The sequence below is a fragment of the Chiloscyllium plagiosum genome, unplaced genomic scaffold (assembly GCF_037043375.1).
Source record: "Chiloscyllium plagiosum isolate Xiang-an unplaced genomic scaffold, Cpla_swu_hap1 HiC_scaffold_8, whole genome shotgun sequence".
In the NCBI taxonomy this organism is placed as follows: domain Eukaryota; kingdom Metazoa; phylum Chordata; class Chondrichthyes; order Orectolobiformes; family Hemiscylliidae; genus Chiloscyllium; species Chiloscyllium plagiosum.
This window is the reverse complement of record NW_028270146.1, coordinates 71,990,067-72,052,805: the sequence shown is the minus strand read 5'-3', so window position 1 is coordinate 72,052,805 and position 62,739 is coordinate 71,990,067. Positions and strand designations below refer to the sequence as shown.

The following is a 62,739-nucleotide window of genomic DNA, read 5'->3' as shown; positions in this document are numbered from 1 at the left end:
AAAGGTAAGAGAGGTAGATAGGTAGTGCAGGAGTCTTCTGTGGCTATCCTCATTTCGAACAGGTATGCTATTTTGCAAAATGTCGGGATTGTCAGGGGAATGTAGCAAGAGCAGCCAAGTTTCTGGGATTGATACTGGTTCTAATGCAATGAGGGGTACGTTGGGTTCCAAGAGATCAATTGTGTTTCTTTCGAGTCAGAGGCACAGATAGACGTTTCTGTGGCCAGCAGCGAAAAATCAGAATGGTGTGTTGCCTCCCAGGTGCCAGGATCAATGATGTCTCAAGAGAGGGTGCAGAATGTTCTCAAGGGGAAAGAGGGACCAGCAGGAGGTCATTGTACACATTGCAGCCAATGACATAGGAAGGTAAAAGGATGAGATTCTGAATGGAGAATATAGAGAGCTCGGCAGGAATTTAAAAAGGAGATCCTCGAGAGTAGTAATATCTGGATTACTCCCAGTGCTGTGAGCTAGTGAGGGCAGGAATAGGAGAATAGAGCAGATGAATGCATGGCTGAGGAGCTGCAGTATGCGAGAAGGATTCACATTTTTCAATCATTGGATTCTCTTCTAGTGTGGAAGTGACCTGTACGATGAGGATAGATTTCACCTGAATTGGAAGGGGTCTAATATACTGAAAGGTAGATTTGCTGGAGATGCTCCGGAGGATTTAAACTATTAAGGTGGGGGGATGGGGAGTGGACCCAGGGAGATGGTGAGGAAAGAGATCAATCTGAGACTGGTACAGTTGAGAACAGAAGTGAGTCAAACAGTCAGGGCAGGCAGGGACAAAGCAGAGAATAAGGTAGGACTGATAAATTAAACTGCATTTATTTCAATGCAAGGGGCCTAACAGGGAAGGCAGATGAACTCAGGGCATGGTTAGGAACATGGGACTGGGATATCATAGCAATTACAGTGACGTGGCTCAGGGATGGACAGGACTGGCAGCTTAATGTTCCAGAATACAAATGCTGCAGGAAGGACAGAAAGGGAGGCAAGAGAGGAGGGGGAGTGGCATTTTAGACAAGGGATAGCATTAGAAGTGTACTGAGGGAGGATATTCCCAGAAATACATCCAGGGAAGTTATTTGGGTGGAACTGAGAAACAAGAAAGGGATGATCACTTTATTGGCATTGAATTGTAGACCCCATAATAGTCAGAGGGAAATTGAGAAACAAACGTGTAAGGAGATCTCAGCTATCTGTAAGAATAATAGTGTGGTTATGGTAGGAGATTTTTACTTTCCAAACATAGACTGGGACTGCCATAGTGTTAAGCGTGTAGGTGGAGAGGAATTTGTTAAGTGCTTACAAGAAAATTTTCTGATTCAGCATGTGGATGTACCTACTGGAGAAGGTGCAAAACTTGACCTACTCTTGGCAAATAAGGCAGGGCAGGTGACTGAGGTGTCAGTGGGGAAGCACTTTGGGGCCAGTCACCATAAGTCTATTCAATTTAAATTAGTGATGGAAAAGGATAGACCAGATCTAAAAGTTAAAGTTCTAAATTGGAGAAAGGCCAATTTTGACAGTATTAGCGGCAAGAGCTGTCAAAAGCTGATTGGGGACAGATGTTCGCAAGTAAAGGGACGGCTGGAAAAGGGGAAGACTTCAGAAATGAGATAACGAGGGTCCAGAGACAGTATATTCCTGTTATGATGAAAGGAAAGGCTGGTAGGTTTGGATGACCAAAGAAATTGAGGGTTTGGTTAAGAAAAAGAAGGAAGCATATGTCAGGTATAGACAGGGTACATCAAGTGAATCCTTAGAAGAGTATAAAGGCAGTAGGAGTATACTTAAGATGGAAATCAGGAGGGCAAAAAGGGGACATGAGAGAGCTTTGGCAAAAAGAATGAAGCAGAATCTAAAGGGTTTTCACAAATACATGAAGGACAAAAAAGGTAACTAGGGAGAGAATAGGACCCCTCAAAGATCAGCAAGGCGGCCTTTGTGTGGAGCCGTAGAAAATGGGGGAGACATTAAACGAGTATTTTGCATCAGTATTTACTGTGGAAAAAATATGGAAGATATAGAATGTAGGGAAATAGATGGTGACACCTTGAAAAAGGCCAGATTACAGAGGAGGAAGTGCTGGAGATCTTGAAATGCATAAAAGTGGATAAATCCCCAGTACCCTAGAACTCTGTGGGAAGCTAGAGAAGTGATTGCTGGGCCTCTTGCCGAGATATTTGTGTGTCATGAATAGTCACAGGTCAGGTACTGGAAGACTGGAGGTTGGCTAATGTGGTGCCACTGTTTAAGAAAGGTGGTAAGGACAAGCCAGGGAACTATGGACCAGTGAGCCTGACGTTGGTGGTGGGCAAGTTGTCAGAGGTACATCCTGTCCCTCAGGATTCCATGTATTTGGAAAGGCAAGGACTGATTGGGGAGAGTTAAAATGGCTTTGTGCATGGAAAATCATGTCTCACAAACTTGATTGAGTTTTTTGAAGAAGTAACCAAGAGGATTGATGAGGGCAGAGCAGTAGATGTGATCTATATGGACTTCAGAAAGGTATTCGACAAGTTTCCCCATGGGAGACTTGTTAGCAAGGTTAGATCTCATGGAATACCGGGAGAACTTGCCATTTGGATACAGAACTGGCTCAAAGGTAGAAGACAGAAGGTGGTGGGGGAGGGTTGTTTTTCAGACTAGAGGCCTGTGAGCAGTGGAGTGCTACAAGGATCGGTGCTGGCTCCTCTAAGTTTTGTCATTTATATAAATGACTTGGATGCGAGCATAAGAGGTATGGTTGCTAAGTTTGCAGATGACACCAAAATTGGAGGTGTGGTGGACAGCAAAGAAGGTTACCTCAGATTACAACAGGATCCTTATCAGATGGAGTTTAATTCAGGTAAATGCGAGGTGCTGCATTTTGGAAAAGCAAATCTTAGCAAGGCTCAAACACAATGGTAAGGTCCTAGGGAATGTTGCTGAACAAAGAGACCTTGGAGTGCAGGCTCATTGCTCCTTGGAATTAGTCGCAGGTAGATAGGATAGTGAAGAAGGCGTTTGATATGCTTTCCTTTATCAGTCAGAGTATTGAGTACAGGAGTTGTGAGGTCATGTTGCAGCTATATAGGACATTGGTTCAGCCACTTTTGGAATATTGTGTGCAATTCTGGTCTCTTCCTATCAGAAGGACGTTGTGAAACTTGAAAGAGTTCAGAAAAGATTGACATGGATGTTGCCAGGGTTGCAGGATTTGAGCTATCAGGAATGGTTGAATAGGCTGGACCTGTTTTCCTTAGAGCGTCGAAGACTGAGGGGTGACCTTATAGAGGTTTATCAAATCATGAGGGGCATGGATAGGATAAATAGACAACGGCTTTTCTCTTGACTGGGGGAGTCCAGAACTCGAGGGTATAGGTTTAGGGTGAGAGGGGAAAGATATAAAAGAGACTTAAGGGGCAACTTTTTCACACAGAAGTTGGTACATGTATGGAGTGAGCTGCCCGAGTAAGTGGTGGAAGCTGGTACAATTGCAACATTTAAAAGGTTTTTGGATGTGTATATGAATAGGAAGGGTTTAGAGGGATATGGGCTGGGTGCTGGCAGGTGGGACTAGATTGGGTTGGGATATGTTGGGTCAGCATAGACGGGTTGGACCAAAGGGTCTGTTTCCATGCTGTACATATCTATGACTTGTCTTCACTCTTGTAGCAATTACACTGTGTGCAGTGTAACAGCAAACATTGTGCCATGTGCAGGTAAAACTACTGTAATATCAGAGACTGGATTGAACATCAGGTCCAGATAAATTAAGACATACTGTCAAGTCATGCAGACTTCTGAAACTTGCTTCTGCTGACTTTTGCCAGATCATTTCAGCTTTTTGCACCAGGAAAGCATAAGAACAAAGAAACTTCAGCCATGAATACTCCTACTTCAAAGATGATGTAAAGATGGATTGTACATTGTAAGCCCATAAACTTGTTAATTTGCTCAGAAAGCTCCAGTGTTCTTCCAAACATTATCATTCAACAGTTAATAACAACAGGACTAAATAAACGTCCAAAAACACTCACCTTCATTGAACTTTCACTCCTCTAATTTATAGATTCTGCATAAGTTAAGTATTACAGTTTGGAAATAAATACTACAAAATACTGAAAACTGCAGAGCTAATTTTCCCAGTGAATCTTGGGAGTTAAGAGAGAAAGAAGTGGAAGATTAAGGTTTGATGCCCCAAGCGATAATCCATCCTCTGGTTTACAGCAAACTGTCAACACGTTACAAATGCCAATGAATAGATTTGCAGATTAGATCACCGAACTCCTAAAGACATTAGGGCGCCGAACCACGGCTACGGAATTTACGCTGTGGGATAGGTTTACTCTTCGAGGCGACTGTATGTTACATTGGTTATACTCGAGAGTAGTAAAAGTTTGAAGATGCAGAGATAATGCATAATTTTACAATAAACCGAAAGCAGTTTCGCACAACTTGCGTATAGATAGACCATTGCTTACATTTAGTCGGGTTGAATTTTCTTGTCGCATACTGATTGTGCAGAATTGCAGCCTGTGGCTTGACGACTTGAGCTATTTGACAGTTAGATGATCCGGGCATTCCAAGATTTCTCGGGTGTTCTATGAAAGACAATTTTGTACGTTTTGAACCAACGTTAAGTACAACTGAAAAGGAAAAAGAAGACTTACTACAGAAAGCACTGGTGGAGGGTTGCGGTTCAAATGGACGGTTGCTGGTCTCTCCTAACGAGTGCTCAGGCTCCTCGGAAGAACAATGGCCATTCCGGCATTCAACCCTTTGACTGATGTCGGAACGAGGACTGTTCTGCTCCTCTTTGATATCCTGCGACTCTCCCGCTGTCGCGATCGCGTCCATGAAGATGGGCCGCTCATTGGCGATCCGGGAACCGAGCACAACATCGAGCTGCTCGTAGAAGCGACAGATCTTCCTGCCGCTGGCGCTACAGCCTCTCTTAATGCTGTCCTTGGCCAGCGTGTATTTCCTCTTCAGCCCCTTGATGCGGATGCGGCACTGCTCTGGAGTGCGGATATAACCCTGGTCCAGCAGCTGCGAGGAGATGAACTTGAAAACGTGACTGTTCCTGAGCTGCTCGTCCAGCGCCGTCTGCACATTCTCCTCACTCCAGACGGCGATCAGCGCCAGGGTCTCGGCATCAGACCACAGGGCACCGCGTTCAGACCTCACCTCTGACATCATTAAAAGGGAGCTCCCGGACACCCTCGAAACAAAATATAAATCACCCAACTCCTTTGACCACGCACCTCCAGGGCGCCAAACGCTACAGCCGGCTGCAGTGAAACGCTTGAGGAGCGAGCCGCCCGACTCTCAGACAAACGGCTCACATGAAAGGCCCCTTCAAATTTGCCCCCTCTGAGAACCATGGGTAGATGCCGACGTGATGACGGTTTCCGGTCGCGGTGACGTCACGGACAGGGGATGCCGTTGGAAGGAGGGAGCTGATCCCACCAGCCGGGCCCACTGTGCGGGAAGTTTAAAGAAGTGACGAGAGAAAATGCGTGGACTTTGTGGGTTTGGTTGCTAAGGAAGTAGGAGCACCGGATGGCGCTGCTGCACCGATCGTGGCGGCGGTGGCCGCCGGTGGTAGCGTGCCACATTACTCACACTCCGGCCTGGATAACGGCCGCACTGAGGGCCCGGGTGAGTATCCCTCCATTCCCTCAGCTGGCTGACCGCGAATCTTGATGCGATATGGCATCAATGTAAGAAATCGCACCTCGCGTCCAAAAATTCAGCGCTGGTCACCACGATCTTGTCTGCATCCGCTTTAAAACATACCATTGTGTTTATTCATGGGGATGTGGGCATCACTGGCTGGGGAGGGAGGAGGTGAGGGGGCGAAGAGAGGGGAGAGACCGGGTGATGTGGAGGCAAGGGACGGAAGAGGACGGGCGAAAGTGGTTTGGTTTTAAGGGCTTGGACCACAACTACAAGACAGGAAAGTAATTGAATGCTTCGTACATGCCCGGATGAGAACACTCATCACTTAAAAATCACAACACCACGCAGGGCAAAGCAGCTATTTGATAACACTATTTACCATCTTAAACATTTGTTGTCTTCACCAGTGAATGCACAGCAGTGTATGCCATCTACAAGGTGTCCAGCATATTGTAAGTTTGTCGTCCCGTTTCCATAGCAGTTGAAGCAAACACTCAGAGACACAGTTATGGGGTCTACCTTCTCCAACTTTATTCTGAGCCTGGAGAGAAAGCGATCACACATGTACACAAACACATGAGTTCTTGGTCTTCTCTTGAACAGCGGAATCAGAAGGAATTATGTTGTCACTTACAGGGAGCAGCATCCAAGTAGGGCAACATGTATATTAAGTTAAAAATCACACAACATCAGGTTATAGTCCAACAGTTTTAATTGGAAGCACACTAGCTTTCGGAGCAACGCTCCTTCATCATGTGATTGTAGGGTTACCTGATGAAGGAGCGTCGCTCCGAAAGCTAGTGTGCTTCCAATTAAACCTGTTGGACTATAACCTGGTGTTGTGTGATTTTTAACTTTGTACACCCCAGTCCAACACCGGCATCTCCGAATCATAACATGTATATTGATTAGGTAACTATTACAATCACCCCTATCCTTGCCTCCAGCACCTCATTGTTTACTGCAAGTTCTTATCTGGTTGAAATCATGCTAGTTGAGCCTTTGCCTATTTCAACATTCTCCGTCGTCTTGAAGTCTGTTAATCTGTTCACTATTTTTGACATTATCAAGTGTTATACAATCCATAAGCTTCTAAGTTGTATGGCCTAATCCAATCAGTGGTACTAAAATCAAACTCTCTGGTACCTCATTCAGGTTATTCAAAAATTATTTTCCTTTAACAAATTAATGCTTGACTGGTGTGAAAGCTGTCAGGGAAAGTATTTCAAGACTCCAGAACAGCAAGAAAACAACAAAATGTTTCCTTTGCTTTAGCCATTGAAGAGGCAGTTTCAGTTCAGATTTAAATCTCAAATATTCATGGGAAACAAATGCCGAATATATTAAAATATGTTCTGTAAATGAAACTTCCCAAATAAAACAGTGGGAATTACAGTGGCAACTTTGGTAGAGATCAACATTCTTTGAATTTGCAGTGTGAAGGGGACCACTGAAGTCTTAACAATAATTGAAAGAACTTAAACAGCTCCGTCTCAAGTTTTAATATTCTCTAAAATCTTAACAAAATGCCAAACTTAAAATGTACACTTCTTCTTGTGAACACTCTGCATTTTTAAAAAGAAAGCAGCAAAGATTTTAATACAATACTCTCATCTGGCTAAAGCAGGACGACTGACACAATTGTTTTTTGAAACCGGCATTGTAGAATTTCAAACAAATCAAGAGCTCGAGGTCCTCAATTAGTTTGTATTAAGGTTACGTGTTTGATCATTTTAAAAAGGTCCTAATGTTGTATAATAATGTAAAAATGAAATCTGCCCTATTACACAGGCCACAAAGCACATTGAATTGAACTATGGGGTACAAAGGCAACAACTTTCAGAAGTACCAAATTTTGTTTCAATGTTTTTCTTTGAAGTTCCTGGTTTCAAACTTTTGTTAATGCTCTGGAGCCTCAAGCTTCACGTATGTAGTCTCCATGCCCACTTCAGGGTCCTGACCTTCATGTGGGAGATTTCCCCTCTTAACAACCAGTCTAAGGCAGGGTGATAGAGTAAATATCCTCTATCTTTTGTTTTCTCTCTCATTTTTTGTTCTGGGGCCTCAAACATCACCACTAGAGGACCTTAACCCTCATTTACCTGGGGGATTTTAATCCCTTTTTACCTAGGGGATTCTAACTCGTTTTCTTACTCTATATGTCCGGGGACTCTAACCCCAATTAAAACCCAGGGGACTTGAATCCCTGTTTGTCAGCGCATTTACGAAACTGTGTCTCTCAACTTATCTAATTACCACTCGAGGAGTCTGTAGAATAGAAAGCGATTGAATGAGGGGACAATTTCCGACACACAGGAATATCTAGAGGGGCCAAGGTTTAAAGTCTTACCTTGTTGGCCTTCCTGGATCTTCCTCCCTAACAATATTGTGGTTATACCAGTATGAAAGGAATTCCAGTGGTTGAAAAAAGTGACATGCACCTACTTTTTAAGAGCAATCTGGAATGAGGGATAAATTCTGGTCTTTTCAGTCATGCTTGCGTCCCACAAAAGTATTTTTAAAACTGACTTTTTCAAATTATGAGATGGGCTATCATATCATTTAATTATTTCAGTCTTCAAGTTTCGGTGCTGAAAAAATAGAGGAGAGACAAAAACGCTTAATGGCACGGGGAATTCCAAAGCAAAAAATGATTCCAGGAGTGAAACAGGTTATCGTTGTAGCCTCAGGGAAAGGCGGTGTTGGAAAATCAACGACTGCAGGTACAAATTCGAGTGAATGTGTAGTGTTCCAATTAGAAACCGGTGTATCCGATTTTGAACATCTTATATATAAGAACAATAATTTTGAAAGTATGTTCAAAAAGACATGGACAAAACTTGTTGTCCTACACTCAGACAAATGCAACAATACAAATTTCAAAATGTTGCAATTATCTGTACTACAAGAGAAAGGAGTGTTGAATGGGTGGCCAAGAATTGCAACAAGCAACTGGCTTCCATAGCATCCCTACTTCCTGAGAAATGTTTTTAAAAATGCAGGGTTTGATCATATTCCTTTGCAGAGAATGGGTCCCTGTGTACAGGGTGTCCACACTTAGTTGGGATTGCATTCCTGAAACTCGCAACTTTAAGTAAAGCTCACAGGAATTGATGTTAAAACTGGAGTTGGGTTCCATCGTGGCATCCTGAGTAGAGAAAAGTATTAAAATACTTCGCTTGTACCCTTTAAGTTGAAATACTGCACTTTGACTAAATTCTTAAAATGGTAAATTGCTAAAATAAAGTACACTTTTGTTTATAGGTATTTTTAAAATTCAACACTTTATTCCCAAGTATCACCTGTAGTGAACTATGGAATTAAAGCTGGTCTGGTGATATTCGTTCATCAGGTTGTGGACTACCGACTGGTGTCCTCACTTTTTTTTCTGCGACTTTTTGGCTGTTGCCTGGTGATGCCTTTTTATGGGGACATCGCACCTTTTCTCACTGGCTGCTATCAGTACATTCCTTGATGGGGTTGCTACTTGTGGTTGAATTTGGGTCCAGATGGGGTTTGGTGTCTCCTTCTTTGTCCTGCCAGTTGTGGGTTGCAGTTTGCCAAGGGAGACCCACCATTTCAATCACATTCTCGGGAGAGGGGTGATTAGGTTTAAGCTGTTAGCACCCTGCAGTCTGGAAGGGGCTGACAAGATGCCAAGTTACTGGAAGTCCATGGGCCAGGATAGGAGCTGCCAGACTCCGAAATCACCAGTGCTCCTCGGGACATTTACAAGTGTCGAGTTGCTATTGGCTGCTGAGAAAGCTACTTCATGTCCAGGTTTGTCCAGCAGATGGGGAGGGAGATGGCAGCTGTGCCTTGGTAGTGAGTGAGGCCAGGTCAAGTAAGCTGTTAGGGATTTGATGGGTGGGGAGCTCCTCTTAAAGACTTTGGACAGCAGTGCAGATTGGGGGGAGGCTCTGCATCAGAGAGAAGGAACGGTTGTGCCAAAATAGGACCAATTCAGGTAATTCAGATTGTTTTGCTGGAAACATCATTGTGATTAATGTTTCAGCAATTAACAAGATTTCCAGTCCTAATAAATTGTTGAATGATGTGAAATTTATATATGATAAATGGAAAAGCCCTGAGGAAAATTTGGTGTTCAGAGAGATTTGGGTGTTCAAGTCCATTGTACCCTGAAGGTGGCAATGCAGCTCGATAGTGGTCAAGTGCTCGATAGTGGTTCCTTCATCGGGTATTGAGTACAAGAGTTGGCAGGTCATGTTACAGTTGTATAGGACTTTGATTCGGCCACATTTGGAATACTGCATACAGTTCTGGTCACGACAACACCTGAGGGATGTGGATGCTTTGGAGATGGTGCAGAGGAGCTTCACCAGGATGTTGCCTGGTATGGAGGATGCTAGCTTTGAAAAGAGTTTGAGTAGATTTAGGTTTATTTTTATTAAAAAGATGGAGATTCAGGGGGGACCTGATTTGAGATCTACAAAATCATGAGAGGTATAGACAGGGTGTATAGACTTTTTCCAGAGTCGAGGACTCAATTACTAGGGGTCACGAGCTCAAGGTGAGAACAGAAACGTTTAAGGGAAATGTGTGTGGGTGGTGGGTGTCTGGAACGTGTTGCCAGCATAAGTGGTAGAGGTGAGCACAATAATGTCATTTAAGGTGTATCTGGACAGATACATGAATGAGGAGGGAGCAGAGGGGTACAGATACTTGGAAAATAGCCGATAGGTTTAGATAGAGGATCTGGATCGGTGCAGGCTTGGAGGGCCCAAGGGCCTGTTCCTGTACTGACAGTGCTAGGTGACTTTAAATGCACGCTACCTGTATTCAAACATGTCATGCTGGTAAGAGTAAGTGTGCCAGATTATGAGCTGAAGTAATTGTCTGTCTGATCCAGGAATTTCAACCAATCGCACTAAGTCCTCCATGGCATTGCCTGAGCCAGTCAGAGTTGACTTGCCAACCAATCAGCTTCTGCAATCTTGCATTTGTCCTGATGAGTGCAAGATAAAAAGCTTCAGCTTTTCATTTTTCTTTTTAGCAATATGTGAAATAATCTGTTGTAATTTATTGGCAATAAATTGAAATGCAGTCTGGCACTCCTCTTTCTACAGTTTTGTATTTCTCCAAAAAGGCCTTAATCCTTGGTAATCAGAAGTAGAAGTGTCAATCGGAGGCACCGAGATTGACTGTCTTTGTGAATTCTCTTTGTTTGTTTTGGGAGTGAAGAAGAGTGATGATTGTGTCCTTTGCCTTTGGAAGTTCTCAAACTTGTACACAGGTGATAATTTTAAGATATAATGTGTCTTATTGGTGTTTTGCACTAATCTAAATTTACTTTAATTTCAGTGAATTTGGCTTTGGGAATTGCTGCTTACGATATGGTAGGTGGATGTGCTTTTGTGTGAAACCTAATATAATTAAAAGGTAAAAACTTTTATACTAAGATTTCTACTGATTTTATTATTGGAAATCATATTTTGTAATTAACTTGTTCAGACACGGGGAGAACGTGCAAACTCCACACAGTCAGTCGCCTGAGGCGGGAATTGAACCCGGGTCTCTGGCGCTGTGAGGCAGCAATGCTAACCACTGTGCCACCGTGCCGCCCATCAGTCTGGAATAAAATACTTGCCTAGTAGAGTCACACAGCATGGAAACAGACTATTCCCAAACTAAATCAGTCCCACCACCTGCACTTGGTCATATCCCTCTGAATAATTCCTATTCATAAACTTAACCAACTGTATTTTAAACATTGTAACTATACCTTCATTTACCACTTCCTCTGGAACTTCATTCCACATACGAACCACTCTGTTTTTTTTTAAAAATGTTGCACCTCCTGTCTCTTTTAAATCGTTCTCCCCTTCACCTTCTCTGTACCCCTCATCATTTTATAAACCTAAATAAGATCACCCCCTCAACCTGCTATGCTGCAGTGAAATAAGTCCCAGTGTTTCCAGTCTCTCCCTATAGCTCAAATCCGCCATTCTCTGCAACATCCTTGTAAATCTTTTCTGAACCCTCTCCAGGTTAATAACGTCCTTCCAATAACAGAGCAACCAGAACTGCACACAGTATTCCAGAAGAGGCCTCACCAATGCCCGGTACAACCACAACATTATGTCCCAACTTCTATACTGAAAAATCTGAGCAATTAAAGCTAGCATGCTAAACGCTGCCTTAATCACCCTGTCTACATGTACCTGAACCTGTAGGTATTTTGGTTCTACAACACTACCCAAGGCCGTACTTCTAATTGTATAAGTTCTTCCCTTTTCTTTATGAAAATACAGTATCTGACATTTATCCAAATTAAACTTTATCAACCACTCTTTCACCCATTGACCCAATTGATCAAGATCTCTTTGTGATCTTAGATAACCTTCTTTACTCCCTCCAACATCACCAATTTTGGTGTCATCTGCAAACTTACTAACCATACCTTCTATATTTTCATCTAAATCATTTATATAAATGACAAACAAAAGTGGACCCAGCACCAATCCCTGTGGAACACCACCTCCAGTCTGAAAAACAACCCTCAACAATTGCTCTCCGTCTCGTGCAATTAAGCCAAGTTTGCATCCAGTTTGCAAGCTCACCATGTGAACTCACTTTACTAATTAGTCTACAATGCAGAACCTTGTCAAAGGCTTGACTGAAGACCAAGTAAACAGCGTCTGCCGCTCTTTCCTCATCAATCTTCTTGGTTATTTCCTCAAACTCCAATCAAGTTTGGGAGACATGATTTCTCCCGCACAAAACCATGTTGACTTTCCCTAATCAAGTTTTGCCTCTAAATTCATATAAATCCTATCTTTTAGAATCATCTCCAACAGTTTACCCACCACTAAAGTCAGACTCTCAGGTCCGTAGCTCCCAGGCTGCTCCTTACATCGTTTCTTAAACAAAGGCACAACATTAACGTCTTTCCAGTCATCCAGCACCTCACCCTTAATTATAGATTATATAAATCTTTATGCAAGGGATACTGCAAGTTCTTCCCGAACCTCCCACAATGTCATGGGATGTACGAGATTGGGTCTTGGAGATTTATCCACCTTTTATATCTTCTCAAACACCCAGCACTACTTCTGTAATGTGAACTATTTTTTTAAAACATCAGTATTTATTTTCCTGAGCTCTCTGGCATCTATTTCTTTCTCCACAGTAAAAAATGACGGAACATATCCATTTAATATCTCAGGCATCTGCTCCGATTCAAAATAAAGACCATCTCTTTGATCTTTAAGGGGCCCTACTTTAATGATGACCATGTGACCACAGTTGACTCTGATTTACTAATGTCTCCCATCCTGACCTGTTTGGCTGACACATGACTCCAGACCCACAGTAATGCTTTCATTCTGAACTGCCCAGCCTGTGATGCCCACATCCTATGAACAAATTTTTTCAAAACTCCCGTGTTGTAGTGATGTATGAATAGTACGGTGAGGAAAATTTGCAATATGTTAAAAATAGTTGTGGAATCTGTAATTGTTTATTTAAAAACTTGGCAAGGATTTTAGGATTTTTAAGAGTTTTCAATCACTTGTGAAAAGTCAAACTGTAAGTTTGCTCACTCAGCTGGTAGATTTCTCAGAAGTTTCGTCACCATGCTAGGTGACATAATCAGTAGGCTTCCAGTGAAGCGTTGGTGTTCTGTCCCACTTGCTATTTATCTGTCTTGGTTTGTTGTTGTGGGTGATATCATTTCTGGTTCTGTTTCTGAGATGTTGTTAAATGGGGTCCAAGTCTGTGTGTTTGTTAGTGGAGTTCCAGTTTGAATGCCAGGCCTCTAGGACTTGCCGTGCGTGTCTTTGTTTAGCCTGTCCCAGGATGGATGTATTGTCCCAGTCGAACTGGTACCCTCCTTGTCTATGTGTATGGATACCATCGTTACTTGGTCATGTCTTTTGGTGACAGCTGTTTGCTGGTGAATGCCAGTTGACAGCTGTATCGGTTCAGTGGAGAAGTAAGCAATGCTATGTACCAGAGTCTTAGCTAGAGGATTTTATAACCATATTTAGTGCCACATGACAATGTAGAATGATGCACATGCATATTGTCTATATGAAATAACTATTTGAAGTATCTCCCTGATAACTTGTTTTTATGTTTATTCTGAATTATGTTGAAGTATAATTTAGAAAAAGTGAAAACTTGTTGTGAATTCCACCATCTGAGAACCATTTGGTAAATTTGATTATTTTGCTTTGTGGTTACCTGTGGGGTTATTACAATATTTCGGTTGAAACACTCAGACATCATGGCCACAAATATTGTCTGTAGATTTGAGGTTTCCATTTTCCAAATGTGTCACATCACACACTTTTTGTTCCTCACTTAATTTAAGAATTCTAAACATCCAGCTTTTCTCTCGAGACTGCAAATCATGACTATTACAATCCGGAATCAGTTATGACTGCCACTTATCTCCTCTGAGCCTTACATGTGTGCTCTTTATTGTTGATATCTGTGTTAAATGGATTGCTATGCTATGCCATTTGAGATTCATGTTTTTAGTGCAATATGTATTTGATAATGATGCAACTGAGGAGTTTGTTGCAGCTCAATTGTAGAAACTTTGTATTGGTTTACTGGAAAAGAACTTGTATTCTCTTAAGTTTTGATATTAATAGATGGAACATTAGAAATTCTGTCACCCGCCGTTTTAAAAATAATCTATTGAGCCTGTATGGATCCAAAAGAAATCTGGTGTTGCTGACCAGAACTGGAAATGCTTTGAGTTGTTGGTAGCTTAAGACAGAACAACCTTAATCTGGCAGGACTAGTTTGAGGCTATCAGCTCTAGCCCACTGAACAAATATTAAGGCTCATCCATTTAACTTCAGTGGTGTGATTAAATTTTAATGAGTAAAAACTACACCTGACCTTGAATTTAGTTTTGTATGTTTGGAGCCTTATTCTTTCAAATTTTAATTATTGGAGACTTTTACAAGTATTTAATTCAATTTTGTTTTCATGTCCTGGTGAAGAATCTGCCTCACTAAGAATTTTTCAGTCTGTCAAAGGAGGCACATTATTGCTTGGCCTAATCACACAGGTGTTGAATATCAGCAGAGCTGCTTTTACTATCTGCTAACTAGAAACCATGGTATAAAATCCATCAAATTTTTTGGACAAGTTAAACTGCGAACTATAAAGGCCAAAGTTCTATTTTCTAGCTAGATAACTTTCCCAGCTGAATAAATGAGAACTAACCTATCACTTGAAATATTTACTGAGTTTGTTTGAACTGATTGATGTAGTCATTTTTTAACATATGATCAAACTTCTGGCAATTAATTCTATTGTCTGATAGCGCAGCAATGATATATGTCAATACTTTGTAATACTGTATTCCAACCGTCCAGCTGGTTTGAAAACCAATATTGGTTGTACTTGGCAATATGTCAGGTTTGTTTTTTCTTGACCAGCAAAAGAAATTTTTGTTGCCCTCTGTATAACGTCCTGGTTTTGAAAACAATGTTACAATTAGCCTTTTGCAGCAGCATGAATTAATATTTATTAAGCATAATTTTGCTTAAAGTGTGAAGTAATTATGTAATCAGTTTACTTGAATTGAGGTTTCTTTTTGTCTAATGAATAAAGTGGTACAGTGCTTGTGTATAAATGCTTGCCATCATACAATTAATGTGATACAAAAAGTTGTGATTTGCTTTTCTTAAAAGCTGCTTGCCACTACTCATACTTGCCTTGTTTTGACAGTTGGCTGGAATTGATGGTGCAGGCTAGTTTAACCTAAAGGCTTTTAAAGTGTAGCTCCTAGTCAGAGCTAATGATACAGAATTGGATTCAATATTCAATTTCTCTCAAATTTCAAGGGTTTGAAGTGTAAGTAGCATATTTGGTGTAAGTATAGCTTCTGATATAAGTTTATTTAATGTTAATAAAGATCATGAAATAGGCAACAGTAAATACGTGAAACAAGGCAAGATTATGTGTATGGCATTATCCAAACCAAAGGTATTTATTGTACCTTCTGTTTCATTTGTAATTCTGAGTTGAGGGTAACATTTTGACTAAGTTCTTTTTATGGAATTAGATATTAGTTTTGTTGCAAGCTGTCTTCATTTGTGTTAAAATGCAAGCTGAATTAAGCTAACTGTATTGAGCTGAATTGTATAGCAAGTCACTATTTTCCTTTTTGTTAAGGTTGTGGGTCTGCTTGATGCAGATGTGTATGGTCCATCTATCCCACGTATGATGAATTTAAGAGGAAACCCAGAACTGACAAACAGTAAGTTTCTTAATCTAAGATACTATAATTTGAAATTGCACTTGGGTTAATGGAGTACACTCACTTCTAGGTATCCTGGTTTTCACTACCTGTGGATCCATGTTCTCATGAGGTCGGCTCCAGACTCCATTTTTTTGTCCAGTTGATTCATCCAGTCTGATTGCACCAACCTTTGTGGTAATTAGGAGATTTTATATTGCAGTAGTATCTGTGGTTTTTTCATTTGTGGGATGCCTGTGTCCCCATTCTCTGCAAATAATGAGGATTTAATGTGTTGGAGAAAGAATTGTCAAGCAATTTGGGAAAATGATGTGTATTTCAGATAAATCGTGATGTATCTTGATGAATTTTGTTCATCTTTGTAAAAGTTTTATTTAGCAAAAATAAGATTGAAACTACCATGTGGTGTTCCCAGCAGTACTTGAGAGTCAGAATGACCCTGTTGATAAATAATACACCAAGTTTAGCAAGTATCTTTCGAGAGAGGCTTGAAAAATGTGTTGCTGGAAACGTGCAGCAGGTCAGGCAGCATCAAAGGAGCAGGAGAAACGACGTTTCGGGCATAAGCCCTTCTTCAGGAATGAGGAAGGTGTGCCAAGCAGGCTAAGATGAAAGGTAGGGAGGAGGGACTTGGGGGAGGAGCGTTGGGAATGCGATAGATGGAAGGAGGTTAATGCGAGGGTGATAGGCCAGAGAGGGGGTGGGGGCGGAGAGGTCGGGAAGAAGATTGCAGGTCTAGAAGGCGGTGCTGAGTCCGAAGGTTGGGACTGAGATAAGGTGGGGGGAGGGGAAATGAGGAAGCTGGAGAAATCTGCATTCATCCCTTGTGGTTGGAGGGTTCCTAGGCAGAAGATGAGGCGCTCTTCCACCAGGCGCCGTGTTGCCATGGTCTGGCGATGGAGGAGGCCAAGGACCTGCATGTCCTTGGCGGAGTGGGAGGGGAAGTTAAAGGAGTCAGCCATGGGGCGGTTGGGTTGGTTGGTGCGGGTGTCCCCTGAAGTGTTCTCTGAAACGTTCCCAAGGGATCCTTCCATATCCGTCACAAATTCACCTGCACCTCCACACACACCATTTACTGCATCCGCTGCACCCAATGTGGCCTTCTCTACATTGGGGAGACAGGCCGCCTACTTGCGGAAAGTTTCAGAGAACACCTCTGGGGACACCCGCACCAACCAACCCAACCGCCCCATGGCTGAACACTTTAACTCCCCCTCCCACTCGGCTAAGGACATGCAGGTCCTTGGCCTCCTCCATCGCCAGGCCACGGCAACACGACGCCTGGATGAAGAGCGCCTCATCTTCCGCCTAGGAACCCTCCAACCACAAGGGATGAACTCAGATTTCTTCAGTTTACTCATTTCCTCTCCCCCCACCTTATCTCAGTCCCAACCCTCGGACTCAGCACCGCCTTCTTGACCTGCAATCTTCTTCCCAACCTCTCCGCCCCCACCTCCTCTCTGGCCTATCACCATCACCTTAACCTCCTTCCATCTATCGCATTCCCAATGCCCCTCCCCCAAGTCCCTCCTCCCTACCTTTTATCTTAGCCTGCTTGGCACACCTTCCTCATTCCTGAAGAAGGGCTTATGCCCGAAACGTCCATTGTCCTGCTCCTTGGGTGCTGCCTGACCTGCTGCGCTTTTCCAGCAACACATTTTTCAGCTCTGATTTCCAGCATCTGCAGTCCTCACTTTCTCCTAGAGAGGCTTGGTTTTCTGCTTTGGTATGATGTAATAAGATGCTTACTGGGTTATTATTTTTAATTTAAAAATGGCTTTAGTTTTGTTGTTTTATTACCTCTAAGAAGTCAGCCTACTCTTGTTGAAATGGCACCGGGTTGTCTTTCCCTTAAGGAATTTTTACACTGTACTGGGGGTGCAGGGAATGGAAAAATAATGAACATACATATGCAGAAACTTGAATTCATTCAGACCTTTCCAAAGAATCACTTATTTTGTTTTCTTCTAGTAGCTTGCTTGAATCTGTTGTGATGCTTCAAGCTAGAAGGGAGAAACTCAAATAGTGTTTGTGGTACTGTGTCATTGAGCAGTTCTTGATGTGACATAAGCAGGCCTATGTATGTGATTTTAAAAAAAAAAATGACTGGTTTAAAACTGAGAGTTTCCTTGGGCTCAGCTCCAATTTAAATTGATACAATAAACTAAATAACTTAAACTGCTTGTCTCACTTTTAATTTCACTTTTATTGAAGGTCCAGAATGCAAGACCTGTCCTACCAACACACATGAGTTAGCTTCATAAGATTCTGTGATAAATTTTGAAAGTTGAACTAGAAATCGTCTTGTCTATTCATGTCCTTTCGACAAGGAATCCTCCTGTCTTTACCCAGTTTGGCCGATATATGATACTGTTAGGTTCTTTTCCCAAGGTTTCACAAACTGGATGCAATTCACACATACTAGCTTAAAGTTTAATAAAGTTTGTACAAGCGAGGTGACCCCCTTTGACCTGCTTCACAGGCATGCAAAGTAAAGTCAAAGTGAGGCCCTGAACAAAGAAGACACATACCCTTTGTACAGGTCAGTTGGTCATGCTCACAGATACTCTGGCCGCTCCCCCATAGTCACATGCCACTCAAAACAGCCTTCAGCCACTTCCTCACAGTCACATGTTACCCCAGGTACAATGGTAGGATGAGATCATCCTCTGAGATAATGCAAATGTAAATGCCCTAATTCTGGGGTATCATTATGCAGACCATTTCCTGCCTTAGTAATTCACCAAGACAATGTAGGTGTATATATCTGGCTTCAGAGGATGGCTAGAAAGCATTTCTGAATGGAAAAGATAGTTTAATTTGATAATAGTAGGGGGAGTAGTAGCAAATGACTGTCTAAATGGAGTGGGAGTCAATTGCATTCCTGCATGAATGTCGTCCCCACCCAAACATAGTGCAGTTTAATCCTTTAGCATTACATTAATGTCTACAGAGAGAGTATAATTTAATCTTTTAACAGACCTGTAATAATGTACATGATTGTTAATTAACCTCTGAAATAGAATCATAGAGTCATATGACACGGAAACCGACCCTTTGGTCCATACCAAACGTAATCCCAAACTAAACTAGTCCTAACTGCCTTCTCTTGGCCCATATCCGTCCAAACCTTTCCTTTTGTATCCATCCAAATGTCTTTTAAACATTGTAATTGTACCCGCATCCACCATTTCCTCAGGAAGTTAATTCCACACTCGAATCACCCTCTGTCTTATGTTTTAAATTTCTTCCCTCTTCCCCTTAAAAATGTGCCTCCTAGTCTTGAAATTCCCCATCTTAGGGAAAAGACAACTACCATCTCTACCTCTCATTATTTTATAAGCTTGTATCAGGTCACCACTCAACCTCCTCTGTTCCAGTGAAAAAAGTCCCAGCCCATCCAGTCTTTCTTTATAACTCAAACCTTCCATACCCAGCAATATCCTGATAAATCTTTTCTGAACCAACTTCTTGCTTGATAATATCCCTCCTATAACTGGGCGACCAAAACTGACAGTGTTCCTTAAGAGGTCTCACTAATGTCCTGTACAACATCATAATGCCCCAACTGCTCTACTCAAAGGACTGCGCAATGAAGGCAAGCACGCCAAATGCCTTTTAATCCATTTCTGTCCAAATGTGACACAAACTTTAAAGAATTACATACCTGCACCCCCAGGTCCCTCTGTTCTACAACACTACCTAAGACCCTGTTACTAATTGTATAAGCTCCACCCTGTTTGTTGCACCAAAAAGGCAATACCTCACAGTTATCCAGAGTGAACTCCATTTGGTATTTTTCAGCCCATTGAGCCATTTGATCAAGATCCCTTTGTAATCTTAGAAAACCTTCTTCACTATCTATGTGCCATCAAGTTTGGTGTCATCTGCAAACTTAACCATGCCTTGAAATGGCTGAGCAAACCATATTGGTTTGATCAAAATGCTCCAAGGAAGTTAAATAAGATTAAAATCAGATATAGCAAAAATGCATCCAGCCCAGGTGACATTGCAAAGTCCTCATTAATAACATTTGCTAAGGTTGGGAGAGCTGCCCCGTAGACAAAGCTGGCTAAGTTTTACTGTAAGAATTGCTCCTAAAACCAATGACCCATGCTACTCACTCACTGCCTCAGCTATGCCGTCTCTACAAGTTGGGTAATGATGTACATTCTAGAAAAACTGAAGTGTACATTTTGACTTTGATTCCAGACCTCATGTCGTTTCATAGCTTCGATCAAACCTGAATAAGGAACCACTGATTACTAGGGACAGCATTTCTCCAAGTTTAATTACTGCTTGGAAGAAACACTGAGGGTAACAAGGGGCTAGAATGAACTCTGGGTTGGTAACTGCAATATTATTCACCCACATATGGCTCAGTAATATGACCACAGACTGAAAGAACATAGCAGTCGTGGTGGAAGGAATACTCGATGGAAGGAAATGTCCAGTTGACCTTAAGTGTCCAATCTGCCAATTCCAGATGCTTACCTTCACTTCAGTAACAATGGGAATGATTTCCACTTGATCTTTCTGGGTTAATGTTCTGTTGTTATGGAGAGGTCACACTCTATTGTGTTAAAGAGAATAAATTCAGAACAGACTCATTATTTCAAAACTTGACAACATCAACAACAGAATTTTGTCTCGCCATAGCCTGTGACTTCACAATCCACCGTAATACTTACCATCAAGCCAGATGACCAACATGAACTCAATGAGGATTGTCGAGGAGAATACCAAGAACAGCACGCAGCATATGAGTGCTGAAAAATGAAGTGCTTCAATGCCTTATCCTGAGATTACATGCTAAACTTAGCTGAGCAGTTTCATCATCAAATTAGAACTCTGCCATTTATGACCAAATTTAGCAGGATGCCAATGAACAATTAAGCAATTGAGAGAGGTGTTACCTCCTCAATTCATCATATCCTTCATGATGGAGAGCAGCACATAAATGCCAGAGATAAGGCTGAAATATGCACAACTATCTTCTTGGAAAATTTCTGAGTAGATGATGCATCTCTGCTTCCAAAGGGTCCCTGTGTCACAGATGTCTGTCTTCTTCTATTTTGATTCAATTCAAGTAATATCAAGAAACTGTTGAAGGTATTAGATATTGAAAAAGCCATGATCCTGACAAGTCTTGAAGACTTTGCTAATGAGCTGAATGTGCTTTTAACTGAGCTGTTCGAGTACAGCAACATCTCTTTGGTAGACTACCTCATGAGACTATCATTTGCACCTTGATTGTTAACTTCAGTTCAGAAGCCTCCATTTGACACAGCTGTCACTGCCTCAGTTGCTGCAAACGAAAGTATGACTGTAATGCTGGCAACTACCCAACAAAATGGATCATGAGTGATTTTTGAGAAGATTTGTAGCTCAGATTGATGATATGTATGTCAGTTAGGTTGCTGAGCTTTTCGGGCATTTCGTTACCATGACTAGGTGACATCATCAGTGAGAGTCTCCAGTGAGTGCTGGTGGTATGCCCCCAACCCCTCCCATTTATTTCTCCACCCCCGAGGCTTCCACCCTCGTTCCTGATGAAGGGCTCCGGCCCGAAACGTCGATTCTCCTCTTCTGATGCTGCCTGACCTGCTGTGCTTTTCTAGCAACACAGTCTCGACCTGCACTGGGGAGACGAGACGCCTTCTCGCAGACCGTTTTAGAGAACATCTCTGGGACTCCCGCACCAATCAACCCCACTGCCCCCTGGCCATACATTTCAACTCCCTGTCCCACTCTGCCGAGGACATGCAAGTTGTTGCCCTCCTCCATCGCCACTCCCTCACCATCCAACTCCTGGAGAAAGAACGCCTTATCTTCTGCCTCAGGACCCTTCTACCCACGGCATCAATGTGGACTTCACTAGTTTCCTCATTTTTTTTTTTCTCCTCCCTTCCCTTACCCCAGTTCCAACCTTCCAGCTTAGCACCACCCTTGTGACCTGTCCCACCTGTCAATCTTCCTTCCCACCTATCCGCTCCACCCTCCTCTCCGACCTATCGCCTTTACCCCGACCTCCATCCACCTATTCCACTCTGAGCTACCTTCTCCCCAACCCTCTCCCATTTATCTCTCTACCCCAGAGGCTCCCTGTCCCATTCCTGATGAAGGGCTTTTGCCCGAAACATCAAGTCCTCCAATGCTGCCTGACCTGCTGTGCTTTTCCAGCAACACACTGTCCCGCCCCTCTATTTATTGGTCTTGGTTTCTAAAGGTGGGTGATGTTATTTCCACTTTTGTTCAAGGGAAGGTAGATGGGGTGGAAGTCTATGTGTTTATTGATGGAGTTTGGATAGAATTCCATGCCACTAGGAATTCTTGTGTGTGTTATCCCAATCAAAGTGGTGTCCTTCGTCAGTATGTATGGAAACTAGTGATAGTGGGTCTTGTCTTTTGGTGGCTAGTTTGATGTTCATGCATCCTGGTGGCAAGTTTCCTGCTTGGCTGTCCGATGTAGTGTTTTTTGCAGTTCTCACAGTATTTTGTAAATAGCATTAGTTTTGCTGGTAGTATCTAATGGATCCTTTGGGTTCATTAGTTGCTGTTTAAGTTTGTGGATTACCGTGATGCTAAGGGGTCTGAGTAGTCTGGAAGTCGTTTCTGATATGCCTTTGTAGGTAATGTGGTGATAGCTTTTGGGTGCGTTGTGTCTGCTTGTTTGGATTTGTTTCTGAGGAATCGGCAGCTTGTATTTTTCTTCTGTTGTTTGTAATTTTTAGATGCTACAGTGTGATGTAGCTTGTTGAAATAACATCTTGATGCACTTCTGCTTGTGGGATGATTGCTTCTTAAATTAAGTATTTGGTCTCTGTTTGTTTTTATGTAGATGCTGGTTTGAAGGTCTGTTAACTGTACGTTCAAATTCATGTCTAGGAATGGGAGTCTGTTGTCATTCTTCTCTTTTGTGAATTTTATGCTGGTCAGGATATTGTTGATGGTATCGTATGTTTGTTCTAATTTTGTTCCGTTTTGTGATGACAAAGGTGTCACCCACCTTTGTATTATTATTGGATCATTACCTTTGTGCACAAATCCAATTCCATTAATCACTACCCTGTCAGTACCTTCTGCAGCCACGTGATGGAAGGTATGGAGTGTAGTGCTGACCAGTGGCATTTATTTAGCAGTGCTCAAGCACTGCCGGGACTGCACAGTTCAAGGATAATAATGTCACCAATGTAACTGTTGCATTAAACTTTATTGGATCAGCTACATAGATTGTGCCTACATATGCAGGTTAGGAACTGGGTATTCAATTGTTATGACATGGAAACAGACAGGTGAATCAAATCAGCCTTTCAACTTATGTATTTGATACATAATTAAAATCTTCAAAGACCCACAAAATTGACACAATGGCTCCTATGAATGACCAGTCTCAGACTCTGCAAAAAATCGATTCCAGGCTTTAGTTTGTATTTTAAACGAAAGACTTAGCAATTTATTAACAATAAAGTAACTTCAACAGAGTAAAATTAGACAATAAAATAATCTAATTGGTCTGTTTTATAAAACCAAAAACCTTTGTTTTTGGTGCCAGTCACACAAAAGACAAACAAACACAGTTAAGGGATGAATGAAAGAAAACAACAATTGGCCAGATTACCTAAGTGTTTTTCATGCTATGCTATTCTACATGCATAAATGAAGTTTTCTTGTTTATTTATCTGAAGTTGGCAATCAGGATCACCTTTTCACTCCTTCACATAAAGGCAGTAATAACTTCGTTTTCTATTCTTTGAGCTTCCAAGACCTGCTAATGGGAGGTTAGGCAGGGAGCTTTCAAATCTTCACACTTTAGCATCAACATCCCAATTCTCTGACCACTCCCTGACTGACCATCTCCTCCACAAGTTCCCAGTTACCATTCAATATCTGCCACCTGTTTGAGCATAAAGTCTTTTCCAGTTGAAACTTTATTGCTGGAACAGCACAGCAGGTCAAGCAGCATCCAGGGAACAGGAGATTCGACGTTTCGGGCACAGGCCCTTCTTCAGGAATGAGCAGAGAGTGTTCAGCAGGAGAAGATAAAAGGTAGGGAGGAGGGACTTGGAGGAGGGGAGTTGGAAATGTGATAGGTGGAAAGAGGTCAAGGTGAGGGTGATAGGTCGGAGTAGGGTGGAGGCGGAGAGGTCAAGAAGAAGACTGCAGGTCAGGAAGGCGGTGCCGGGCTGGAAGGATCCGGCTGAGACAAGGTGGGGGGAGGGGGGATGAAGAAACTGGTGAAGTCCAAGTTCATCCCCTGCGGTTGGAGGGTTCCCAGTCGGAAGATAAGACGCTCCTCCTCCGACAGTCGGGTTGTTGTGGTTTGGCGGTGGATGAGTCCAATGACCTGCATATCCTCGGTGGAGTGGGAGGGGGAGTTGAAATGCTGTGCCACAGGTTGGTTGGGTTGGTTCGTCCGGGTGGCCCAGAGGTGCTCCCTGAATCGCTCCGCAAGTAGGCGGCCTGTCTCCCCAATATAGAGGAGGCCACACCGGCTGCAGCGGATGCAGTAGATGATGTGGGTGGAGGTGCAGGTGAATCTGTGGCGGATATGGAAGTTTCCCTTGGGGCCTTGGAGAGAAGTGAGGGGGGAGGTGTGGGCGCAAGTGTTGCACCTCCTGCGGTTGCAAGGGAAGGTGCCGGGAGTGGTGGTTGGGTCGGTGGGGGGTGTGGATCTGACAAGGGAGTCGCGGAGGGAGTGGTCTCTACGGAAAGCTGATAGGGGAGGGGAGGGAAATATATCCTTGGTGCTGGGGTCTGTTTGGAGGTGGCGGAAGTGACGGCGGATGATGCGCTGTACATGGAGATTGGTGGGGTGGTAGGTGAGGACCAGTGGGGTTCTGTCCTGGTGGCGGTTGGAGGGGCGGGGCTCAAGGGCGGAGGAGCGGGAAGTGGAGGAGATGCGGTGGAGGGCACCGTCGACCACGTCGGGGGGGAAATTGCGGTCCTTGAAGAAGGAGGCCATCTGTGTTGTACGTATTTTGAACTGGTCCTCCTGGGAGCAGATGCGGCGGAGACGAAGTAATTGGGAGAATGGGATGGCGTTTTTACAGGGGGCAGGATGGGAGGAGGTGTAGTCCAGGTAGCTGTGGGAGTCGGTAGGTTTGTAGTAGATGTCCGTGTTGATTCGGTCGCCTGAGATAGAAACAGAAAGGTCTAGGAAGGGGAGGGAGGAGTCCGAGACTGTCCAGGTGAATTTGAGGTCGGGGTGGAAGGTGTTGGTGTAGTGGATGAACTGTTCAACCTCCTCGTGGGAGCACGAGGTAGCGCCGATACAGTCATCAATGTAGCGAAGAAAAAGATGGGGGGTGGGGCCAGTGTAGTTGCGGAAGATGGATTGTTCCACATACCCTACGAAGAGGCAGGCATAGCTGGGGCCCATGCGGGTGCCCATGGCTACTCCTTTTGTTTGGAGAAAGTGGGAGGATTGGAAAGAAAAGTTGTTCAGGGTGAGGACCAGTTCGGTCAGTCGAAGGAGGGTGTCGGTGGAAGGGTACTGGGTGGTACGGCGGGAAAGGAAGAAGCGGAGTGCTTTGAGTCCTTCGTGATGGGGGATGGAGGTGTACAGGGACTGGATGTCCATGGTGAAGATGAGGCGTTGGGGACCGGGGAAGCGGAAATCCTGGAGGAGGTGGAGGGCGTGGGTGGTGTCACGAACGTAGGTGGGGAGTTCTTGGACTAATGGGGACAGGACCGTGTCGAGGTATGCCGAGATGAGGACTAATGGGGACAGGACCGTGTCGAGGTATGCCGAGATGAGGACTAATGGGGACAGGACCGTGTCGAGGGACTAATGGGGACAGGACCGTGTCGAGGGACTAATGGGGACAGGACCGTGTCGAGGCTCCCAGGAGGACCAGTTCAAAATACGTACAACACAGATGGCCTCCTTCTTCAAGGACCGCAATTTCCCCCCCGACGTGGTCGACGGTGCCCTCCACCGCATCTCCTCCACTTCCCGCTCCTCCGCCCTTGAGCCCCGCCCCTCCAACCGCCACCAGGACAGAACCCCACTGGTCCTCACCTACCACCCCACCAATCTCCATGTACAGCGCATCATCCGCCGTCACTTCCGCCACCTCCAAACAGACCCCAGCACCAAGGATATATTTCCCTCCCCTCCCCTATCAGCTTTCCGTAGAGACCACTCCCTCCGCGACTCCCTTGTCAGATCCACACCCCCCACCGACCCAACCACCACTCCCGGCACCTTCCCTTGCAACCGCAGGAGGTGCAACACTTGCGCCCACACCTCCCCCCTCACTTCTCTCCAAGGCCCCAAGGGAAACTTCCATATCCGCCACAGATTCACCTGCACCTCTACCCACATCATCTACTGCATCCGCTGCAGCCGGTGTGGCCTCCTCTATATTGGGGAGACAGGCCGCCTACTTGCGGAGCGATTCAGGGAGCACCTCTGGGCCACCCGGACGAACCAACCCAACCAACCTGTGGCACAGCATTTCAACTCCCCCTCCCACTCCACCGAGGATATGCAGGTCATTGGACTCATCCACCGCCAAACCACAACAACCCGACTGTCGGAGGAGGAGCGTCTTATCTTCCGACTGGGAACCCTCCAACCGCAGGGGATGAACTTGGACTTCACCAGTTTCTTCATCCCCCCTCCCCCCACCTTGTCTCAGCCGGATCCTTCCAGCCCGGCACCGCCTTCCTGACCTGCAGTCTTCTTCTTGACCTCTCCGCCTCCACCCTACTCCGACCTATCACCCTCACCTTGACCTCTTTCCACCTATCACATTTCCAACTCCCCTCCTCCAAGTCCCTCCTCCCTACCTTTTATCTTCTCCTGCTGAACACTCTCTGCTCATTCCTGAAGAAGGGCCTGTGCCCGAAACGTCGAATCTCCTGTTCCCTGGATGCTGCCTGACCTGCTGTGCTGTTCCAGCAATAAAGTTTCAACTTTGATCTCCAGCATCTGCAGACCTCACTTTCTCCTTAAAGTCTTTTCCAGACTTGCTGGGACATATTCCTAGATACTGACTTCATTAATAACCAACTTCTGCTATCTGTTTAAACCCATAATGCTCTTCCCTCGTGATGAAGCATGTGCAGAACCTTTGATCAGGAATCAACCTGCAAAGAAGGTTTGGCCTTACGAATAAACAAAAGCTTCTTTGGTCTGCTTTCATTTTGACACAAGCTGTTACACATAGTCTTAAAGTCACCTTTAGATTACAATCCACAGGTCATAGTTCCAAACCAAAATTAATATAAGAATAAATCTAAAATAATTTTTAAAAATCAGTGACAGCTCTAACTTGGGGCAGCATGGTGGCACAGTGGTTAGCACTGCTGTCTCTCGGCACCATGGCCTCTGGTTCGATTCCAGCCTCTGGTGACTATGCAAACTCCACACAGACATTCTCCCCATATCTGCGTGGGTTTCCTCTGGGTGCTCTGGTTTCCTCCCACACACCAAAGATGTGCAGGTTACGTGAATTGGCCATGCTAAATTGCCCATAGTGTTAGGGCATTAGTCAGAGGGAAATCGGTCTGAGTGGGTTATTCTTCGCAGGGTCGGCGTGGACTTGTTGGGCCGAATGGCCTGTTTCCATACTGTAGGTAATCTAATCTAACTCTGTGACAAGTGATTCATCCTGACTTCCCAAATCCAATATCATTATCAGGTGTATATCAAGAGTGTGAAGGAATACTATCTACATTGGGTGAGTGCAGCTCAAGCAATACTGACGCTCAATACCACCTCTAAGTTAAATTAGGCTACTTGTTTGATACCCCACCTCCCTGTGATGCAAGCGCCTACTGTTTCTGCTGTGTTCTTTTTAACTCTGCCACCTCCAAATTCAAACAATCAATCTGCCAAAATTCCTGAACAACACTGGGAGTATTTTCACCATGCAGATTGTAGCAGTTTAAGATGACATCTGCAAGGATTCAAGGCAACCAAGAATGAGAAATAAATGTTGCCAGTACCAGATTGATGAATGAAACTTCTTTTGTATTCTAAGTATACGGTATTGAAACAAACAACATTTAGCCTCTGCAATATAATATCAGCCATAGCAATTCCAATATAACAACCCAAATGCATCAGTTAGAGACTTGCAAGAGAGTACAAGACTCATAACTGTTTGAGTTGCGTTTCGCTGTCCATCATGCTGGATTGCCTTTTCAGAACAGTGGCTAATTTTCTCCAATTCTGGGTTATCAATAAGTAAGACAAATTATGTCATGGGTGTTTGAATGACTAGAAACACAGCTTAGACTGCAACCTGTATATATATGTAGCCTCCCTCTGAAGGATGCAATGCTGCAGATTTTGTTTTAGCAATAAAACAGATGTCTATTAACGGAAGAAATGAAGATGAAATATAATATCCCAAACCATCAACTTTTAATAAAAATTCAAAGATTTTCAAGCATGCAGTTAACGTATAATTCCATTAATTCCAAGCACTCCTTCATAAATTGAAAAGAAATGATATGTCTTTTGCATAGAATGCAAACACGCACCTCTCGCACAATACCAGAAATACTACTCATACAATGCTCGCACAAAAGTCCCTCTATTTAACAGTTTGGTAGGTTTAAATCACTTATGACTTTAGCTTTTAGACTGGAGCAACAAACAGCTTCTTCCTCCAGCTTCAATGTACTCAGCTTTAAGTAACCTCTTTAGGGAGATCTGGGACTAATTCTAACTCTTCAGTCAAAGATAATCGAGTTCACTATATGATCATCCCTTCTCAGAAACACTGGTCTGTAGAGCCACCCCATCAAAGGAGCTCCCCAAAACTCCAAAAGTAAGAGAGAAAAACCATAACTCTCCCTCTCTCATCCCTCCAGGGGTGTTTCTCTTAAGCTTTAAAAAAAATCCCAGAAATCTCTAACAAACCTTCAGGGCCCATGACTTACCTTGTGTTGTTAAACGTTGTAAATATATATAAATTAATTAGTGGTGTACACAAACCCATTCACTTCAAAACTGGGCCTCAAAAACTCTTTTTAAAAGTACTGTCTCATGGCTAAAGAAATCAAAAGAGTTAATTCCTACCTTTAGCACACTGAAAACTCACTGGTTACTAACACACAAACTAGAAAACCAAACTTAAAATAAATGACTTTAATTCCTTCTATATAAATATCAGCCATGTCACATCATCCATATCAAGTAAATGTTTCCAATTTGACATCCTTTCAAGTTTAAATACATTTTTTCAAAAAAACACTTCCCTATTTGAACTCATTGCATGATCACCACCTGTCTTAGTAATTAAGGGGATACCTGGTGATCTTTTTGCAGCTGTCCAATACTCCTTGCTCAGTCTCCTCGATCTGTGACCGCCAGCCAGCCCACTCTGCAATGCTTCTGTTTTTACACTCCATGTTCAATGCCATCATTTCTTCCTCTTCTCTCCCACCACCCACCATTACCATCACACAAAACAAAAACAAAATGTATGAACTGAAGTGTCTGTGGGCCACAGTTTGGTAAACAATATCAGGCCCTGAAACAATTGTATATCCCCTATTACTTTACGGTTCCAGTTTGTCATGTGCTTGCTGAACCCATTAGGTTACTTACATCCATAAAAGCCATTTTAAATGAGATGCGCAGAAAAATGGTCACATGGCCTCAAATGTTGAGTATCTCTGCAGCTATTGTAACTTGTTTTAGTTCTCCAAACTAAAATTTTAATTCATGAAAATTAGCTTGTGGTGGATCCATTTCCTGTCAACATTTCTGTTATGAATTCCTCTATTTACTTAAGATACTTCTCATAAATAATATTTTCAACATGGAATCATATCTTTTCCTGCCCCATCCCACTTCATTTGTTTTTCTGTAATAGAATATAACTACTATAGGGTGGCATTAAAGTATTGCAATATTAACAGGCTGCCAATGTACTTGCATTCTACAGAGTCAGCATGGTTTTGTGAAGGGTAAATAGTGTTTGACTAATTTGCCAGAGTTGTTCAAAGGTGTAAGAAACAAAGTGGATAATGGGACCCTTCTGGAAGGGATTTCATAAGATGCTGCACAAAAGATTAGCATACAAGTAAGATTACATGAGGTTAGGCGTAATGTATTAGCTTGGATAAAGGTTCGGTAAAACAACAGAAGGCAGATTCGATAGAAATGTTTTTTTTTCTAGTTGGCAAGATGTAATTAGTGGGGTGCCCAAGTTTCAGTCCTCAGGAACTGAATTGTTTACAATCTACATTAGTTACTTTAATGAAGGGATAGATGATTATATAGCAAAATTTGTGGATTGCACTGCAATAGGTGGGAAAGTAAGTCTCGTTGAAGAGATAAGAATTTTATAAATGGATATGTATCAGTTAGGAGAATGGGCCAAAAGTTGGTCGATGGAGTTCAATGTGGATGTGTGAGATTTTCCTTTTTGTTCGGATGAACAGGAAAGCACCTCGTAATCTAAATGGAGAGAAGCTTTGGAGTGCTTCGGTGCAGAGTTCTGGTTGTCCTCCGACATAATTTTCTGCCATTTATGCAATTACTGCGGGTAGTAAGGAAGACAGAAGGAGTATATTATAAAAGGAGGCAAGTGTTGCTACAACTATGCAATTTATTAGTGAGGTTGCACCTGAAGTTTCACATGCAGTTTTGATCCCCTTGAATGATGTAGATGCATTGGGGGCAGATCAGAAGAGATTCACTAAATTGATTCGACAGGTGAGAGATTGGTCTTATGAAGAGAGTTTGAGCAGTTTAAATTATTGAGAGGTGATTTAATTGAGATATGCAAGAGGTTAAAGCAGATTGACAAAGAAAGGAGGTTTCCTCTTGTGAGGCAATCCAGAATGAGAAGTCTTAATTTTAGCAGAAGGATAGCAGTTTTAAAGTGTAGATGAGAAATGATTTCTCTCAAAGGATCATACGTTTGTGGAATTTACTACCCAAGAGTGCAGTGAATTCTGGGACATAGAGTAAATTTGAGGAGATCGACAAACATTTAATTAGTAATAGGTTGAAGTGTTACAAATAGCAGTCAGGAAGGTGGATTAAAGGCCAAGATTAGATCAGCCATAATTGTATTGAGGAGCTGAATTGCCTACTCCTTTTCCTTGTTCTTAGCCAGAGGTCTGTAGAGCAGAAAAAAGGCCTGTCAGACATCGAGTGTGCATGGACAAAAACAACCACCTAACTATTCTAATCCCATTTTCCAGCAGGTCCTGCATACATTCTTTTATTTGTGGAATGGCTTTGACAGAAGCCAATATGGGACTTAAGGTGTTGTTTGCAAATATTTTGTAATAATAATTTTAATATGAAAATGATTTTTCTCAAAGGCAACTTGATGAGACCCTTAGTCAACTTCGGGATTGTCTGGTAAGTATTTTCAATTCAATAGCATCCCAGTTTTCTTTGAAAATTTTCAATTAAATACATCTGTAACAAAATGTTATCTGATGACACTTATTAAATGATCTTTCACCCTGTCCTGTTGTTTGCCCATCCTTTTTGTAGCATGTCAATGGGATTTTTAGTAGAGGAAGGAGCACCAGTTGTTTGGAGGGGTCTCATGGTGATGTCAGCAATCGAAAGGCTATTGAGACAGGTGAGGAAAACCATCCTAATGGAGAACAGATCATTGGTACATAAATTATATTTATATGACAGTCCACAAGTATTTTTTAAATATGTTTTCACATAACTGATTTGAATATATTTCCAGTGAAAAGTTAAATCAAAACTGTTGTTATTTTGACTGGTTTTAAACACTTTGTAATGTCATCATCTAATCTTTACTTTCCATATTTTGTAAGGGTTGCCTTGTGCTGAACACCTTATTGATACTCTGATATCAGGAGTTTGCAATGTTAACAATGTTATAGAATAGCATGTTGGTATGCTTAACCAGCCATGGACTGTTCATGAAATGGGTGATTATTTTTGTAGTGTGGTTAAATTAACACAACACAAACTGTTGGCATGGCTGCTCTGATAGTATTTGAATCTTTGACTTTTTTTGAAGCAGAAGAAAGTTTTTATGAATATTGCTTTTGAATTAAGATAAGATTAGATTAGATTAGATTACTTACAGTGTGGAAACAGGCCCTTCGGCCCAACAAGTCCACACCGCCCCGCCGAAGCGCAACCCACCCATACCCCTACATTTACCCCTTACCTAACACTACGGGCAATTTAGCATGGCCAATTCACCTGACCTGCACATCTTTGGGCTGTGGGAGGAAACCCACGCAGACACTGGGAGAACGTGCAAATTCCACACAGTCAGTCGCCTGAGGCGGGAATTGAACCCGGCTCCCTGGCGCTGTGAGGCAGCAGTGCTAACCACTGTGCCACCGTGCTTTCAGCAACAAATTTTTTGTTTAATCCAGTATGCCTTTTTTGTCTTTGCTATTGACTTCACTAATATTTGTAGTTTATAATTTGAAGATACATGTACAGGACTCTATGTTCTGTTGTCTGTTCACCTTGCTATGAATGTTTTCTGTTCTGTAGGTTGACTGGGGTCAACTAGATTACCTTGTGATAGACATGCCTCCTGGCACAGGGGATGTGCAACTTTCCATCTCTCAAAACATTCCAATTTCAGGTAGGTTTTAGTTGTTTAATGTCCTTGTACAAACCTTCTAATTTAATCTTGTCAGCTGACCCCCGGTGTGATTTTCTTTCTTGGGTGTTCGGCCTTTCTGCACAACTAATTTAGAAGCCAAATTTTAACAAGATCCTCCATTGCATTTGGAATGTGTTGTGGGCCACTGAAACCATTGTGGTTTATGGGCACTTTTCATTTTGTTTTTTGGCTCTGTAGTGGGATTGCCATTTCACTTCAGAAAGTATTTTGAGAACTGTGGGTGTGTGAAAATTCTTTATGAATTACTTTTATTGTTAGAATCAATACTACTTGTTTGAAATTATTCTAGTCCTGACATTATAATGATTGATTGATTGTCGCCTCGAAAGGAAACAAAAGTAGTTTCAAAATTGAACTGTTGAAATCCGGTTTAGCCTGTACATTAATTAGTCTTGCACATGGCAGAAAAATATGAAATGATGACAATTTACGGAGGAGATCACTCCACATCTCCAGCTATGTACACCTCTGTCCTCCCATTTAGGCGAATAATATGTCATTGACATACATTTTTCCTTCTGATCAATGAGTTCAATACTGTGATGAAGTGGCTAGAGGAGTACACTTTCAGCATCACTTGCACCCAGGTCATAGCGTAAATGAAAATGTGTTGCCTGGTGACCAAGATGTTCAAATAAATACCTTCTCTGCATCAGGTGTTAATAAAATATCTATCAATCCAATTTCTTTAATAAATACAATTATTTATTTAGTTATTTATTTATTTATCACAACTGAGTATAATCAATGAAGATGCAATAACAGGTTAATGTTCAGTTATTTGGAAGTAAGTATGTTCATCCCTCCAAGTAACCTAAAACACACAATCACACCACGCATTTATGTACTATGCACACATATGCACAAGCTGTTCAGGGGGGGTGGGAACAAATGGATTTCCTTCTGTAGAGGTTCACTTTTTTAAAAGAAGAAAATTCACTTTCTTGTCATTATTCCTGAAGGCCAGAGAGACAAGGGGAAGCATGTTCCAAACTCTGCTGCTGTAATGTTTGGTACATGTGGTCAAATTGCACACAGTTGCCTTTGGAGTCTTAGCAGACATGGTTTTCTCAGGGAATAAGTGTTGGGATGTTTCTTCCATTATCTTTCCAGAGGAACAAATAGGTTTCATCCTGAAATTAACAGATTTTCTATCATTAAATATAGTTTCTCTCTATTTCCTCCGTCTAACTCCTTCAAGATTTTAAATATATTATCTCCTCTTAGCCACTGTGTTCTCAGGAGAATAATCCCATCTTCTCCGGTCTATCCATATAATCTTGTCCTTGTTACCAATCTAATGATCATTTCTGTATCATGTCCAAACTATTCATGTCCTTCTCACTGTGCAGTGGTCAGGCGAGGGTTTTCTTTGCAAGTTCTGGATTTTGTAATCTATACTTCTATTTATAAAGCCCAGGGTCATTTTTTTTTCTGCCTTTTAAGAATTTTGTACAAATACCTCCAAGAAAACTGCTTAAATTTTAAAATTTATAACCTCATTAATTTTCTGTGTTGAATTCAACCTGTCATATGCCTTCCCAATCCACCACCTTATGGCGTTTTGAAGTTGTAATCTCTTCTCTTTTGAGAGAAGACAAGTTGCAGAAGTAAAGAAAATGAAGTAGAAATGGAGATAAAGCATATCAAAAAGTGGGGAGGAATTGAAGAAAAGGGAATATGTAGCAAAGGGAAGTCGTGCAAAAGATAGAACGTGCAGGAGAAGGGAGTGAGATAAAGGTTGGGAGAAAATAGATGACGTGCAGTATCATAGCACTTTTTTAAAGTAATATAAATCAAAATGAACCTTAATTTTCAGTTTAATTGCAAGGGCTAATTTAAAAAATATTTCATTGGCACAATGTGGAATACATGCTTTTTAGTTCTTCACTCATTGACTTTGCTTGCAAAAATACTTCTTTCGTAGCTCAAATGATGGTACTGGAATTAGAATTTATGACACTTTCCTTTTAGGTGCAATTATTGTTTCTACTCCCCAAGACATTGCTTTGTTGGATGCACAAAGAGCAACAGAAATGTTTCGTAAAGTTAATGTTCCTGTAAGTATAAATAGTATATTGTTTGTATTGATTTAAAATGAAATGTGGATATGACTAAATTGTAATCTGCTCATGCTGCAAACAATGCTGTGGTTTTCCTGTCGTAATAAAAATTTGAAGAATTCAGAGTTGGCTCACAGAAATTTGCATCTTCTCTCGTTTAACAATAACTTGTTTACATCTTGAATGTTTTTAGAAAGAAATTTTTTTCTGATGCAAATTGAGTTATCACATTCCTAGCTATCTTTCTTCTTCCCCCACACCCCCTCCCATTTATGTCTCAGCCCCCTTTGCACCTCCCACCCCCCATTCCTAATGAAGAGCTTATGCTTGAAACGTCAACTCTCCTGCTGCCTGACTGGCTGTACTTTCCCAGCACCGTACTTTTCCAGCACCACACTTTTTGACTTTGACCTCCAGCATCTGCAGTCCTCACTTCATCCTGAGAATTGTTACTGTACATGAGGAGGCCATTTGGTCCTTGTATCTGCCCTAGCTCTATTTGAATAAGCAATGTTCTTAGTGCCATTTCCTAGCCTTTTCTCCATGAAAAGTCTTATGTAAGTGAAATCTTTTGTTTTAATCACTAGTATAACATTTTGTACTAAATTCATTATGCATTCCCTCGTAAGAGATTAAACGTATTAAAGATTACTTTGAGCCAATATTTATGTCTTGGCAGCATGTATTGACATTGTGCAGTCAACCTATTCATCTCTAAAAGGTACTTAATGCTACATCAAAAATAATTATAGAAAATAAAAGCCCATTGTGTAGAAGGTAATATATTGGCATGGATGGAGGTTTGGCTGGTTACAAGAAAGCAGAGGTATAAATTGTGTTGTTCATGTTGGCAAAATGCAATGGATATGTAAATTACATGGAAGGTGTCGATGAGGAAATAAATTGCGAAAGAGCTGCAAGGAGGCTATTAGAAGAGTGTACATGAGCTGACCAAGAAGAGATATGTAATGTATAATGTGGAAAAATATGAAATTGTTTACTTTGGCAGGAAGAATAATATATTCGCTGAATGGTGAGATGTTGTAGAACTCTGAGATGGCTGATCTTCTGCCCCCTGCTATCTTTCCTTGCTACTTAACATCTTCAGTCTCTCAAAATCTATCTACATCATTTGTAAATATATTAAGTGTCTTGGCTTCTATCCATACTTGGTGAACACCCAACAGAAAAACATGTCAGTCCATCATTCCATTGGTCCCAGCTGAACTTGACCCCAAAATAGTGTTTTTCTATTATCCTGATTGGCAGTGGTTGCATTCTCTATGAAGTAACCTGTCTTTAGAATCTGACATTTTTTAAAAATGTAAATCTGAATTCACTATGGATTTTTAAACTGCAGCATTTGGTGTTCACAGTAACAATAATTGTTAATTAGAGGAAATGGCTCTCCCAAGAAGGATATTACCTAGAACACAACTGGAAAACTGTGACAAAGCATTTTGATTAATTCCAAGTGAAATTGAAAACACAATAGATCCACATGGAAGTGTAACAGAAATCTCTATTTGCTATGAATAGAGATCTATGTAATCTGAGTGGTCAAGTACACAAAGTTCTAATTTTGGAGAAATTATTATTATCATGATTAAAAGTGTACTTTTTACCATTGGTTAACGGTTCATTAGCATATGCCTATTTCTAGTGTCAAATCATGCATAGAAACTGACAACTGTGCTTCAAACAATTTTTTTTTGCTTGAAATACATTTTTTAATGTTTCTGTCCAATCAATTCTTTCTTTTGATAGGTTCTCGGTATTGTACAAAACATGAGTGTCTTCCAGTGTCCCAAGTGCAAATATGAGAGTCATATCTTTGGAGCTGATGGAGCAAGGGCGTTGGCAGCAAAACTTGCGTTAGATGTCCTAGGTAGAGATCAAAATTGAACAGAAATTGACAGTGAAAATGTAGTGTTCATATTTTTTGTTGCATCTATGCAGTGTAACTATGTTATGTCTGCAGGTTCATTTTTGTAGGCAAGCCACAACAGAAACAAGAAAAACTGCTCTGATTTCTGTCTTATAGGTGATATTCCATTACACTTAAAGATAAGGGAAACATCTGATAAAGGCCAACCAATTGTTATATCTCATCCAGACAGTTCAGAGGTACATTATATTTTGATTTTGTTTTTTAACTAATGGCAGAATAGTTTCTTTTCATTTATACTTCTGATCAAAGAGATGCCCACAAATAATTTGATGCTTTGTTGACTGCATTGTGCTTTAACATATTCTAACACATTACTTGTCTAAATTTCAGAGAGAACATTATAATTATTTCATGCACTTCAATGTATCTTAAACTGTAAGCTAATTCAATAAATGTGGAAAATTATAAGAAAATACAGGAACAGCTTTGATCTTTTTAAGCTTCCCACTGGCTTGCAATGATACTGAGCTACACAGACCAGAAAGGCTCCAGGTGGAATTGTTGTGCTAAATTAATTCATACCAGTCAGGTCAGTATTTTGGATCACTTCAGATGGCCTGTGTTTCTGAACTTCATGAGTTAAAGCACCTAAGATTGCATGTCAATTGCTTGGAGTAGACTTGATTGAATTTTCCTTTTCAATGAACTTTATACACTTTCTTATAATTTTCCAAATTTATTGGATTAATTTTCAGTTTTCAAGATATGTTGAAGTGCTTTAAATAATTTACATTTGTTCCCATTTAATGACCAAATCAAAATAGGTTCAGAAAATGTTTTTACATCTGGTAGGGACAGGATTCTAAGACTAGGTATGGTTAAATATTCTTTTGCCACTGAATGGCCAAGTCTTTTTGTGAATCAATGAGCTCCAAAAGCAAATGATATCTGAAACATTATTTCATTACGTAGTGAAACCTGGAATAAAGGAAAATAATGAAAATTTAGTTTTAAAAGTTGCTAAATATTCCAGAGAACTGACAAAGGAGAGGTAACATTAAATGTAGTATTCATCCAATGATCAAGTCGTCCAAATTAAGTGACTAACACTGATTTGAACAGAATCCTTATCCAAAAGGTACTTGCAACTTTTTACTGTAACAATGATCTAATTAAGGATTAGATGTGAAAATGAAGAAAATTATTAAAAGTACTTAAAAGTTTTTATTGCAAAAGCATTTAAGACCTTTTAAACATGTCAGAATTAGTCATGTTTTATCTTAAAAGTTATATTTCCATGTGTTCTGGCGTAGTATGGTAATGCTGACAATAACTTAAAATGCAGCATTTTCACTTGAACAGAGATATGGATGAATGTAAGGCTATATTTAAATCAGCTGTGTCTTTAGGATAAAGTTGAATCATGTCTATCCTTAAGGATAGACAGACATGTGCAAAATTAGGACAGCATGAATGCTCCTAAGATTTTACAGAGGAGCAGTGATATACTGTAGAGTATCAGTTTATTCCTCTGTACAAAAATGCCCGATACAGTATTATCACTTTCTTTGCAATTAGCATAATAATTAATAAGGGTTTAATTTACTAAAACACCTGTTTTTGTAGAACATGTCTGTCTTCTGTATTTCTGCAGAAAACTGATAACTAACAAATATTTTCAAAGAAATTTAGTTTTAGTAAGGCTACAAGGCAAAGACTATTATTGTATATGATGTAAAATCTGCACTTTATTTTTGCTGTTTGAACAAGGTATGTGCATCTGTGCTTAAAACAACTTCTAACACGACCAATTAACTTACCTTTGTGGTCTTTTCTGTTTATATTCCAGGCCAAGGCCTACTTAAGACTTGCTGCGGAGGTGATAAAAAGACTGCCAACACCTTGTGTGAGCAGTGGAAAAGTTTAGGTCTATGGAATTTAGATCCATTTCCAATTTTTTTTTGTTCAAGTAGGCAAGTTCAAGACTTCTGAAAACAGCTGCTAAAACAGAACACGTTTTGAGTAAAAAAAAATAACCTCAAGAAAACGTAATGACATACGATTGTACAGAAATCTAATTTTATATTTGGCATCAAGAAAACTAACTGCTCTTTGTCATGTGAAATGAGAGGTGTTTACTGACTGCAATTAACTTCTATGTATCAATACAACAGTATACAAGACAACCAGATACTGAGTACCACTGAGAATATTTTGGAAAGGTGGAGGAATTTGGCCAAAAGTTCAGAAGTTGTCCAAAATGCAACTTATAGGGGAATCAAACAGGGAAAACTCCATACGAGGTTGTATTTTGAAAGGCAGTGTTGGTGGGGAGAGCACAGAGGATGGGCCTGAGTACTGGGGCGGTGATTGTGGTGGTGGTGGTGGAGGAAGAAATGGGGGAAAATGACCTCAAATAGTAGGGAGGAAAGCAGGCCTGAATATCAACAATTGGGGCAAGGCCTAACTGTGTGTTTGAGGGGTGAAGGGACTGCTTCCGAATTTTTTATCAAGAGCATCCATTGGAAAGTTTTCAAAAGTAGGAGATCTTCAACATGCCATTGATATTCATCCAGCTATAAAGCACAAAATCTTGTGTATTTTGAAGAGTTTAAATTTAATTGTGGTCAAGTATCCAAATTTTCAACAGAAGTTCTTTAGAAAATGCTCATGGTCATGTTTTAAAGTCATACATATTGGTACGACACAGCTAGTTGAAACTAAAAGCTCACAAAATGTCTCAAAACCACTCATTATTGAACTATCAAGGGAACAAATCCTCAATAACATCAAGTAATTCAAGAAAAATATTACGACCAAACTGAGGGAGGTTCTGATTATCAATGTCATTTCGCAAACGTCATTTGACTGTCCTAGAATAAGGAATGGATATTTGCATGATGTGGCAAGAGGGGTTGATCCCAATGTGTGTACAATCTGATTTTAAAAACTGTATGGAAGATATATTTATCATAATCAATAAATCATTTGTATATTTAATTTTAAAAATTCAAAATTTATGTAAAACCTCTTTTGGTACTTGTGTTTTCCTATATTTCTAAAGAAGGAAACCTAAAACTATTCCGCACAAATGCAGAGAGCAAAATTTCGATGTAATTGCATCATCTCATTGAGAGGTTGGTGAGAATGAGAAAGGAGCTGTTGAAATCAAAAAGTAGCCATTGAGAATGTCTTACAGAGCCCTCAAGCATAAATATTTTGACGATGAATCTTAGTGCACAATGATTTATCTAATTTTTTTTTTGATATGTGGACGTAGGAGGTCCATTGTGCGCACACGTCCGTGATATCTGAAACCAGAAGTAAATTCATCAGTGTACCAATCAGTGTGCACTGATGCTCTGAGCTACTCTGCTTAGAAGGAACATTGGTCATTAATGATCAGATTCACACTGCTGTCCACCCAATTGGCCCCTTGAGGCAGAGTTGGTATGGCAACATGCTTTAATATACATGTAGGTCTGAAGGTATGAAGCTTGATGGTGGAGATGAGCATTTTCTTTCCATCATATGTTTGATGAAAAATCAGTCCCACTCTTCGTGCCTGCCAGTGCCATATTTTGCAAGGGAAGTGATAGCATAGTGCTATTATCATAAAGCTATTAATATAGTGTCTGCCATGTAATGGGGACCCTGGTTCACATGCTACTATGGCAGCTGGTGGAATTTGAATTCAATAAAAATCTGGATTAAAGAGTTTTGATGATGACGATTGTGAAACCATTGTTGATTGTCAGAAAAAACGCATCCAGTTCATGATTGTCCTTCTGGGAAGGAGACTCCTGTCCTTACCTTGTGTGGCTGATATGACTCCAGACTTGGAGCAATGTCACTGTCTCTTAACTGTCTTTTGGACAGTTGGGGATGGGGCAATAAATGCTAGCTAAGGCAATGACACCACATCCTGTAAATGAATGCAAAAAAACATGTAGAAGTTTACTCTCAACTTGTTTTGAATACACCTTCCTTCGCTATAAAATCCAGGAGTGTGATTTGATCCTGGAGTGTGATTTGATCCTGGAGCTTCCCCCTTCAGTCTGGAAAGTTACCTGTTGTATGTCAAGACTTTCTAAATGGTACTCTCTTGTATTCAAAATGTTACAGTAAAACGTTTGTGCTGTTGAGTAATTGACACACATTGTGAAGTTTTTATGATTTTTGTTTTCATTGATTGAAGTGTTTAAGTTTACTTATTAAACTTATTCCCATTACAAACATTTTTGCATTCCCCCCCCCCCCCCCCCTCAACGCCTGCCATTATATGGATATCCAATTGTTTTTGACTCCTTGGCACGACTTGATTCTATCAGCACAAAGCAACACCTAGAACAGAGACCCTACACCAACTAGATCTTTTTGATTTTAACATAGGCTGCATTTGTTTTGAATGTCACCACCAGGTGGAGCAACAAGTGTGTGCGCACACAACAATATTGGTATTGCAGTGTGATGCCACTGTTCAGCTATGGAGAAGCAGCTGCTTGTCACAAAATGAGTGTTCCTGGAACAAAACTGTGCGAAGGACCAACGAGCACTTCTGCTACAAACCGTATTGGTGTAAGTAGCCAGGAGGGATACTAGACCAAGTGTCTAAGCAAGTGTTTTAAATAATATTCAATAAGAGTGGAAAATCTGTGGTCACTGTGCACAGAGAAAGGTGGTATCAGTGCATGTGCAGACACATGCCTTAAGTCTGTCACAGCCAGCTAACGTCACCAGCTCTATCTGGATGAATCTGTGGCCATTTTTTCTATTTGAAGTACAAATTCATAAAACAAAAAAATGAAAGTTTCAATCCCCAACTTGTGCTTTGAGTCTGTCATGTCTACTGTCCTAAATTTCAAATCGAAATGTGATTTCAGGATGTGGACATTGGAAGAAATGACCTGTGTGAAATTTGTACAAATTCTCAGAAATGAGTGGGTGGTTTTTATTATTACATAGTGCCAGTAATTCTGTGTTGAACATGTATTCAGTGGAACTGAAATTTAATAACTTGTCAATATTTGTGTGAATTTTATTGCACAGAATTTGTTTTTTTTTAAATCCTAATAAGATTATGCTAAGTTTATAACCTTTGGAACTTTTGTGGGTGCTTTGCTTTGAAGGTGGAAAGGTCAAAGTGGTAGCAATATCTCAGTTTATTGCAACAGGACTGAGAAGAAGCCCACTGCAGATCTTGGTCATTTCTTGATGCTCGATCATCTCAACCTTGGACATTTCTGCAGGGGGGTGTCCTAGGTAAAATGATCTGCAGCTGTCTTATCAATGCCCTCACCTTTACCTGTAAAGTCAGAGGTGCGGCTGATGACTACACAATGTTTAACACCATGTATGATGACTCAGACATTGAAGCAATCCATGTTTAAATGCAATGAGACCTGGATAATATTCAAGTTTGGGTGGATAATATTCAAGTTTGGGTTGATAATTGAAAAGTGACATTCATGCCACACAAGTGTAAGACAATGATAGTTTCCTAAAAGAATCAAAGTATTGCCCCTGTTGTATTCAATGACATTACCCACTATCGACATTCGGGGGGTTGTGATTGAACAGAAACTGAGCTGGATCAGCCTCTAAGTACGGAGCTAAACAGCTAGTCAGAAACTAGGAATTCTGTGGCAAGTAATTCAAATGACTCATAACCTGTCCATCATGTACAAGGTAGCTGTGTGATGGAATACTCTCCACTTGCACAATGAATACAACTTCAACAACCCTCAAGAAGCTTTACAGCATTCGTGTCAAAGCAGTCCACTTGATTGGCATCTAATAAAACACCTTAAATGTTCATTACTTTCATCAGTGATCCGGTGGCAGTAATGTATATCATCTGCAACAATTCACTAAGGCTCCTTCAAACTGTTGATTTCTATCAACTAGAAGGACGAGGACAGCAGATGTCAAGCTGCATATCATCCAGACCTGGAGCAATATTGGCCATTCCTTCTCTGTGGGTCAAACTCCCTCCCTATCAGCACTCTTTGTGTGCTTGCATCACATGGACTGGAGTGGCTTAATAAGGCAGCTTGCCATCATCTTGAGGGCAATGACATGCACAACTTGTGAATGAATTTTGAAATAAAGGTTCTACTTGTGATTCTACTCACCAGATTTATTTCTTCAATGAAACATTATCCCTGCTACTACCTTGCTAAAATCCAGATACTTCAGTTCTGATATCACGCCATAATTCAATTCTCGTGCAACCTCGTGTTATAAGAGAATCGCACAATAGCTGTGCCATTTAAACTATTGGGACCAGAATCGTGTTAATGTCAATACAGGTAAGGAAAGTTCACGTTCTACACATAACAGTCTCAATTCTTCAATCATTAGTAAGAAACATATTATTGCATAACAGACTATACTTGCCACAAAATTGTTTTTGCTCAGTCTGGTGCTTCCAGACATTATAAGGCAGCACAATATACTTTGTTAACTTATCTCTATCCACCCTTAAAAGTTTTCCCTTGACTCCTTCCAAATCATTACGGATTTCCTAACTCCTTTTTGCTTAAAGGGGGACTTTAAATATGTTGTCTATTCTCATTTTCCTGGCCTCCTTGCAATTTTACACTATAGTAGACTCGTTGATATAAATGAGATATTGTCACTCAAATCTTTCACCTCTGCCCTCCCTAATGTATGAGCCCTTTAAAAACATCTTGGATAAATTTATTTAGATAACTTGTAGGTCCTCCTGTGAGTGTTGATGCTTAATATTGATACTTTATTAATACTCGTTGTTAGTTATCATATTTCAGTCCCGAGAAGGGTTTCATCTAGCTGTTCTTGTTTGTAATTCTAGAATGATGTAATATTTCATTTGTCTTTCATTCTTAATTGTTTCATTGCTTTTCTATTTACTTTCTTTGAAGATTCCCTGATGTTTTTTCCCTGCTTGTTATCCCCATGTAATTTAATTTTATTCTCTGGTTGTCATCTTAATCAACTTTAGGATTGTGCTTTTACCCGTTTTGCCCTTTGTTATGTCCTTTTTCTCCATACATGAAGAAACTGCTTGTGCTCCATCCCTGGTTCCTGTTGTAACTAATTGGTAAGTTTCCTCCTATAAGCAGATACTTCTGTAATTGCCAGAGATTTTCTCACTTAGAAAAATATCATCTGTGTATTAACATTGTGAAACACATTCTGGAAATATTTTCTGCTATTGCATGAGAGACAACAAAAATATGATTTGAAATATAAAAAGCAAATTTATTCCAAATGATAAGAACCAAAATTGTACCAAATTTGGGATTGCAGTAATTTTTTTTTGTTATCAGGTTCTTTGTGAATCTTTTATTCCTTTTAGCTAACCTTTATGGAACGTTCCACAAATGACTGTAGTAGGTACCTATTTCTAAGACCATAAGATGTAGGAGGAGAAGGTAAGCCATTCAGCCCATTGAATTAACTACCATTCAATGAGATCATGGTTGATCTGATAATTTTCAACTCCATTTTCCTGCATTTTCCCCGTAATCTTTGATTCCCTTACTAATGAATATTTTGTGGTCAAAAGAATTTCACAGATTAACTAGCAACTGAGAGAAGAAATTCCCCCACATCTGTCATAACTAGTCCTAAGTTCACCCACAAGGAAACACAACTTCTCCATATTTACTCTTCAAGTTTCCTAAGAAACTTGTATGTTTCAATGAGGTCACTTCTCATTCTTCTAAGTTCCAATGAGTACAGATCCAATCTAGAGGAGATTCACCTGCACCTCCACCCACATCATCTACTGCATCCGCTGCAGCCGGTGTGGCCTCCTCTATACTGGGGAAACAGGCCGCCTACTTGCGGAGCGATTCAGAGAGCACCTCTGGGCCACCCGGACGAACCAATCCAACCAACCTGTAGCACAGCATTTCAACTCCCCCTCCCACTCCACCGAGGATATGCAGGTCATTGGACTCATCCACCGCCAAACCACAACAACCCGACGGTCGGAGGAGGAGCGTCTTATCTTCCGACTGGGAACCCTCCAACCGCAGGGGATGAACTTGGACTTCACCAGTTTCTTCATCCCCCCTCCCCCCACCTTGTCTCAGCCGGATCCCTCCAGCCCGGCACCGCCTTCCTGACCTGCAGTCTTCTTCTTGACCTCTCCGCCTCCATCCTACTCCGACCTATCACCCTCACCTTGACCTCTTTCCACCTATCACATTTCCAACTCCCCTCCTCCAAGTCCCTCCTCCCTACCTTTTATCTTCTCCTGCTGAACACACTCTGCTCATTCCTGAAGAAGGGCCTGTGCCCGAAACGTCGAATCTCCTGTTCCCTAGATGCTGCCTGACCTGCTGTGCTGTTCCAGCAATAAAGTTTCAACAGATCCAATCTAGTCAACTTCTCCCCATAAAGACAGTTCCTCCATACTGGGATGAGCCCAGTGCACCTCTCTGGACTGCTTCCAATGTCTGTATATCTTTCTTTAGTTCAAGGGCTAAGACTGTTCACAGTATTCCAGCTATGGTCTGACTAGAGCATTTTACAATTTTAGCAAAACCTCCCTACTTCTATACTCCATTCCCTTTGAAATAAAGGTCTGCAATCTATTTGCCTTCCCTATCACCCGCTGAACTTGATTGCTAGATTCCTATGATTCACGCATGAGAACTTTCAAATCTGTTCCACAGTGTGGTCTTCTCCTTTCAAATAATATTCAGCTCCTATATTCTTCTAAGGACCACTTTCTCCTCGAAGATCTCCAGCATCTGCAGCCCTCACTTTCTCCTCGAATCTCCTGCTCCTTGGATGCTGCCTGACCTGCTGCGCTTTTCCAGCAACACATTTTCAGCTCTGATCTCCAGCATCTGCAGTCCTCACTTTCTCCTCCTATTTTCTTCTCGCCAAAATTAATAACCTAACATTTTCCCACACTGTTCCATCTGCTACATTTTTGCCAACTCACTTAACCAGTGTATACTTTTATAGATTCTCTGTGTCATCTTCATTATTTGCCCCCTCACCTATTTTTGTGTAATCTGGACTTGACTATTGTACATTCATTCTCCTCATCCAAGTTATTAATATACATTGCAAATAATTATGGCCCTGCAATCCATTAGTTGCAGGTCACCATTCTGAAAATGACTCTTTATCTCAATTGGCTGTCTAATATCAGTTAACTAATCCCCTATTCATGCTAATATTGAAATTGAACACTAGGGCCTCTTAAGTAGTTTAGTACTTTATCAAATGCTTTCTAAAACAAAATCTAAATAATATTTCATCCACTATTTCCCCTTGACCAAGAGGCATATATTTGAAGTATTGAAAGTGGGAATAGACCAAAACGTTTTTTTTCTTCTTCCCCTGAGAGTTTCAAGCTTGAAATGTGCTCCTGGCAGGAACTACTTACCTTCAAGAAGGCTGGAATGATTCTTTAATGGAAAAGAGATTTCATCATATAGATGTTTAGTGGATCAACAGATAACCAGTAAGTGGTGTTCTGAACAAGTTTTAATTACCTAAAAAGGTTGAAGAGGAAATTCCCTATCCTATACTGCTGGACTCAAGTGTCAGTTTCGCAAAAATATCCCAAATAGATGAAATGTATTTAAGGACCCTATTGCACGCACCTAAATTTGGAATGTCTAATCTGGTCTCAGAAAACATGAGATTTTTGCATTGCTTTTGTTATCACCAAATGTCTTACATTTGCTATTGGGTGAACACCTGATGGAAAGATTCAAAAACAAGACTTCTTATTCAAAAAATACACTTAAAGCTGAAATAAGATCAATATCCATCACCAAGTTGCCCTCTGTTTGCACATGGGAAGTCTTTGACAATAGTCTAGCTCCCTCAGACCTAGCTCTCAGTATCAGAATGTCTAACACTCCTGTTCATTTTTTTTATGTGTGTGTGCAGGTGTGAGACAGTGAAAGACACAAGGTGCATGAATCTTTATTGATTTTCCACCACCAGGAAGAAAGGAAACACCTGAGTGGCCAGTGACAAGCAGTGCCCTTCACATCAAAGGGCAGTGCTGTGTGATCAAACAGTGAGGGGGAGGGTAGGGATTAAATCAAAATAGAGTTGGAGGGGGAAATAATGCACTCCATTCCTTGCAGCGTCCACCTCTCCCTGAACAAGTCCAGGGTGTTGGTGGACACCACATGCTCTTTCTCCAGAGACACTCGGGCTGATATTCCTTTTTATTTTCATTCTTTCTTTTCTTTTTTTAAGTCAACCATCGTTAATCAGAAAAGTTAAAGATAAATTGAAAGAAAATAGATTAAATGTAGCAAAGATTAATGGTAACCCAAGGATTAGGTAAGTTTCAAATAACAAAAAAACGTTGACAGAAAGAAGGGAGAATATAAACTTTGTAAACAAGTAATATTAAAATGAACCTATAAAAGGGAAGAGATCATAAGATATATGAAATAACTCCACAGAGGCTGGTATCCTATCACCAAGCCCCCCTTTATTTACACAGGGAAAGTCCTTGACACTGATCCAGCTCCCTCAGAGTCAGCTCTGAGTGAACAGAACCTCTGACACTCCTGTTTATGATTTTTTAGAGTGAACAGGAGATCAGACACTCCTCTTCCTTTTTTTTTCTTTCCCCAGCACCCATGTCGTGGGCATGCAGGTGTGAGACACAGTGAAAGACACAAGGTGCACGAATCTTTATTCAGTTTCCACCACCAGGAAGAAAGGAAACACCCAAGTGGCCTGTGACAAGCAGTGCCCTTCACATCAAAGGGCAATGCTGTGTGATCAAACAGTGAAGGGGAGGGCAGGGATTAAATCAAATAGAGTTGGACGGGGAAATAATGCACCCCACTCCCTGCGCGCCCACCTCTCCCTACTCCAGTGGGAACGTAGCTCCAATGAAGAGTTCAACTCTAATTTTACTGCCACCGAAAAGAATGCGTCAGAGGGACGATGCAGCAGAGAGTGGGGATGGGGCATACAATTGGTTCCACATGAAAAATCTTTCTACCTCGACTCACTGCCTTGGAATGTTTGTGAAGAATTTAAATTTCACTGAAATATTAAGAGGACTATCATTATGCTTGGATCCAATCTGGGTCAACACCTTCTTGAAAAAGAAGGGAAGAATTGGAAAAAAAGGATATATCACTTTTCATTCATGCCAATCAAGGTATTGTGTTGCTGCCTGAATTTCCTAGATTTATTTGGGGATAATGTTATACAGGTCTGGAATGGTGGACATAGTTTTGGGCTTCAATCACACATGCCAGACTTGGATCTCATTGCGTGGAACTGACTACTGACAGAAGTTGTACTAATCCCACTCTGAATTATGCACCAATGACCAAGTAATGCAGGACAAAGCTACAATCCCCAGAATTCAATCATTAATGACAACTGGCTTACATTAATGTGACAGGAAAGAGAAGGTATGACCTATCTGACAAAAATACCCGAGTTGACATATTTGGCTGTCTGCAAATCTCACGAGAAAACAATGTTGAGGTAAAGTGACGACAAATATCTTTTCCCAGTTTGCTCACAATGCTTCCTATAAATGTTTAACATTTTCACAGCGGGAGATTCTCCTTTTTCCTGAACTTCTGCTATGGTGCACTCACTGTAGTCATCCCATAGATACCTTTATGATTGAGACTGAGTCAGAACTGGAAGAAAAATAAATGACAGATACACTTAGAAAAGTGCTACAATTAGCAGGATTAAACAGTATACGGTTCCACTGAAGTTTGGACATCATGGCACCATTAATGTTGTTTTGGATTAGGTATGCTGAAGGAGATAAAAATTTATTAAAGAGACCTAGAAATGCTAATGTTTCTATTTATAAAGTAATGTCTACGTATACTGTCAAACATAAACATAAAAGAGAATATTCTTTCATTATTCGGTGTTTTGTTACTGAAATGAATCCACAGAGGCTGATATCCTGTCACCAAGTCACTCTTTACTTATACTTGGTGAATCCTTGACACTGGTCCAACTCCCTCAGAGCCAGCTCTCAGAGTGAGCAGCAGATCAGACACTCCTGTTCTTTTTATTCCGCTTTCCCCACACTACCGCCTCACTGTAGTAGTGCTTATTTTTTTCCCCAGCACCCATGTTGTGTGTGTGCGCAGGTGTGTGACAGTGAGAGACACAAGGTGTACGAATCTTTATTCAATTTCCACCAACAGGAAGAAAGGAAACGCCCGAGTGGTTCTTTAGAATCTTAACCCAACTTGTGAAATCACAAGTCTTGAAACCGACCCTTGATACCAGTAACCTTCACAGCAACATTGTTAATGTTTGACACTCCTGTTTTTTTTTCTCTCTTTTCTTACTTTTTCTTTTTTTTCTTCCTTCCTTCTTCTCTCTCGGTGTGGGGCAGCTGGTCCAGGGACAGTCCCCTTCAAGGAGGAGAGTCCTTGCACGTGCACGCACATACACACACACACACACTGATCCAACTCTCAAAAGGGAAAACACGCAGGTGGCCAGTGACAAGCTGTGCCCTTGACATCAAAAAACTTCTGGGTTTTTTTCTCCTTTTTTTTTGCACCCATAGAGTGTGTGCAGGTATGAGACAGACTGAGAGACATAAGCTGTAGACTCCTGATTTTTTTTTACCCTCACACTACTGCTTAACTGCGGTAATGCTTATTTTTTCCCCCAGGACCCATGGTGTGTGTGCGCAGGTGTGAGACACAGTGGAAGACACAAAGTGCACAAATCTTTATTCAGTTTCCACCACCAGGAAGATAGGAAAACACTCGAGTGGCCAAGTGACAAGCAGTGCCCTTCACTTCAAAGGGCAATGCTGTGTGATCAAACAGTGAAGGGGAGGGCAGGGACTAAATCAAAATAGAGTTGGAGGGGGAAATGATGCACTCCACTCCCTGAACAACTCCAGGGTGTTGGTGGCCACCTCGTGCTCCATCTCCAAGGACACCCGGGACCTAACGTAACCCCAGAAGAGGGGCAGGCATTCGGCCCTAACGACCCCCTCCAAGGCCCGTTGCCACGACCTATTGATGGCTAGTTTGGCCAGTCCCAGGAGCAGACCCACGAGGAGGTCTTCAGACCTGCCCTCCTTCCTCCGTACCGGGTGCCCAAAGATCAGGAGCGTGGGACTGAAGTGCAACCAAAAGCAGAGGAGGAGGTTTTGGAGAAAATCAAAAAGGGAGTGCAAACGCCCACACCCAAAATACACGTGGTCCACGGACTCCACAGAACAAGCAGTTGGGCTGGGAGTCCGTGAACCACCGCAATCTGCGGTTGCAGGGGACTGCCGCGTGCAGCACCCTCCACCCCAGATCCCCAAGAGAAAGGGGGAAAGACTCCCGCGGAGACAGCCCTCCATTGGGGATCCCCACCGCCGGGTGGCAAATGGGCACACCAAGGCGTGTCCGGAGGGTGGATAAGGGAGAAGAGGTGGACGGTATGCAGCAGCAGTTTATACAGGGCCCTCCTTTTTACCCCCTGGAAAGGAACAAAATTAAAATTCCGGAGGCGGCTCAGGTTGTGGGGCACAGGCTCCCGCAGGAAGTAAGGGGCCTTGGGGCCAATGTGAAATTCTGTCCGGGCTGGGGTGAGCGCGGACAGGATCCCACTGCACACCTGAGCGTCCTCCGAATGGGGCTCTACGTCGGTCCGAGCACCGCCGTTTTTAGGCATCGGATGGCGCTGCCCTGCTTGCTACGTCCTGCGGCAGCATCCAGCCCAGGCCCCCGGCACCCAGCACGTCCCTGACCCTGGTCACCCTTGCCGCCACGGCTCTCCCCTCCGACAGCCACTCGAACCCGCAAGTACGGAGGTGCGGATTCCTGAGCAACGGCTCCCTGACGACAGCCGCTACTCCAGCCGGAGGGTAGGCGCACCGTGATTCGTCCATGTTCCAAACAGTGATCAGGTCCTGGTAAAAGACAGGCAGCGTCTTGAGGGCGACCTCCAAACGATCACGGTCGACGAACAGGAGCTGCGTGTCATAGTTGAGGTTCCGCTCCTGGTGGAAAAAAATACGTCGCCAGGGCGCACCACCTAGGAAGAGGCTCGACGTAAAGGTATCGCTGCAAGGTCTGAAGGCAGAACGTCGCGACCTGGGTGCGGACGCACACCAGCGACTGACCGCCCTCCTCAATAGGGAGACTCAACCTGCGCAGCGACCCAGTGCATCTTTTTGTCCCAGAAGAAGTCGACCAACGTTCTCTGGATGTCAGCGACAAAGCCAGGAGGGGGGACCAAAGTGACCAGCCGGTACCACAGCATGGCGGCCACCAACTGGTTTATGACTAGCACTCGACTCCTGTTAAGATAGCACTCGGAGCAGTCCTGTCCAGTGGCCTAGGCGAGCCGCGACTTTGGCCTCTAGCTCCTGCCAGTTGGCCAGCCAGGATTCCTCAGCCGGGCTGAGGTAGACCCCCAGGTAGAGTAGATGGGTGGTACTCCAGCTGAACCCCCGTAACTCCTCCGGCAGAGAGTCCACCCGCCACAGACCGACCAGTAGTCCGGAACATTTGGCCCAGTTGATCCTGGCGGAAGACGCCGCCGAGTACACGGCCTGGCACTCGCGCATCCTCCCCAGGTCAGCCGGGTCAGTGAAAGTGAGGAGCACGTCGTCGGCGTAGGCCGAGAGGACCACCCCCGTGCCGCGCAGAACCAGCCCTGACAACCTCCTCCGCAAGAGGCGCAGGAAAGGCTCCACGCACAGGGAATACAGCTGGCCGGACAGGGGGCAGCCTTGACGCACTCCTCTCCCGAAGCGAAGGGGTGCCGTCAGGGACCCGTTAACTTTAACCAGACACTCTGCGGCGGCGTACAAAGGTCGGATCCGGGCGACGAACTGTGTCCCGAACCCGAATGCCCGCAGAGTCCCGAGCAGGTACTCGTGATCGACCCTGTCGAACGCCTTCTCCTGGTCGAGAGACAGGAAGGCGCTCGGCAGACCAACCCGTCGACAGAAATGGATCAGGTCCCGGACCAGGTGGACGTTGTCGTGTATCCTCCGGCCCGGGACCGTGTAGGACTGGTCCGGGTGAATCATGTGGGCCAGCACGGAAGCCAGGCGAGAAGACAACACCCTGGCGAAGATTTTATAGTCTGTGCTGAGGAGGGAGACCGGACACCCAGTTCTTTAAAGAACGAAGGTCCCCCTGAACGATGAACGATGACCGCCCTGCGCCAAGAAAGGGGCAGCTCTCCGGCATTTAGACACTCCCCCAGGACCTGTGCGTAGTCGCTCCCCAGGACGTCCCAGAACGCCCTGAAGTACTCCACAGTCAGCCCGTCCAGCCCCGGGGTTTTGCCCCTCGAGAGCCGGTTGAGGGCGCTGGTCAGCTCCTCTAAAGTGACGGGAGCGTAGAGCCTTCCGGCGTCCTCGGGCTTAGATGCGGCAGGTCCTCCCACAGAGCTGGATGGATCCAGAGAGAACAGAGCTGTGTAATAGTTTCGGACGTGGGCCCTGATGCCCTCTGGATCCGAGACGAGGGACCAGTCGTTGGCCAGCAGCACAAGGAGCTGCTGACGGGTGCCACGCCTTTTTTCCAGCGAGTAGAAGAAGGGGGAGCCGCGGTCCAGGTCCTGGAGGAGCTGGATCCGCGACCTCACGTACGCGCCCCGAGCCCCGACGAGCTGCAGGTCCCGGAGCGCGGCCTTCTTCTCTTCGTACACCCCACGCAGGGCCGGGCCGCGTCGGGCTGACCGAGGCCTGACTCCAGGTCGAGTATCTCCCTCTCCAACTCCTTGATCCTGGATTTCCGCCTCTTCGTCGACCCCCTCGCGTACTCCTGACAGAAGACGCGAACGTGAGCCTTGCCCACGTCCCACCACAGCCTCAGGGATAGGAAGCTTCCTCGCTTCCTTCTCCAGCCGGCCCAGAAACGACGAAACGAGTCCCAGAATCGCTCGTCCTCCAACAGCAGGTTGTTAAAGTGCCAGTTCGCGGAGCCGAGCCTGGCGCCGAACAGAAGGAGTTCCGCCCACACCAAGTGATGGTCCGTGCACGACACCTGCCGCGTTGAGGCCTTCGGAAAACAGGAGGCGTACGCCTGCGAAACGTACAGACGGTTGATTCTGGACGCTCCGACCCCAGGCTTCACGTAGGTGAAGGCGATGGAGTCGGGATGGAGATTCCGCCAGACGTCCACCAGGTCGAAGAACTTGACCAAGTCCCCCAACCTCCTCCCTGACGGCCAGCCAGTGCGGACACCGCCGTGGTCACTGCCCTCGAGGACATAGTTAAAAATCTCCCGAGGACGATGCACTGGTTCTCGTCGATGGAAGCGAGATGAGCGGACACTTCTTCGAAGAAGCTCGCTTGCCTCGGCCCGGCCAGGGGATCATCGACGTTCACCAAGTGAAGCACCGTGCCCTCCAGCCGAACCGTCAGGTGAAGCAAACGGCCTGGCACAGGCTCTCTGACCCCCAAGATCTCTGGCTGAAAATGCAGGCCCAAGAGGATAGCCACCCCGCCAGATCTGCGGGTGAGGTGACTCATGTAGACCCCCCCCCCTCGCCACTCCAGGAGCCAGGTGGCTTCGTCTCCTGGGGTAGTGTGGGTTTCTTGCAGGAAGCACACCGCATGCCTCCCGTCCCGAAGGCGATGTTGAGGCTGGCTATAGTCGTCTCCATGTCGGAAGCTTTGTGCAACCACCACCAGTACAATTAACAAACCTGTGTATATATTTACAGGGAGGACGAGGGAGGGGCACTGAAGTCCCTCGCCCTCACCAGGAGTGCCCCCAGGAAGTTCCTGACTCGCTTTCGCTCATTAATGTCAAGCCCAGGCGCCTGGCGGGCAGCGTGGGCCGACCAGTAAACTTTTTCAAAAGAGCTCCAGCGGTCGAGCGCCAGTTGGGCTCTATCCCGGCGACCCCGAGTTTCCTCGACAAATTCCCGGAGTTCCTCGAGGGGGATGAGGGGGAGATCGGTGGGGGGCACCTGGGACTCAAAAATGTCACTGCAGACGGAATCCGCGTCGTCCCCGGTGTCCGCCACCGATCCCGAACCCTCCTCCAGGAGGTCGGCCTCGGTCACCGACCCCTCCCCCACCGAGAGAATGGGGGCTGGTCCAGCGCCGCCAACCGGCCTCAAACCCCTGGCGACCCCACCCCCAGGGTCACCAGCAGTACCTTCCTCGGTGCACTCCTTCCCGGAACGCCCCGAGTTCGGGTCGTCGGGCGGCAGAGGCTCGGGGCCCCGCTCCTCTCCCGACACCGGGACGCCTGGCTCCTCGGGGAAAAGGTCATCCCCCAGGGCCAAGGCCCCCGGAAAAACAGTCAGGGAGGGAGGAGCAAGGATAACACCCTCCTCCCCTCCACCACTCGACGACCCAGCGGAGGGTCCTCCATCGTCGCCCGCACCACAGCCCTCGTGGTTATTGAGGTTCTCCCCAGGGGCCGGAGGAGTCGAGGCAGCAGGAGGCCCTGCTGTAGCCCCTGGGGGTTCAGGCAAGTCGGGCCGCGGTGCGGGACAGTCGAGGGGCACCGTTGGTTCGTCCCCCGGAGAGGGGCAGCACCGCCGGCGCGCTGCTGGAGAGTCCCTCCCCTCCAAGGGCCGGTGCCTCTTACCCAGAGAGACCGGGGGGGATTTATGGGCCTTCCCCTCCCCGCCCGCCTCGGTGTTCATGGGGCCTGGGATCCCTCCCCCCAGCCTTTCCAGGAATACGAATGGCTGGGGGAAGACAGGGGGCGTGGCCAGGGTGGGGAGTGCCAGCCATGTCACTTCCTGCCCTGCCCCCGGTTTATCAGGTGAGGGGGTGAGGGGGTGAGGGGGTGAGGGGGTGAGGGGGTGAGGGAGGGAGGGCGGGCGGGGCAGGGGTCCTGTTCCCTCTCCGGGGCCCGGAGACACGGTCGCCGCAGGAGGTGGGCCAGCGGTGGTTCCCCCCAGGTTAGTGCCAGGGCGTGGCGGGATTCAGGCTCAGGGGCCCCGGGCCAGGTGTCACGGCGCCAGGGTCGGGCGTTAAAGCCCGAGGGGTTTCTCCATCGGGGTGGGGAGTGGATGTGGGGTCGGTGGGGTGAGGGTCAGGTACGGGTTCGGGGGTTTGAGGGTCAGGGTTCCCGCGCCGGGGCAACGCTGGCACGGCCGCAGGGGCATTGTCGTGCCGGGGCAGGGCAGTTCGTGGGCTCGGTGTCGGGGAAGGGGATAGGGTGGTCTCCCCGTGGGCAGGCTTAACGCGCCGTGTCTTTTTTTGCGCCTTCTGGCCGGACGCTCACCCCCCTTCCCTGCCAGAGGCTGAAGTGTTGGAAGCCTCTGGCTTCGGTGCCGGGGCTGGAGGTGTTGGCTTCGAGGGAGGGGGAGTGTGTGCGGCGGCACCACCATCAGCCGTCGGCACGGGCTGGGCATCCTTCTGGGTGGGGCAGTTTTTCCTTATGTGCCCCACCTCGCGGCACAGGTGGCACCGCACGCTGTCCGCCGTCCAGAAGGCGCGGTAGGCCACGCCCTCGTGGAGGACGGTAAAATTACTCTTGGTGGCCTCCTCCCGGGCCAAGCAAATAAATACCTGGCGCCGGATGGAGTAGATGTGTCGGAGGGCAGGGTCCTTCAGACCAAGCAGGAGCGGCTGGACCCCTGACCGGATCTCCCCCAAGGTGGTGAGGTGGGGGAGAAGGAGCTCGCTGGCAATGAAGGGCGGGACGTTAGAGATCACGACCCTCTGGGCCATAACCTCCAGAGGGTCGACGGGCAGATGTGTCCCGCCCACAGTGAGCCCCCTCTCCACGGCCAGGTGGACCGCCTGCTCGGTCTTCAGAAAAAATACGGCCTTCCCATACATCCGGGCTGCAGCGACGATGGCCAGTGGGCCGACCACACTAGCCATGGCCTTGCTGCAGGCCTCGATGGTCATGTTGGGGTGGGGATAGGCCTTTACCCCCAGGCGTTTGGTCAGGTGCCTGAAGGGGCTTACATTCGAGACCGGGTGGTGACAGCCGAGCCTAAGTCAGCGGCTACCCCGGCGTAGGTGCGGCTGGGCCTGGCGGCTTTCGGGCCCGCCATATTCTGCCGCTGGGTATTTCTGCCCCAGGCAGCGGTGGAGGTGGGCCCCCTGGTAGCAGCAGTGGTGGACGCTCTGAGGAGGGGCCCAAGGCAAGTCCCAGGCAGCGACAGCGGAGACCTGTCTCAGGCAACAGCAGTAGTGGAAGCAGACCTCGGGCGAGTCCAAGGTAAGTCCTCGGTCGCAGTGGTGGGGGCAGACCTGTTGGGGAGACTCCCCGAGGCAAGTCCCAGGCAGCCCCAAATTCGAGTCCCAGGCAGTAGTGGTGGAGATGGGCCCAAGGCGAGTCCCACGCAGCAGCAGTGGAGGCAGGCCTCTGGCAAGTCCTGGGAAGTTCCCTCTGTTGCAGTGGTGGGGGCAGACCTGTTGGGGAGGGTCCCCAAGGCAAGTCCCAGGCTGTATCGAGGCAGGCCCCAAGCAGCAACAGCCGAGGCAGGTCCGGGCAGGGCCGCAGAGACCTGCAGTGGCGAGGCATAGGTCGCAGCTCCAAAAGCAGGAGCCAGACCAAAAAGGAGTGAGTGAGTGGGTCGGTCCCCCCCAGGTTAGTGCCAGGGCGTGGCTGGGTTGGGCAGGGCTCGGGTGCCCCCGGGCGAGGTGTTGCAGTGCCATGGGCAGGCGTTGAATCCCGAGGGATTTCTCTATCGGGGTGGGGAGTTGGTGTGGGGTTAGGGTCAGGTACGGGTTCGGGGGTTTGAGGGTCAGGGTTCCCCCGCCGGGGCGACGCTGGCACGGCTGCAGGGGCATTGTTGTGCCGGGGCAGGGCAGGTCGTGGGCTAGGTGTCGGGGAAGGGGATAGGGTGGTCTCCCCGTGGGCAGGCTTGACGCGCCGCGTCTTTTTCTGCGCCCTCTGGCCGGCCGGACGCTCACCCCCCTCCCTGCCAGAGGCTGAAGTGTTGGAAGCCTCTGGCTTCGGTGCCGGGGCTGGAGGTGTTGGCTTCGAGGGAGGGGGAGTGTGTGCGGCGGCACCACCATCAGCCGTTGGCATGGGCTGGGCAGCCTTCTGGGTGGGGCAGTTTTTCCTTATGTGCCCCACCTCGTGGCACAGGTGGCACCGCACGCCGACCAGAAGGCGCGGTAGGCTGCGCCCTCCTGGAGGACAGTAAAATTGCCCTCGGTGACCTCCGCCCGGGCCAGGCAAATAAATACCTGGCGTCGGAAGGAGTAGATGTGTCTTAGGGCAGGGTCCTTCACACCGAGCAGGAGCGGTTGGACCCCTGACCGGATCTCCCCCAGGGTGGTGAGGTGGGAAAGAAGGAGCTCACTCGAAATGAAGGGCGGGACATTGGAGATCACGACCCTCTGGGCCGCAACCTCCAGAGGGTCGACGGGCAAATGTGTCCCGCCCACAGTGAGCCCCCTCTCCACGGCCAGGTGGACCGCCTGCTCGGCCTTCAGGAAAAAGACAGCCTTCCCGTGCATCCGGGCCGCAGCGACGATTGCCAGTGGACCGACCACACTAGCCATGGCCTTGCTGCAGGCCTCGATGGACATGTTTGGGTGGGGACAGGCCTTGACCCCCAGGCGTTTGGTCAGGTGCCTGAAGGGGGTTGACGTCGCAGCCGGGGTTGGGACAGCCGAGCCCAAGGCAGCGGCTACCCCGGCGTAGGTGCGGCTGGGCCCCGCGACCTTTGGGCTCACCATACTCTGCTGCTGAATGTTAGGCCCCAGGCAGCAGCAGCGACGGTGGAGGCAGGCCTCGGACAACAGCAGCGGTGGAGGTAGGCCTCAGGCGAGTCTGCGGTAGGCCTTCAGTCGCAGTGGGGGGGCAGATCTGTTGGGGAGAGTCCCCAAGGCAAGGGTCCCAGGCAGCCCCAAAATTGAGTCCCAGGCAGTAGTGGTGGAGGGGCCCAAGGCGAGTCTCAGGCAGCAGCAGCAGTGGAGGCAAGCCTCAGGCAAGTCCAAGGTAGGCCTTTGGTCGCAGCGGTGAGGGGGCAGACCTGTTTGGGAGGGTCCCCGTGGCGGGTCCCAGGCAGCAGCAGTGGAGTTCCTGGGGTGGGGCCCAAGGCGAGTCCCAGGCAGCGGTGTTGGAGGCAGGCCTCAGACAACAGCAGCAGTGGAGGCAGGCCTCTGGCAAGTCCTGCGCAGGCCTTTGGTCGCAGCGGTGGGGGCAGACCTGTTGGGGAGGATCCCCAAGGCAAATCTCAGGCAGCCCCAAAACTGAGTCCCAGGTAGTAGCAGTGGAGGTGGGCCTCTAGTAACAGCAGCAGTGGTGGAGGTCCTGGGAGGGGCCCCAAGCCAAGTCCCAGACAGCAGCAGTGGAGGTGGGCCTTCAGCAGTGGCAGTGGTGGAGGTCCTGGGAGGGGCCCCAAGGCAAGTCCCAGGCAGCAGCAGTGAAGTAGGCCCCAAGCAGCAACAGCTGAGGCAAGTCTGGGCGGGGTCCCAGAGACCAGCAGTGGGAGTGCTGGTCTCTCCTCCTTCTCCTCCTTCTTCTTCCTCTTTCTTCCTCTCTCTGTAGGGCAGCTAGTCTAGGGATAGTCCCCTTCAAGGAGAGTCCTTGCACATACACTCACAATAGGCAAACACCCGGGTGGCCAGTGACAAACACTGCCCTTCACATCAAAGGGCAGTGCTGTGTGATCAAAACAGTGAAAGGGAGGGTAGGGACTAAATCAAAATAGAGCTGGAGGGAGAAATAATGAAGTCCCTGTTTACTTTTTTAAATTTTTTTTATATATTAACCCCCGCACTACCACATAAGTGCGGTAGTGCTTAAATCTCCTGTTTTTTTGTTTTTTTTGTTTTCTTTTTTTCTTTTTTTTGTTTTTTTTTTCTTTGTTTTTTTGATTATATTTTCTATAATTTAACTGCCACACTACCGCCTAACTGCAGTAGTGCTTATTTTTTCCCCAGCACCCATGGTGTGTGTGTGCAAGTGTGAGACACAGTAAAAGACAAAATCTCCTGTTTATTTTTCTCCCCCACACTACCACCTAAGTGCGGTAGTGCTTATTTTTTTCCCCCAGCACCCATGGTGTGTGTGTGCAGGTGTGAGACACAGTAAAGGACAAAATCTCCTGTTTTTATTTTTTTTTTCTCTTTTTTTTTTCCTTTTTTTTTCCTTTTTTTTCCATGGTGTGTGTGCAGGTGGGAGACACAGTGGAAGACACAAAGTGCACGAATCTTTATTTATTTTTTTTTTCTTTTTTTTTCTTTTTTTTCTTTTTTTTCCCCAGCAAATCTCCCGTTTATTTTTTTTCCCTTTAACCCCCACACTACCACCTAAGTGCGGTAGTGCTTATTTTATCCCCAGCACCCATGGTGTGTGTGCAGGTGGGAGACACAGTGGAAGACACAAAGTGCACGAATCTTTATTCAATTTCCACCACCAGGAAGATAGGAAAACACCCGGGTGGCCAGTGACAAACACTGCCCTTCACACCAAGGGACAGTGCTGTGTGATCAAAACAGTGAAGGGGAGGGTAGGGACTAAATCAAAATAGAATTGGAGGGAGAAATTATGCACTCCACTCCCTGCGGCGCCCACCTCTCCCTGAACAACTCCAGGGTGTTCGTGGACACCGCGTGCTCCTTCTCCAAGGACACCCGGGCTCTAACGTAACCGCGGAAGAGGGGCAGGCAGTCGGCCCTAACGACCCCCTCCACGGCCCGCTGCCTGGACCTGTTGATGGCCAGTTTGGCCAGGCCCAGGAGCAGACCCACGAGGAGGTCTTCAGACCTGCCCTCCCTCCTCCGTACCGGGTGCCCAAAGATCAGGAGCGTGGGACTGAAGTGCAGCCAAAAACAGAGGAGAAGGTTTTTAAGGAAATCAAAAAGGGAGTGCAAACGCCCACACCCAATATATACATGGTCCACGGACTCCACAGCGCCACAGAACAAGCAGTTGGGCTGGGAGTCCGTGAACCACCGTAATCTGCGGTTGCAGGGGACTGCTGCATGCTGCACCCTCCACCCCAGATCCCCGAGAGAAAGGGGGAGGAATCTCCTGTTTTTATTTCTTTTTTTTTTGCAGGTGTGAGACACAGTGAGAGACACAAAGTGCACCAATCTTTATTTAATTGACACTCCTGTTTATTTTTTTTAAGGGAAATCTCCTGTTCTTTTTTTTTCTTTTTTTTTATTTTAACCCCCACACTACCACCTAAGTGTGGTAGTGCTTATTTTTTCCCCCAGCACCCATGGTGTGTGTGTGCAGGTGTGAGACACAGTGGAAGACACAAAGTGCACCAATCTTTATTCAATTTCCACCACCAGGAAGATAGGAAAACACCCGGGTGGCCAGTGACAAACACTGCCCTTTACATCAAAGGGCAGTGCTGTGTGATCAAAACAGTGAAGGGGAGGGTAGGGACTAAATCAAAATAGAATTGGAGGGAGAAATAATGCACTCCACTCCCTGCGGCGCCCACCTCTCCCTGAACAACTCCAGGGTGTTGGTCGACACCGCGTGCTCCTTCTCCAAGGACACCCGGGCTCTAACATAACCGCGGAAGAGGGGCAGGCAGTCGGCCCTAACGACCCCCTCCACGGCCCGCTGCCTGGACCTGTTGATGGCCAGTTTGGCCAGGCCCAGGAGCAGACCCACGAGGAGGTCTTCAGACCTGCCCTCCTTCCTCCGTACCGGGTGCCCAAAGATCAGGAGCGTGGGACTGATGTGCAGCCAAAAACAGAGGAGAAGGTTTTTAAGGAAATCAAAAAGGGAGTGCAAACGCCCACACCCAATAGAGACGTGGTCCACGGACTCCACAGCGCCACAGAACAAGCAGTTGGGCTGGGAGTCCGTGAACCACCGCAATCTGCGGTTGCAGGGGACTGCTGCCTGCAGCACCCTCCACCCCAGATCCCCGAGAGAAAGGGGGAGGAATCTCCTGTTTTTATTTTTTTTCTTGTTCTGCGGCGCTGGGGAATAGTTTTGAATATTATGGAACCCAACTCCTATACCATGCTGGGTAATACAGTCCAAATATTTAAAACCACTTTGTGTGACAAAAAGACCCTCCTCATTTCCCTCCTAGTTCTTTTGTCAATAATGTAAATGTCCAAGATCTCTGTTGACTGACCCATTTATGAGTGGAAACAGTTTTATCTTTCCTTGCTCTGTCAAAACTCTCCTTCACTTTTATTTTTTTTTCAGCAGCAGTGGTGGAGGTCCTGGGAGGGCCCCAAGGCAAGTCCCAGGCAGCAGCAGTGAGGTAGGCCCCAAGCAGCAACAGCTGAGGCAAGTCTGGGCGGGGTCCCAGAGACCAGCAGTGGGAGTACTGGTCTCTCCTTCTCCTTTCTTCCTCTCTCTGTAGGGCAGCTGGTCTAGGGATAGTTGCCTTTCTCCTTCACTTTTATTTTTTTTTCTTTCTTTTCTTTCTTTTCTTCTCTTTTTTTCTTCCCTCCGACCTAATTCCCTGTTTTTTTCTTTTTTTTTTTAATTTTAACCCCCACACTACCACCTAAGTGCGGTAGTGCTTATTTTATCCCCAGAACCCATGGTGTGTGTGTGCAGGTGTGAGACACAGTGAAAGACACAAAGTGCACGAATCTTTATTCAATTTCCACCACCAGGAAGATAGGAAAACACCCGGGTGGCCAGTGACAAACACTGCCCTTCACATCAAAGGGCAGTGCTGTGTGATCAAAACAGTGAAGGGGAGGGTAGGGACTAAATCAAAATAGAGTTGGAGGGAGAAATGATGCACTCCACTCCCTGCGGCGCCCACCTCTCCCTGAACAACTCCAGGGTGTTGGTGGACACCGCGTGCTCCTTCTCCAAGGACACCCGGGCCCTAACGTAACCGCGGAAGAGGGGCAGGCAGTCGGCCCTAACGACCCCCTCCACGGCCCGCTGCCTGGACCTGTTGATGGCCAGTTTGGCCAGGCCCAGGAGCAGACCCACGAGGAGATCTTCAGACCTGCCCTCCTTCCTCCGTACCGGGTGCCCAAAGATCAGGAGCGTGGGACTGAAGTGCAGCCAAAAACAGAGGAGAAGGTTTTTCAGGAAATCAAAAAGGGAGTGCAAACACCCACACCCAATATAGACGTGGTCCACGGACTCCACAGCGCCACAGAACAAGCAGTTGGGCTGGGAGTCCGTGAACCACCGCAATCTGCGGGTGCAGGGGACTGTTGCGTGCAGCACCCTCCACCCCAGATCCCCGAGAGAAAGGGGGAGGAATCTCCTGTTTTTATTTTTTTTATTTTTTTTTTATTTTTTTTTTTAACCCCCACACTACCACCTAAGTGCGGTAGTGCTTATTTTATCCCCAGCACCCATGGTGTGTGTGTGCAGGTGTGAGACACAGTGAAAGACACAAAGTGCACGAATCTTTATTCAATTTCCACCACCAGGAAGATAGGAAAACACCCGAGTGGCCAGTGACAAGCACTGCCCTTCACATCAAAGGGCAGTGCTGTGTGATCAAAACAGTGAAGGGGTGGGTAGGGACTGAATCAAAATAGAGTTGGAGGGAGAAATGATGCACTCCACTCCCTGCGGCGCCCACCTCTTCTTGAACAACTCCAGGGTGTTGGTGGACACCGCGTGCTCCTTCTCCAAGGACACCCGGGCTCTAACGTAACCGCGGAAGAGGGGCAGGCAGTCGGCCCTAACGACCCCCTCCACGGCCCGCTGCCTGGACCTGTTGATGGCCAGCTTGGCCAGGCCCAGGAGCAGACCCACGAGGAGGTCTTCAGACCTGCCCTCCTTCCTCCGTACCGGGTGCCCAAAGATCAGGAGCGTGGGACTGAAGTGCAGCCAAAAACAGAGGAGAAGGTTTTTAAGGAAATCAAAAAGGGAGTGCAAACGCCCACACCCAATATATACATGGTCCACGGACTCCACAGCGCCACAGAACAAGCAGTTGGGCTGGGAGTCCGTGAACCACCGTAATCTGCGGTTGCAGGGGACTGCTGCATGCTGCACCCTCCACCCCAGATCCCCGAGAGAAAGGGGGAGGAATCTCCTGTTTTTATTTCTTTTTTTTTTGCAGGTGTGAGACACAGTGAGAGACACAAAGTGCACCAATCTTTATTTAATTGACACTCCTGTTTATTTTTTTTAAGGGAAATCTCCTGTTCTTTTTTTTTCTTTTTTTTTATTTTAACCCCCACACTACCACCTAAGTGTGGTAGTGCTTATTTTTTCCCCCAGCACCCATGGTGTGTGTGTGCAGGTGTGAGACACAGTGGAAGACACAAAGTGCACCAATCTTTATTCAATTTCCACCACCAGGAAGATAGGAAAACACCCGGGTGGCCAGTGACAAACACTGCCCTTTACATCAAAGGGCAGTGCTGTGTGATCAAAACAGTGAAGGGGAGGGTAGGGACTAAATCAAAAT

The 62,739-nt window shown here is 45.0% G+C and overlaps 2 protein-coding genes across 3 annotated transcripts; one reads left to right on the top strand and one right to left on the bottom strand.

The window, feature by feature from the left end:
* Positions 1–4,368: 4,368 nt before the first annotated feature.
* On the bottom strand, positions 4,369–5,352 carry LOC122554005 (uncharacterized). The gene has a single exon (XM_087990216.1). It carries the CDS (start codon positions 5,191–5,193, stop codon positions 4,369–4,371), a length of 825 nt encoding a protein of 274 aa, XP_087846342.1. The 5' UTR covers positions 5,194–5,352.
* An 83-nt stretch (positions 5,353–5,435) lies between these two features.
* On the top strand, positions 5,436–39,502 carry nubpl (nucleotide binding protein-like). 2 transcript variants are annotated; one of them, XM_043697899.2, is made up of 11 exons: positions 5,437–5,655; positions 8,252–8,399; positions 10,999–11,033; positions 15,835–15,919; positions 31,220–31,259; positions 31,398–31,488; positions 32,397–32,490; positions 34,507–34,592; positions 36,363–36,483; positions 36,640–36,722; positions 38,336–39,502. In XM_043697899.2, exons 1-11 carry the CDS (start codon positions 5,557–5,559, stop codon positions 38,411–38,413), a joined length of 960 nt encoding a protein of 319 aa, XP_043553834.2. In that variant the 5' UTR covers positions 5,437–5,556; the 3' UTR covers positions 38,414–39,502. The 2 variants fall into 2 exon arrangements, with proteins under 2 accessions (XP_043553836.2, XP_043553834.2); XM_043697901.2 differs by lacking the exons at positions 8,252–8,399; positions 10,999–11,033 and having other exon boundaries at positions 5,436–5,655.
* Positions 39,503–62,739: the final 23,237 nt, after the last annotated feature.

Bases quoted from the DNA above. Each gene is read 5' to 3' on its own strand.
- LOC122554005 (XM_087990216.1), bottom strand. From the start codon at position 5,193: ATGATGTCAGAGGTGAGGTCTGAACGCGGTGCCCTGTGGTCTGATGCC.
- nubpl (XM_043697899.2), top strand. From the start codon at position 5,557: ATGGCGCTGCTGCACCGATCGTGGCGGCGGTGGCCGCCGGTGGTAGCG. The intron at 8,400-10,998 runs GTACAAATTCGA...CTTTAATTTCAG, and splicing joins TGGAAAATCAACGACTGCAG to TGAATTTGGCTTTGGGAATT. The intron at 31,260-31,397 runs GTAAGTATTTTC...TCCTTTTTGTAG, and splicing joins GTCAACTTCGGGATTGTCTG to CATGTCAATGGGATTTTTAG.